Below are 72,089 nucleotides of genomic sequence, written 5' to 3'. Positions count from 1 at the left end.
GATAGATGTAGGCCTATAGGCAAAGGCCGTATTCCCATTTTCCTCCATACACTCAAAGCGTCTTTTAAAGCTTGCACCGGCGGCACAATTATTTCAAAGGTCAACTTAAACTAACCAATTTCATGATTTCCCGATTATTGGATATTTTTGAAATTTATTCTATCGGGGACTGACAGTTAATTTTGACCTTAACTGAAATTAATCTGAAAGATTACACAGCGCCAAAGAGCTTATCGTATTATACGATGTCTTCATAGAATTCATTAATGCTTCCCTGTGGCTGTATTCACAACCGTTCTAAGGGGAATTTAAACTCAATTGCGACTCTGATGGAGTACAATCGTAGACTGTTTTATTAACGACTCTGTCGCTGTCGCGGCTTTTTCATCTTAACTTGCATCCGACAAGAGCTAAAGAGTTAGCATTGATCGGAGGTCGGCCGGTATCATACGCGTTTCACTTCTAAACATCTTATGCTGAGCTGTAATATAATTCCACCTTTCTAATCAAGGTAATGCGAAAAGGCAATTGACCACCTGCTATCCTTGTTCGGAAGATGCGTTTGTGTTTATCTTATTAAAAAGTTCAAAATGGACTACTGAACATTTTGTGGGGATATTTATGTTCTAGGATGTAGGTGCCAATCATTAGCTCTCTTTAACAGTAAAGTGGTTACGGGTGTAAATATGAACAAAACTTAAAAACTTCTTTCCTTGATGTCAAGACGTAGGTCACGTTATGCTTTGTGTAGCATTTCCATAACGCTATATAGGTCACATTAAGATTTACATACTAATACCAGGATATTTATTTTGAACAACTGCGTCGTTTATTCCACTCGCAGTAGAAAGGATTTCCTGTCAGATCTTACGAGGTACCGCAGTATGGCTGGCGAAAATAACGGGAGAAGAGGAATCTGAAGATTGTACGTTGGTCTAAAACCTTCAAAGCTACTTTTATGCAGTACCAAACATTATGACTACAATAGTTATAAAGTATATTCGTAACCAAAGTTGCGTCCGTGCTGCGTTGCCCGCACTTTCTGACAACCTATAGGCATGGTTGTCTTCTCTGTTGTGAACAGCAGCAGGATAATTCGGGTAAATTACTCTCACGCATCGTGTTGCAAAAGTCTTGGAATAGGAAACATGGTGTATATTTGGTATGTTTCTAATTGCAGGACTAGGACGAAAGTTAATGCTCAGATATTCGATGTTATATTGACCCGAATAGCATCCCCTGTCGTCACATACATATGTTGCTGGCAACAGTGAGTGAGTGAGTGAGTGAATGTGTTATCTTATTTAGGTATATACATGGACGAAATTGCATTGAACTTCAATTGACAGAGAGATAAATTCAATGATTGATATGAGTAAGACCATTTGCTTGACGGTGGTTTTTAAATCACAAAGAATACTTCTTGTTCAAGTTGAGCAGCAGACAATTCGTAAAGTCAAATCCGAACAACCTAAAACACACGAGATTTCATAATTGAATGGCGTACCAGATCCCCAGCGTGTTACTTGTTACGAGAATCGTTACTATTTGAAAGTATCGCATGAAAGCCAAACTGTATGTTCTAGAGCCTTTTGCATGTTTCTCTATCACAGATATTTTAGCTCCGATTAGAAAGTGTGAGATGTCTTATCAGTTTACGCATCGCCCTGAATCCAGAAGGTCCTACTCTATCAAGGATCATTCTGTAGCAGAATGAATACAATCTTTGAGATGTCTCACTGTCTTTACCAGTAGCGAACATGTTTGTCAAATATTATTTGTAGTCTGTTTTTGGTTTTCTTGTATCTGTTTACAGTCGTAAGTTTTTATTTATTTACTTGTTTGTATATTGTTTAGGGGGTCTTTTATATTCATTCTCATTTACATTTCTGTATGTATGTATGTATGTATGTATGTATGTATGTATGTATGTATGTATGTATGTTGCTTATAATTGTTTATTTGTCTACATATTAAGTATTCAGCCTGAGTCCCGTGTTGGTAAACATTGGTGATAAATGATAGTAAAGTTGACAATATGTTAGTAATTGATTGCTGATTCAACATTTTAGCAACCAGGAGGTGCCATACGGAGCGCATGAGCTGTGTCGTGGTTATCACCCGACACAGCTACACCGAATTGCGCATTTACGGTTTGTGTAGCTCATCGATATTACAAGACTGCAGCTCAACATTTTAGCATACTGGCTTGTATATCTATGATTATGGCAACCGAAGAGTGTCATACGGGGCACAACAAGGCCATGCCGTGTTGTTACCAGACGTAGCTACACCGGAGTGTGTGCTGACTGTTGTTTATAGTCGCCTAAACAGGGCTGAACAATGGAGGTAAAAGCAAGATACATCCACGATTGAACTTCTGTAAGTACATGATTATTTATGTCGCTGCCTCAGCGGAAAAAATAAGCACAGCAAAATAGCATGTACAGGCAAATGATGCAAACCTACAGTACTGCACAATGTTTCTTTTGAATAAGATATACTGTGCATCAAAAATACATTTCTTTGAAACGCTCTTGATTCAATCAATATAAAGACGTTGGGCTGCATTAACACAAAACCAGTTGGAGGGGGCTGTAGGAATTCAGGGGGATTTGAATATTTGGAGCAGTAGAGGGAGACTTGAAAGTTTCGCTCTACCTGTGCGGGTACCTGAAAATTTTTTTGTTCCCCTTTTTACGATTCCAAGGTTTGATTGGTTGTTCAATGAAAATTTAATAACGTTTAAATGTTTTCCGATTGTTCTATTGTTAGTAATAATTAAACAAGATCGAGAAGCACTTTGTCGCATTTCATTACTTTTGTCTCGAAATAATCTAAAAATGTATGAATTTTTGTAAAAAAACAGCAGAAGCTGCAACTGTTGATACTTTTTCAGTATTTCAGTATATCAAATAAAGTTTCTTGCTCTCTCCTTACACCTTACATATCCTTACATCTTTGTACACAATCGACCTTTCTAGATATTGTAATCATGTACACGTATCGTGATTAAAGTAACGAATCATTCAGGGGGATTTGAATATTTGGAGCAATAGAGGGGGACTTGAAAGTTTCGCTCTACCTGTGAGGGTACCTGAAAATTTTTTTGTTCCCCTTTTTACGATTCCAAGGTTTGATTGGTTGTTCAATGAAAATTTAATAACGTTTAAATGTTTTCCGATAGTTCTATTGTTAGTAATAATTAAACAAGATCGAGAAGCACTTTGTCGCATTTCATTACTTTTGTCTCGAAATAATCTAAAACTGTATGAATTTTTGTAAAAAAAAACAGCAGAAGCTGCAACTGTTGATACTTTTTTCAGTATTTCAGTATATCAAATAAAGTTTCTTGCTCTCTCCTTACACCTTACATCTCCTTACATCTTTGTACACAATCGACCTTTCTAGATATTGTAATCATGTACACGTATCGTGATTAAAGTAACGAATCATGATGTACCACTCGCCTGTATGTGCGCTATAATTGGCCCCGTACACGAGTAATCGGAATAGCACCGATCAGCACGAACAATATACATACCGGAACGATTTCGACCAAACCACCACTCGACCAAACCACGTTAGGGACCGTTCACTTTTTACGGCCTTGGGGGGGGGGGGGCGGCAAAATCTTGTCGCCGGTGTTCAAAAAAATGAAGAACTCCCCTGCATTTTTCGTGAAAAAAAGATGACACCCCCCTTTGTAACAAAAAAAATTGATTACCCCCTGCCCCCAACGGCTGAAAAATAACCAAAACCCATATGTCAAATTTACCTGCACGGTTTTGATTTGAACTCCGGTGCGCGGCGCACTTCATTCGTGTAGCAGAGATGCCAGTGCACAAACTTCCAAGCCACAACCATGCAAACGTCTGTTAAGACAACTATAAGGCAATTTTTAACTTCATTTCCATAGACAACCTATGTCCATGGACATTGTATAAAGTGAACTTTATTGGAGTGGTTCGCCAAAGGCAGCCCTCCGGTTAAGAATGTCATGGGCCATTACGTACAGTAAACTTTATTGGAGTGGGCCGCCAAAGGCGGGCATCTGTTAAGAGGGTCATGGGCCATTATATAAAGTGAATTTTTTGTAGTGGGCCGCCGAAGGCTGCCCGCCGGTAAAGAGGGTCGATCATGGCCATTGCATGAAGTAAAGTTACTTGGAGTGGGCCACCAAGGCGTCATCCCGTTTAGAGGGTCATGGGCTATTACATAAAGTCAATTTAATGTAGTGGGCCGCCGAATGCGGCCGGTAAAGAGGGTCGATCATGGCCATTGCATGAAGTAAAGTTACTTGGAGTGGGCTGCCAAAGGCATCTGCCCCTTAAGAGGGTCATGGGCCATTACATAAAGTTAATTTGTTGTAGTGGGCCGCCGAAGGCGGCCCGCCGGTACAGAGGGTCGATCATGGCCATGACATAAATTGAACTTTATTGTAGGTATTATGATTTTGAAAATGTTGTGACCCCCCCTTTCCTACCAGTGAAAAAGCGATGACCCCCCCCCTTTGTGGATTCCAAAATTACGATGAACCCCTGGATTTTGCCGCGCCCCCCGGCCGTAAAAACTGAATGGTCCCTTACAATATGCATATTGGATGATAATTGAATTAGAGTCCAGGCTGAAAGTCATTTGTCAACGAATAAATTCAGGGTACATATTCACAGGCTGTGTTGGCAAGCTGAATACTGGACAATCCGACATGCTGTAGAAAGTAAAACAAGAATGCAGTTGGATAAACTGAATAAAATAATAGTCAAAATATTTATTAATACAGCTACTGCCATGCTACTGCCAATGGGCAATGTCATTGTCACCGGCAGGGATAGAAATAGCTCTGACTATGAAGTAGCTGAAGAAGAGTTCGGGTTTTGTGACGCTCATGACCGTGAAACATACTTATAATGACACAAGATCAGGCCAGAAAGCAACACATGGAGGACCATGAGACTTGAAAGTTATCATGGATTTTTGAATTCTGGCATATGAGAATAATCAAATATTAAAGTAAAAATTTTCAGAGAATAAAACGTTTATTTGATGGAAGGGCTTAAGCTTCCATGTAAAACTTATAAGTCGCATCTGATGTAGCCAAGAATTCACAACTTGCATACTCCTTCATGATCGTTATTTTGTGTGCTCTTCATCAGGCACCATTGGCCTGGCCAGATCTAGTCGGCTTTGACTGAAAAATTAAAAAGTCCACCAGTACTGAAGTATTAAAAATGAATCAATTTAAGAATTTGCCTTAGGAAGATAGTTCTGTAAAGTGCCAATAACAGATAGTGTTGAACATCTGCTAGTACAACTGCCCAATACATGTTTATTTTTTCTTTGTGTGAATCCCCAATGAGTATGCGGCTATATGATAATGCGGGGGACTTGACAAATTTTGATCAGATAGACGGGGTGGACTGGACAATTTTTGAGGGTAATTGAGGGGGTCTGAAAAAAATAAGATTTCAATGGTCCACCACCCCCATCCCCCGCAACGTTATTTGTGAACGCAGCCTTAAGATCCGATTATCATATTAACAGCACGGAACAACTGTAGTAGTATCAATACGCCGTGAGCGAGTTGTCAAAATTTCTAGTCGTCCATCAGGTGATCACGGCGTTCGCGTTTAGAGTACGGAGCAAATGCCAGACCACCTCTCCGTCAACATGCACCATCTGCAAAGGTATACACGATTTAGAGGCTAGTGTCACGGCTGTACTTTCACTCTCTCTGGGTTGAGGTACCGGTCTGGGATCGTAATGCTTTCAGTAACTGAAGCTTGACACCAAAGTTGTCGGTTGTAAACACAACTTCAATCTTTATTACTAAACACCGTGCTCAGGTCTCTACTCCTCTCCGTTCCGTTCTACTCTACTTCTAAAAAGTATACAACTTAAATAGTTTCCGAATCTACATATTATAATGAATGACTCAAGCTACAGTTTTAATTAAATACAGATCATGTCGGAAAATATTAAAGGACAGGAAATATTGTCAAAACAGGACGAAGTGTTCTTTCAACACCAAGTTTGAGTCAACGTCAACCTCCGGTCACTTCTAATGAGTTTAACATCTGTTAAAACAATCCATCACTCAACACAAGACAGTGACGGTTACTTCAAGGGCGTTACACTCTCCCACCTTTTTAATAACCAGCGTCCTCGCTGGTCAAAAGCAATGACGCTATACAAAGAAAGTAAAAGTTTCTATCTAAAGAAAATACCAAAATAAAACACAGTGTGATTAAAATACGAGAAAATACATAACAGGCAGTGTTGTCATTTTCTTACTTAAAATATTTTCACAAATAATCTGCATCTCAAATGAGTATCCGAAAGAGAAGATGATTGGGATCAATATTTGGCTTCAGTGATGTTCGCTTATCGATCAAGTCCGCATGAGACGACTGGTGTCAGTCCTTTCATGACAATGTTCGGATATGAAGCAAGACTTCCGGTAGATGTAGAAATTTTACCACAGCCGTCCAGATCAAAGAATATAGATTTTCATTTGAAAGATCTCGCACAGAAAAGAAATTTAGCGGTAGGTTTAGCCAAAGAAAACATAAAAAGAGCGCAAAATAAGATGAAAGAAAGACATGACAAGAAAGTGCGTAAAGCTACAAAATTCAAAGTAGGCGATACAGTATATTTGTATACTCCAGCAGTAGCAGTTGGTAAAAGTCCGAAGTTCGCCCATCCATATCGAGGTCCATACAAAATTACTGCACAAGTATCGCCGGTAAATTATCGTTTAGAAAATATAGAAAATGGACGCCCGTATCCAAAGGTTGTTCATTTGAATAGATTGAAGTTCGCGCATTTACGACCAGAGCGACTTTTAGAACCACAGTCAAATCAATACAGCGCTGATGAAAGTGAGACACACGATGACGTAAGTAACATACATGAAAGAAGACGCCAAGATACAATTGACTATCATTTATCATCAGATACTGAAATTTATTTTAGTGCGAGTGAAACACCCATTGAGTCATTAGATAGTAATCAAAATAACAAACAACGTCGCCGCAAGATTCGCGAGCGTGCTGAAAAGAGGTTAAGTCAGCTCTCAAATTCACAGACAGAGGATGACTGTGATGATGATACGAATCAGTATTTCGGAATAGAGAAAATTGAAAAATGTCGATTTCGAAATGGAAAGCGTGAATTTTTGATAAAATGGCATGGGTACGATGTAAAACATAATACATGGGAACCGGAAGAAAATCTTAATGAAGCAGCTTTACAGAGTTTAAAGACAAATCCAGTACCGATCGTAGGTTCACCCACGCATAGAATCAGACAGAAACGCGAATAAGAATGTACACTTTTCTGTTTTGATGGATTTATTTTCTGGTACTTCGAAATCACCATTTTTATAGGCTAATGCTATAGACTTGTATGCAAACGAGGCATCTCTTTCTTCGAAGTGTTGTTCAGATGATGTGTTGTATTTTGTTGTTATTATGAAGACGTACGCGTACAGAAGTTAGGATTGTTTGTTGTTTCTCTCCTCAGTTGGCTAAATATGCCAGAGCTAGTGATCCGTATGTGATACAATGGTCCTGTTTGACCGAATGGCCTGAGGAAGTGATACAGATAGCGATAATGAGGTTAATCGCATTTTTTGTGTTTATTTTGAAGCCTTTGGTTTGATGATATTTCGGTGTTGATGTTTTGTTTTTGTTGTTATTTTGTTTTGATGGAGATAATGCGAGAAAGAGCCTCGGATTTTGGCACTAAGGTTTGCTGTTGCTACAGTCTAGTTATGCCTAGCAGTCGTTGCTATGACGACCATAAGCAGAGAATGCCTTTTCACTATTCCAGGGTCACGATTACATCACCCTTCTATATACATCACAATCTTCCAGTTATCAACAGACACTTACAGTTTTGTATATGTTATTGATAGTAACTTTATTAGGATTTAAGAAATTATTAATGGGATTAGACAAACGTTTATATTTAGTTAGAGTTTATTGTAATGCTTTTATGTATTTTTCAAGATAAGATAAGTTAGTATTTTACTCTGTATTTTACGTTACCTTGTACCAGTATATCATTAGACTTGTAATTTTCATTTTAGACGTAGATTATTTTATGACAATATTTTGAGTAAGAGATTACAACACTGCCTGTTATGTATTTTCTCGTATTTTAATCACACTGTGTTTTATTTTAGATATTTTCTTTAGACAGAAACTTTTGCTTTATTTGTACAGCGTCATTGCTTTTGACCAGCGAGGACGCTGGTTATTAAAAAGGTGGGAGAGTGTAACGCCCTCCTTTTCGCTTCCTTTTCCCTTTTTCCCAGGATTTCATAGTTGGGAGAGTGTAACGCCCTCCTTTTCGCTTCCTTTTCCCTTTTTCCCAGGATTTCATAGTTTTAAAACTTGTAGTAATTCACTTGAACTCTAGTAACCTCACAGTGACCTCCAAGACTACACTGAGTTCCTATGCTTATTCCCTTGACGATTGTAGTTTCCTATTACTCACTAAGACTGTTTACGTTCACAACCTTGAAGTAACCGTCACTGTCTTGTGTTGAGTGATGGATTGTTTTAACAGATGTTAAACTCATTAGAAGTGACCGGAGGTTGACGTTGACTCAAACTTGGTGTTGAAAGAACACTTCGTCCTGTTTTGACAATATTTCCTGTCCTTTAATATTTTCCGACATGATCTGTATTTAATTAAAACTGTAGCTTGAGTCATTCATTATAATATGTAGATTCGGAAACTATTTAAGTTGTATACTTTTTAGAAGTAGAGTAGAACGGAACGGAGCGGAGTAGAGACCTGAGCACGGTGTTTAGTAATAAAGATTGAAGTTGTGTTTACAACCGACAACTTTGGTGTCAAGCTTCAGTTACTGAAAGCATTACGATCCCAGACCGGTACCTCAACCCAGAGAGAGTGAAAGTACAGCCGTGACAAATCAGTGACCTCCAAGACTACACTGAGTTCCTATACTTATTCCCTTGACGATTGTAGTTTCCTATTACTCACTAAGACTGTTTACGTTCACAACCTTGAAGTAACCGTCACTGTCTTGTGTTGAGTGATGGATTGTTTTAACAGATGTTAAACTCATTAGAAGTGACCGGAGGTTGACGTTGACTCAAACTTGGTGTTGAAAGAACACTTCGTCCTGTTTTGACAATATTTCCTGTCCTTTAATATTTTCCGACATGATCTGTATTTAATCAAAACTGTAGCTTGAGTCATTCATTATAATATGTAGATTCGGAAACTATTTAAGTTGTATACTTTTTAGAAGTAGAGTAGAACGGAACGGAGCGGAGTAGAGACCTGAGCACGGTGTTTAGTAATAAAGATTGAAGTTGTGTTTACAACCGACAACTTTGGTGTCAAGCTTCAGTTACTGAAAGCATTACGATCCCAGACCGGTACCTCAACCCAGAGAGAGTGAAAGTACAAACCGTGACAAATTGGTGGAGAATCCGGATTCTCCACCAATTTGTCCTTTAATATTTTCCGACATGATCTGTATTTAATTAAAACTGTAGCTTGAGTCATTCATTATAATATGTAGATTCGGAAACTATTTAAGTTGTATACTTTTTAGAAGTAGAGTAGAACGGAACGGAGCTGAGTAGAGACCTGAGCACGGTGTTTAGTAATAAAGATTGAAGTTGTGCTTACATCTCCACCAATTTGTCACGGCTGTACTTTCACTCTCTCTGGGTTGAGGTACCGGTCTGGGATCGTAATGCTTTCAGTAACTGAAGCTTGACACCAAAGTTGTCGGTTGTAAACACAACTTCAATCTTTATTACTAAACACCGTGCTCAGGTCTCTACTCCGCTCCGTTCCGTTCTACTCTACTTCTAAAAAGTATACAACTTAAATAGTTTCCGAATCTACATATTATAATGAATGACTCAAGCTACAGTTTTAATTAAATACAGATCATGTCGGAAAATATTAAAGGACAGGAAATATTGTCAAAACAGGACGAAGTGTTCTTTCAACACCAAGTTTGAGTCAACGTCAACCTCCGGTCACTTCTAATGAGTTTAACATCTGTTAAAACAATCCATCACTCAACACAAGACAGTGACGGTTACTTCAAGGTTGTGAACGTAAACAGTCTTAGTGAGTAATAGGAAACTACAATCGTCAAGGGAATAAGTATAGGAACTCAGTGTAGTCTTGGAGGTCACTGATTTGTCACGGCTGTACTTTCACTCTCTCTGGGTTGAGGTACCGGTCTGGGATCGTAATGCTTTCAGTAACTGAAGCTTGACACCAAAGTTGTCGGTTGTAAACACAACTTCAATCTTTATTACTAAAACACCGTGCTCAGGTCTCTACTCCGCTCCGTTCCGTTCTACTCTACTTCTAAAAAGTATACAACTTAAATAGTTTCCGAATCTACATATTATAATGAATGACTCAAGCTACAGTTTTAATTAAATACAGATCATGTCGGAAATATTAAAGGACAGGAAATATTGTCAAAACAGGACGAAGTGTTCTTTCAACACCAAGTTTGAGTCAACGTCAACCTCCGGTCACTTCTAATGAGTTTAACATCTGTTAAAACAATCCATCACTCAACACAAGACAGTGACGGTTACTTCAAGGTTGTGAACGTAAACAGTCTTAGTGAGTAATAGGAAACTACAATCGTCAAGGGAATAAGTATAGGAACTCAGTGTAGTCTTGGAGGTCACTGTGAGGTTGCTGTGAGGTTACTAGAGTTCAAGTGAATTGAAATCCTGGGAAAAGGGAAAGGAAGCGAAAAGGAGGGCGTTACACTAGCATAGACCACGAAATGTAACTCAGACAAATTTACACTATTTTTCGAAAACTAATCTCAACGGCGCGAACACTATGTAACGTTGCGCCCGACCCCCGCGGGTTGCAATGCTTACGGAACCCACAGTAAGGCGACCATCTTCTAGCTAGCTATTTCCGCAAATTATTCACATAGTTCCTTAGGAATATACAGCCGTTACACTCATGTGGTTTCGTTTTTAGTAATATTATTGTCATAGTAAACTTCACCCATGTGTTAAGCAATATACTTGGAGACGGAGGAATCCTCTTTCATAGAGCCGTTTACATCTAATTCTTTTTCTTGTGTCAAATGAGATTGACAAAAGAATAAAAAAGTGAAATAATACCAGAAAGTTATAGTGATCATATGGCTGTAGTTCTTTATTTTGTGTATAGAAAAAATGAGAACGGTCCAGATTACTTGAAATTTAACAGCAGCCTGAATAAGCTTGTTATTTGTATTGAGAAATGTGCAGAAATATCAGTATTCAGAAGAGCCGACGGCAACTGAGTAGAAAACAGGATCTTGAGTAACTGTTAAAACGGGAAGAGAAATTACTGTGTGATTATCCATGGAGGAAAATTACTACTTAAAGAGGCGGAAGGCAGGCAAATCAGAGCGAGGGCTCAGTGGGTTGACAAAGGTGAAAAAAGCATAAAGTATTGCTTTGGCCTAGAAAAAAGAAATAACGCAATAAAGAAAAATATTGTTAAACTCAAGATAGAGGAAGGGAACGTGGTCACTGACCTCTATGGTATTTTGAACAAAGGAAGAAATTAGCTTTTATAGGAATTGTATGGCGAAAAACAGCAGTCGCTCAGCTTTGATGACTTATTGGTAATTTTGAATTACTCATGTTGAGTCAGACACACAGAAATAGGGTTGATGAAGAATGTTGCTTGGTGATAAGTAAAATGAAAAATTAAGAAGAAAAATATCCCGGTTATGATGGTTTAACCATCAAATTTTATTATGTTAGCTGGCCGTTACTAGGGAATTAAATTATTGATTCGTTCAACAATGCCTTTAAGAACGGCAGATTGTCAATTTCACAACAGAGAGGTGCTGCATAAGAAAAATAAGCCCGAGCTTTTAAAAACCTGGAGGCAAGTGTCATTATTATCATGTACTGATTATAAGATATTGACACAAGTTTTATCTAGCAGAGTTCCAAAGGTTATCTCAAATATTGCAAATACTGATCCAGTAGGTTGTAACATAAAAGGTAGATTTGTTGGTGATATAGTAAAATTAGTTGACGATATGAATAATGATACTTCTGGGCACAATATTCTGGTGTAGCTCTTTACGTAGACTTTGTTAAAGCTTTTGATTGTACTAATTGAAGTTCATACATCAGTCATTCGAAAGATTGGCTTCGGCCCAGACTTTAGAAGATGGGGTGAAAATGGTTAATTTGACGTAAAAAGTTGTATAACCAATAATGGTTGGATGTCGAGTTTTTCATTGACCAGAGGGATACGTCAAGGATGCCCTGTTACAACCGATAACGCAGTAACTAACCGATAACGTATCAACCCGATAACGTAGTAAAAATTTACCGATAACGTAGTAAATCAACCGATAACGTAGTAACGAACCGATAACGTAGTAAAAATTTACCGATAATGTTGTAATTTTTCCTAACCGATAACGTATCAACAAATTTACCGATAACGTATCAATGTACCAATAACGGATTAAATCAACTGATAACGTAGAAAAGTCAACCCACACTGCATCAAAACAACCACTTACGTATCAATTAACTGATGATATCGGATTAAGCGATTCATGGGGAGCGATGGATCGATCAATTTATAGATAGATAGATATTAGATAGATTGATAGATAGATAAATAAGTCGATCGATGTATATCGATAGATAAAGCGATCACTCAACCGATAGAGCGATCGATCTACCTATCGATGCTTGATGGGTCGGTCGATCGATCGATAGATAAATTGGTGAGCAGATCGATCGATAGAATGACGGATCTATCAATTCGATAGGAAAATAGCTCAATTAATCGATAGATCGCTTCAATAAATCGGTCAATAGGGCGATTTGTTATCACACTGTCTCATACTCAGTGTTTTTCTTCTCTTTATTTTTTCCGTTTAGCGTAAATTGTTACAAAATTCTGCAGCAAATCAATCGTGTTTCGACTGTTTTCATGGTAGTACGAACGATTAAGTTGATCTAAATATTGTTAAACTGCTGGAATAGGTTTGGGAAGTTGTTTCTAGTTTTGCTATGGTAACTATACAGTTTAGTTAAAATTCAAAGAGATAGTGTAATTACTGATGAAACATAGGCAGGGGAATGAGCGGCTGTTGGTTTACACAGAGAACCCTATACCCAGATAGAAAACTATTACGTGTATGTATCGGCTACAATTCAGACAGAAAGTATACTTGTAATAGCAAGATTAGAAGCAACTTTCAAAACCCATTCCGGTAGTTTAACAACATTTAGATCAAGTTAGTCGTTTGTGCTGCACAAAGTTATAAAGGCAAGTCGTGGGAATATTTTGCTTCCCGTAAATATGTGATTACTACAAAACTTTTTTTTAACAAAGTAATCGGACCAGTACAAAAGGGAATCACCGATAGCCAACAACGCAAATCTCGCACACATATTGGATACGTCACCGTTAGAAGTAACTGCGTAGTAGTGATTAAGCAAAGAGTATTAATGATTTATTCGTACAATTGACGATTTTGATGTTATTCAAAGTCTCCATCGGATGTATTTGAAAAAAGGTAAGCATATCAGTGATTAATATGCAGGTACCTAATATAAATATATGAGTTAACTCTGGTTTAAGCGGTTTTTTCTATCAGCACTATACTATGTACAACTACTCGATGATTTTTTGAAGTCTTTGTAATCCTAATTCAAATAAGATGTGACTTGACGTGAATCACGACAGAAAGGATAAAAAGGAAAGAATAAGCAATATGTTGTCTACAAAATATCTTGACTTGGCTTGCTTACAGGAGTAACTTGCAAAATTAATGAATTTTGATCATAGGGAATTCAGTTGAACAATGAGTCCAGATTTACCTGTAATTCAGTCCTAGAATGAGAGTTACATTGTAAAGACTTTTGCCATTTTGATATACTGATGTTGCAAGTAACGAATATCAATAAGTATTCCTGCAGTATGAATTAAAGATACAAAACACATGTGAGGAATACTTATTGATTAGTTCGCATTTCCCAAATTGATGAAATTCGATTTGTGATGTCTGAGTATTATCACGAAAACAGTATACTCCAAGTATATGTAACTCTGAAGATGTAACTGATTGATTTTTAAAAAAAAAGAAAGCTACAACACTCGTTTATATTCAGTTAGTTTCCATTTATTAATACTTTATTGGTCGATTGATAATTTATTTGTTGACTTGATGCATTATCAGTTGATTGGAATCTTTACTCTTTGACTTGGCTAGGTTATAGGTTGATTTGATACATAATTGGTTGATTTAATACGTCATCGGTTGATTTGATACGTTATTGTTCACTTGGCTACATTATGGGTTGATTTGATACACTATCTCTTTATATATATATATATATATATATATATATATATATATATATATATATATATATATATATATATATATGTCAATCGTTCTATTAGTCGAGGAATCTATCAATTCATTCAATCATTCAATCGATAGAAATATCAATCGATGGATACATCAGAGCATCCATCGAATCAATCGGTTGATCTATCGATTAATCAATGGGTTGATCGATTGATCGAGGAGAGATCTATCCCTATGAATCTATTCCCAGGAATCACTTGATCCGATACATTATCAGTTGATTTGATACGTTATCGGTAGGCCTAAATTTGTTGATACGTTATCGGTTAGGAAAAATTACTACGTTATCGGTTCGTTACTATGTTATCGGTTGATTTACTAAGGTATCGGTAAATTTTTACTACGTTATCGGGTTTGATACCGTTATCGGTTAGTTACTACGTTATCGGTTGTAACATGCCCTCTAAGTGCTTTGCTTTTTGTAATGCGTGTAGAAGTATTGGCTTGCAAAATTCGTCAATGTGCTGACATAGAACGTAAACAACTGCCATGTGACAATTTGCACAGAAATGTCGTTAAAATAGCACAGTTAGCTGACGACATCACTCTATTTCTCAAAGACGAAAAAATCAATTATAAATTAGCTCTTGAATTTTTAGAGGATTTCGATAAGACGTCTTGTTTGAAAATGCTGCAGCAACTTGTGATGTAAATTTTCCATAACTGATAATAAAAAGATGTCATACTTTGAAACAAAATATTATTATCGTAGTCTATGAAAATATGGACTTCATTGCAAGACTTTTTGAGGCTCTCATGCGGCCTGGACGCAGCACTTGACCCCGCCTTGTTGAAGTGGAAACTGCAAAGGGATGCATGTGAAATACTCTGTGCGTCGAAAGTTCAGACGGCGGTGGAGTCTAAACACTTGTCTATACGAATACGAACCCCCATATTGATAACAATTTGCGACACAGTTGGCTTTTTGTCAGACTCTGAAAATTATGACTGGTTTTTATGGAAGTTGTGCGTCAGACAAAGTTCGATCGCGGGAGAAATACGTACCACCATGCATGTTGTTTACATTGACGGGGACATCGAAGATCGACGCAAAAAAGTTCCTCGACGCACAAAGTGATGATGTAGATGCGGGTTGTCGTGACGTAGAACGACCAGAGAATAAATCCTGGTATTTTTTGTTCATAGACGACAAACCTGGCTAGTGCATGTGAAAACAGACTAAAGTCTGCGCAGTATCATGTCTAGCCAAAACGATTATGACGTATTTGTTCATGGCATAGTTGGAATTTAATCACCGGACATTGTACGGAGGTCTTTGTCAATTTGGAAGACCTGGAAAGTTTACCTTAAAAAGCGTATTACTCAGTCGTTGGAGCACTGACATATGGCGGAGGTAAATCGGAAATGGAAAGAAACATAAACTGAATAAGTAACCTACATTTGCAGAACGTGTACTTTCACGACGATATTTATTACTGGCGCAGCCAAAACGAATACCAAGATGTCAGCTGCTGTCGACAGTTGATTTGTTTTGGCTTTCCGCTGGTAATAACAACAGGTGCTTGCAGCGTTGCTCGTATAGTCGATCGAAGACCCGGGATTGAAGTGTGAGGCTGAACATCGGTAGTCGTGAAGAGAATACACATATTTTCTACAATACTACGGATGTTGGGTCTTGAGCTCTGAGTCCACATATAGCTGTGATATTTTGGGACAGGATTTCTGCCTTTTACGGGCTGGTTTTGAATTTTACGTAAAAGTCAAAACCAGCCCGTAAAAGGCAGAAATCCCGTCCGAAAACACAACCCACAGCTAGCTATCAGGCCTTAGGTTTCAAACTTCGATCCCGTCTCTTCGATCGACTATCCAAGTCAACGCTTGTAAGCATGTTTGGTACCAACAATAATCTTGTCATTTTCCTTGTGACATGCACTAAAATATGGAAAATTCTAACTGTGGGAATACGATTGCAAGCAATGGGATGGACTTTCAAGCAGAAATTGTCGGTCTGTTGTGTGAGCTCACAATTTCGTTCAGAACAAAGAGTGCTGTCGCTTGTCGAGTGTAGCGCTACATATCAGGCTATAAAATGCGTCGTTGTTGGCGCTACTGGCGAAATACTTGACGACCTGAAGTGACCGAGCGACTCCCTTCCAACGGATGAAAGGCACTTGGTAAAATTCTCGGCGGTAGCGATAGACGGACCCCGTGTTGAATCGATGAGTTAAGATTCAGGGCTGGCAGACTTGGACGAAGATTCCCCACTCTTGGCAAGAGTTCCCCAGTCGAATCTTACAAGATCACATAGTTTAAACAAAGTTTGTTTAAACCTTCCCTTTGTTCATTCAGATCGGAGGGTCGAGCCCGAAACGTTATTTTATTATCTCATGACACCCATGTGTTTTTATACGCCGTTTTTTTCCGATAATGCAATTTTAGCTCTTTCACTTTAATTTAAGTTGTCACATTTACACTTCGCTCTCTACTTACCCCGTCTCTCGCTTCTTCGCCACGACGACAAAGTATTCAGATCACGGACACAAATTCACCTGTCTTGCCGATCAATGTTCTATGTCAACAAGAAGTAACCCGTAGAAAAAAGACCATTAACTATCACTTTCATGGATGTGTTGTAAACATCCATAATAACTAGACATTTATGGATAACATTGTCACTGCATGGCAATAATACGTGCGTTCGTGTTTCTAGCCCGTGCTGGACACAGTTTCGTTCCCCAGTACATGAGTTTTCATTAAAACATATGATGTGCAAAAAATGTAGCAGCAATATTTTACGCCTAAGCACATAAAAATAATGATAACGTCATGAGCTTGTGGTGTGTTATAAAACACCTATAACCTGGTCTTTATTCGGGCAATATAGCGCCCGTCTATTACCCCTCGCGGCCATGCGTTACCAGAAACACATTGCTATGGCCTCGGGAAAAGCGATGTGTTGTAACGCACGGCCTCTCGTGGTAATAGACGCGCGCTATAGCCTTCATGACCAGGTAATAGGTGTTCGCTATGCACCGGTAATAGGCAGTGTTACCATTCAAAATTGGATCAATGCTTACTCAAGCAAAATAGGAGGGTTAAACTTTTTTAATCTTAAAAGGAGATCATCAATTTTTTTTATTTTTTTATTTGGGGGGGGGGCAATGGGTGGGGATTCTCTTATTTTGATTGATGCACAAGTAGAATTGTCCGGCCCACCCCGACCACAATGACTGAACGCTCCTTAATTTACACATAACATAGAAGTACCTCCCGAAAACAGCTGCTTATTAAAAATGCTCCTTGCAGATGAGATTACCCTCTTAAATCTATCTTGGCTCGGCTGGTGGATTCGAAAGAACGTTTCCCCAAATCAGTAAAGTTATAGTAATCCCCTAGCCCTCGCGAAAACGTTAATGACGGTTCCTTTAGGCTAGTGCAATACGGGACACATTGTACCGAAATCGACACGCGCCTGCGTAGGTGGTTCTATCGTATCATATCAACGGGTGGATTTCTGGCATAGCTTTACCGCTAAAAAAGTGCTCTATTACCACAGAGCGACCGTCGTAGAAATGAAACCCAGCGTCCTTGACCGACCATTGTTCAGATGACGGATACACGGCACGCATACTCAGAAATAGCAGTCATAGTGACGCAGACGACAAATAGTGACAATTCTGGTATGGAGAAGAGCAAACTAAATGTTTTGCTTAGGTAGTTCTAATAGAAACTGTTATTGTTTACGCTGCTCCTTAAAGTGCCTGTACGTATTTTATAATTGATCTCATTGCAACACCAATTTTCCTTATGTCTAAACGCTATTGGTTTCGGACATAATTATTGCAAGTTGAATTTTGACACTGTTTCTTATATTTCCAGACATAATTTTAAATTGATAAGATGTACGTATGTAAGATTATGCTTCTTATGTTTCAACTTCTTATCAAATTAAGGGGGAGATGTAGTACTCTTAATGATTGTGACGAGAGCTCAACTACTACTTGGAATATGACTCACTCTGTTACATGTATTTTAAATTCTGAGAATTAAAGTGAAATAATGTGTCTTACTATGACTAGACAATGGAAGATCGTGGACAGATATTCAATTCGGGTGGTGGGAGAGGGTACGTCAAATGCTGAATTCCCATGCTTTACAACTTCCGTGTAATCTACTGGCCAAATAAAAATGTGCATGTATCTGGGGCGCGAACCTAATATAAATAAGGTAAAGCTGTTCAATATGCAAATTTGGGCGTAGTGCGTCTTTAAATCATTCATGTGTAACGAAAGTTGCAACCATTACGTTTCCTTGTACTCGACGGTATACAATATGATGTCTGATCGCGTCCTTTGTTTCGCTTTAATGGTTTTAATTTCCAGTTCGCTAAATTGCACAGAAGCATTCTACGCCATCGTGAGCAAGACAAGCGCCCCAGAAGATGATTTTACACACAAAACAATATCTCACCGTGCTTTACTGAGGGTAGTTGCCAGGTATCTAGAAGCCAATCCTCGACCAGGAAGTTCGATTCGGTCCGGTGATTTAGTATCGCTGGAGCCTTTGACGTCTTCAAGTTTGTGTACAGCCTACTACGGAGGTAAGCGTTGTCTAGATTTTCTTTTTCGTCGATATTTTCCCATTGTACTGGGCTCACAAACATTTTTTTTCCAAGTTGGGATGCCTTATAAGAGATACTGTTGTGCATTATACAAAAGGAAAAAAGATATAATGGTCGCAGTTGATTTTGAAAAGCGGCTATTTTTACATAGTCTGAACTAGAAGAGAAACTCAACCCTTTTATTCTACAATTTAGGCTACCCTCAATGCGAGAAAACAAGAGATAACAAGGCTATATGGCGTGTAATCCATGCCAAAATTAACACCTTACATTTTGAGCCAACCTACATGCAACTCTCACGAAGGTACATGCAACTCTCACGAAACTGCATGCGATTCACAAAGCTACATGCAACTCTCGCGAACGTGCATGCAACTCACGAAGCTACATGCAACTCACGAAGCTACATGCAACTCACGAACTTGCATTTTTAACCAACCTACATGCAACTCTCACGAAGCTGCATGCGACTCACCAAGCTACATGCAACTCTCACGAACGTGCATGCAACTCACCAAGCTACATGCAACTCTAACGAACGTGCATGCAACTCACGAACTTGCATGCAACTCACGAAGCTACATGCAACTCGCGAACCTGCATGCAACTCTCACGAAACTCAATGCAACTGGTGAAATGCATTCGCTTTGCGCCGCGACTCGTTTGAATCAGACTCCCTAGATTGCCTTTGAAGCTCAACTCATATGATGACTCTGCATTCGTCTTGCTTTTTGAGCTGAACGCATTCGTGTCGGGGGAGCACGCGCTGACAACTATGGCGCGATGAAAAGAGAAGTTGAAGTTGACTACATTTATGCTCGGAATCTAATTGCGAAAGGGCTCATGGTAGCAGCATGCTTGACGTCATCGGCGTTACAGACGATTGGAGCTATCAGGGAGAGGAGTACTGTAATTATGCGTCAACAGTCTGAACTGTTCAGAGCGTACGTAAGACGACTATAGAGAGTTAGGACAGCTATATTTCTGACATCGATTATTACTTTCCCCATACTAAAATCAAACGATACCAATTTCAACCAAGATGTGTAATAGTGGGAAAGCATCTCCACTCATATCTTGGTTGTTTGCGTTTTGTATATGATTCCGTGGAGGGAGCCACAGTACTTGTACAGACCCCGAACTTGATTGGAGACACTAAGTTGAAGTGACCCTGCGATCCTTCAACGCTACATTTCGTAAACAGTTTTCTTCATCAGTAGCTTAATATTAATTTTTGGTTCGTGAATGATACGGAATGATTGGCTGATTGTATGTGTTACCATGTAAATCGAACTTGGCCAGATCGAAATGGCTGATAGATAGGGAAATATTTATCCGCGATTTGACAAATCTATAATATCGTCTGTTTTTCGAAGTTGGGGTCGAACTTAGGAAATCGGGCTTGCTTAGATCTGTAAAGTGAGGAATGCTCCAATATATATTGGATATTTACCCGCGATTTAAAAAAATCTAGTATAGTCACTGTCTATTGTTGTAGGCCTAGAGAATGTATTTCGCGCAAGACCAGCCAAAACTTCTCATGATGTCCAATCGGTCCTCTGTCCAAGTCCCGATCATCGAGTAAAATGTATTAAATGTAAAGAATGTATTTCGTGCTAGGCCCTCCCAAACTCTCGATGATATATGATATCCGATCGTCCCTATCGACGAAGTTCAAATAGTAATTATAATGTGTAGGAAAGTTTCGTGTGGACATTTAATGAAAAATGCATTAAATGTAAAAATTGTATTTCGTGCATGAATAAATCTAATAGTGTAAAACATGCAGGATTCTTGACTACCGACCATGGATGCTATTTTTAATTAAGAGTAAGACAGAGGTAGTCGGATGGTCAGATCTGTTTGGTGGTGAAATCTCCGATATACATCGGATATTTACCCACGATTTGACAAAGTATCGTCTGGTATCATAGTTTAAGTCCGAAATCGCCGATAGTTATCGGCTCTACAAGTCACAGACAGTCAGACAGCCAAGCGCTCATTAGCATATATAGACACTATCAACCGATCGCGAGTGACGTGCAAAACTTTTGACTACACTGTAAACCGGGCGATTCGGATTTGCCGTCGAAAATCTAACATAAAAATGCGCTCAAAATACATGACATTTACCACATACGTAAATTACATGTTGAACTATGACGCTCATTGATTTTATTCCAAAAATTTCCTTTGAGTTATTTTATAAATCATGTAAAACTGAGCTCTCTCTGTGACACAAATTCATCAGCCGGGTTCTAGGCAATTCACTGCAAATCCGGAAAGATAGCAGAACTCAGAATAAAATGAGAGGTTGTTCCATATAAGCTTTATCGAAATGGGTACTTTCTAAATCTTTAAATGCTTGCGTTATGGTAGGTGTCAAAATTAACGATCTGATTTCCCTACAAAATGATAGGCCGCGCTGGTCGCCATGCTAATCAGACAAGACTAGCGATCCTGGCAGGCAGGCTATGACCTCGGCCTGTTCTTAGTTTAATGTTAAAACCATAAAACCAAGAAATCTAGTTGTTGTTGTTATTGTTGTCTGTATTGTTGTTTATGTTTATTAGTTGTGATGTTGTTGTTGACAAATGGAATTCAACTAATATTAATGTTGTGTTAACGTTGTGGCTGTTTCAAACGCAAACGCAATGTAGATGCCATTGGAAACGCTACAAGTATACCATCATTCTTTGACACGATGGGGCGATGTATACCAACGTACACTCTCTCCATGTGCATGTGCACAACCCCACGACCGGTCGTGAAGGAAAAACTTTGAAAAACTACTTTACTTTCTCCTGACATGCATCGCCACGACCCAACGACCTTTTCTTAAAAGAAAAACTTTGAAAAAATATTCTGTTTCTCTTGGCATTTATCGCCACGACTCTACGACCGGTCGCGAAGGAAAAACTTGTAAATATATTACTCTATTTTATCCCGACTCGTATTTTATCGATGTCGATACGGTCAATGTACTGTGAAAATATTGTATGACTTGATGATTTAGGCATGGTACAGTACGCAATATACGCAAATTGTCCGAGTTGAAGTATGAAACTTTAAAAAATCAGGTGGTAAACAAAATTATGAAAAGCCTCCTCTGGACAAATAATTGTGAACGACCTCCCAGAAAGTAATTATAAAATCTGAAGCTGTCGGTGATGTTGGAATCTCCAGGAATCACTCATCATAGTGTACATAGGTAACCATGCTTAGAGGCAATCTGCACATTGCCAATGTCCAGTGTTTTTGTAAATTGTTCTCTTACATTAATTCGATTGTAAAGGATATATCCTTGGGCCATTTCCTGTCGACTTTTTTATGATTTCAATTTGTTTTGTCTGACAAGGCGATTGTAAGGACTACGTATTTAGCAGGCTAATATTCGACCAGTAAAACATCGCCAGCTGTACGCATACGCTGTGTGAAGTTGCCCTCATTTTCCTTATTGAATAGTCACGGAAGTGAATAGCGCAGAGAACAAACAGTAGAGAGAAATTTGAAACGGTGCGAAGAATGGTCTCCCAGCAGGGAGATTTGAAACAGCCTGCGGAGAAATTTTAGATAGTAGAGAGAAATTTTAAAAGGCACCAAGATTTTCAAACAGCGCGGAGATTTTTACACAGTGCGGAGAGTTTTCAATAGCGCCGAGATTTTTACACACTGCCACGATTTATTTTACACAGCGCGGAGATCTTTACACAGCACGGAGAGTTTTCAACAGCGCCGAGATTTTTACACACCGCCACGATTTATTTTACACAGCGGAGATTTTTTAAGAGCGCCGAGATTTTTACACAGCGCGGAGAATTTCCATGAGCGCAGAGATAAATTCACACAGCACGGAGATTTTTACGCTGCGGTAATCGAGTGACACGATGACATCGTACAAACGAGGCAATGCGACGGGCAACTCAAGTCGCTTGTTGCGCTGCATATTATGGAAGACCGGTCACGACATGCGACATGCGACCTGCGACTTCAAAACTGCGACCTGCGTCCTGCGAGTTTGAAACATACGACCTGCGACTTCGGCATTTAGACCAAGGTGTAGGCCTAACCTGCGACTTCACAACAGCGACCTGCGTCCTGCGTGTTTGTCAAACTGCGATATCAGTCTTGATTTGTTCGCACAATTGCTCTGAACACGAGCCTGAAAAACACGAGGGACACCATTGCACTATATTAAAACAGCCGGTTTACCGCATTCTCGCGACCAGAGCATTATTTTCGCACCGCTGGCCTACGCAAAAATCGGCCAGCGAAAGAATTCAACCAGCGATAAAAGTGCATGAAGCTGTGACGGTAGAGAATTCCACAAACGAAGAGCACAAATTTATTTTCCTTCTTACGAAAGGCAAACCGATCTGAAATAATGCAATAGCAATAGGGTTTTAAACGTCTACATCAGTGTTTAATAGTTTCTGGAACTTTTCTGCCTACATGATCTAAAATATTATATACACACAAAAAATAATATGTACATATTATAGTATGTACATATTAGGCTTAAAGACTGAAAATATGATTGTAGGAGGGTTTAATTATTATGTCCTGTTTTACAGTTTTAACTCGCGTTATCTATAAAGAACTTGAGTCGGTCTCTGGCTATTCATGGTTAGCAAATATGTTTGCACTTCTGTCAATATCAGTATTATTTTAACTGCTTTACTTTGCATATGTTATTTGTGTAGACAAATGTAGTCCGAAGTTAACCAGTAAGAATATTTTTATTTTTCCAACTGAACAAAAGTTGGATCAATTCGATTTTTGACGAAAAGTAAAAATGAAATTAGACGAAAAGATGGCAACATCGATGATCAATCACTAGAGAATTGGAACAAAACTGGAAATGTTAGAAAATGAACGACAATAACTGAAAATTCGAATGTTTGCAATGACACTGACGCAGTTATGATACAGGGGGGACAACTGATGAATTAAACAGACAGCTAGATGGTTATACCACAGTGAAATGAGGATAAATACAGAGATTTCTAAAAATCAAAAAGTTTGTCGATAACATAAGGAAAGAAGCGAGGTAAGGCAGACGAAGAATATCTAAAATAATTTGAAATTATAATATAAACATATAAATGCCTAGATCACGTAGCATATTATTTTCCATGCATTAACACGTACTGTCAACATTTCCGTCATAAAATTATCTCTCTAGATGAAAATGAGTGAACTGGTGTGTACATGAATTGAGTTTTGCCAGACTTGGTGAACGATTTACCAAAGCGAAAGCAATGGCTTATTAATTGATCGATGTTGAACGTTAAATCTCCTTTCCACGTTTTACCCTTTGAGCGCTGTAATTTTCTCCCACCAAAATTTTAGTGCAAAATTTTACCAATTGTATGAATTTTCTGTAATTTTTTGATAATTTTGGACCAAATCGACATCACATTTCATTGGCTACAGGTTTTTCCCATTTTTTTTTTGCAAAAATTGGAGAAAAATTGACAGGGGTTTATTATATAAAGGGGACAAAAATAGACTTTGGCGCTCAAAGGATTAAAGTTCACGCAAGACGCCTCCAATCTAATACTGAGGAAAACACCATGAAACGTTACGTGTTGTTGTCGCATGTCGCAGTTGTGAAGTCGCAGGTCGCAGTTTGACAAACACGCAGGTCGCTGTTGTGAAGTCGCAGGTTACACCTTGGTCTAAATGCCGAAGTCGCAGGTCGCATGTTTCAAACTCGCGGGACGCAGGTCGCAGTTTTGAAGTCGCAGGTCGCATGTCGCATGTCGTGACCGGTCTTCCATAGCATATACTATATGTCGGGTCATTTTTTTCAGACCCCCTGGCTCACTGACAGAACATATCTGAATACGTCATATGACGTTGGTATGACGCGTTGTGACGTCTCATAAGTTTCCATGTTGTCGGGGCAAAGTTAGTCACTTTAATGATGGGTTGGTTTATTGTAAACCACATTGTGGCACAGTCTACTTGAAGTAAAATGAGAGTCAAATAAAATACGATAGAATCTCATTCACACACGTTAACCGACATAGTGCACTCCAATTCACGTATGGTTTTCTCAACCCAGAAGTGCCTTTATTTAAATGGAAGGCAGCATGCAGCAGACCCTATTTAAAATTGGTTTACCCCAACCAAGTCCCCCCTTCACACGCACTTTCCCCCGACACGAATGCGTTCAGCTCAAAAACGAGCTTCAAGCACTGTAGTTAAAATGAGTTGAGCTTCAAAGGTAATCTAGGGAGTCCGATTCAAATAAGTCGCAGCGCAAAGCAATGCATTTCAAGAGAGTTGCATGAGGTTTGCGCGAGTTGCATGCAGGTTCGTGAGTTGCATGTAGCTTGGTGAGTTGCATGTAGCTTTGTGAGAGTTGCATGTTGGTTGGCTCAAAATGTTAGGTGTTAATTTTGGCATTTCAAGAGAGTTGCATGAGGCTTGCGCGAGTTGCATGCAGGTTCATGAGTTGCATGTAGCTTGACGAGTTGCATGTCGCTTCGTGAGTTGCATGTAGCTTCGTGAGAGTTGCATGTTGGTTGGCTGAAAATGTTAGGTGTTAATTTTGGCATTTCAAGAGAGTTGCACGCAGGTTCATGAGTTGCATGTAGCTTGACGAGTTGCATGTCGCTTCGTGAGTTGCATGTAGCTTCGTGAGAGTTGCATGTTGGTTGGCTCAAAATGTTAGGTGTTAATTTTGGCATTTCAAGAGAGTTGCATGCAGGTTCATGAGTTGCATGTAGCTTGACGAGTTGCATGTCGCTTCGTGAGTTGCATGTAGCTTCGTGAGAGTTGCATGTTGGTTGGCTCAAAATGTTATGTGTTAATTTTGGCATTTCAAGAGAGTTGCATGCAGGTTCGTGAGTTGCATGTAGCTTGGTGAGTTGCATGTCGCTTCGTGAGTCGCATGTAGCTTCGTGAGAGTTGCATGTAGGTTGGCTCTAAATGTTAGGTGTTAATTTTGGCATGGATTACACGCCATAAAGGCTATGTTATCTTCACTTTTCACAATTACCTTTTTGGTCATTGAAAATAAAAATAAAATTACTTGAATACGCGACCTAGTTTTTCCGACTCCAAGCTTACCATTAGGGGAAGGCTCCATTAACTTTGATGGTACCTGAAACCCGAGTTGCTGCCTGCCAACTCGGGTGACAAACAGAAGACTTTTAATCCCCAAAGGTGTTAATTTTCCATTGTTGCGATTATCTTATCGAGCTGGTGCTATGATAGCAACGTCAGGGCTGTAACGACTCACTCAATACCACGGGCACAAACATATGCTTGCACATGGAACTATGTTGACAGGAAAAAGTGAACTGCCCTTTTTTCAATGCAAGTAATCTACTTTATTCTTTAATTTAGGCTCTAAACTAAGTTTTAGAAATATAGTGAAACAAAATATCGTTCTTCGTTCATTTTCATTCAAGTTTCCCATTTTCGGACGCTTCACTTCAGTAACGCGCATTGATCATATATGCAAATGTGATCAGAACAGCATGGAACGTTCTTCCCACGTGGCGAGATTTTTCTTGCACTTGCAAACAACGTAACGAGTGAGTAAGGACTCCAAGAGCTGCGCGTATCCTGTGACATGACATCTCCTATAGAGCGAATTTAAGTCAATGAAATGCTAGCCGGATCCGTCTGTAAACAGTATGGCCACTCGTACATATTATAAGAAAGGAGAAATAGTAGAGACAGTTAACGAGGCCGGTCGGCGGACGGCACAATTTTCAGTCATTTAATTCACGGTATTAATTTTACAATAAAACGAATTCGCGAGCTTACCATTTATTTTTGGTGGTGTTGAATATAATTGAAAAAGAGAGCTAAATTCCAGTGTTCATGTTTGATAAAATTCCAAATTGACGACACCCAACGTCAACCTGTACGACACCGTATGTGTACAACACACCTGCAGTCGATCAGTCGATTGTGACACAGTAAGGTTACGTATAATGCAATATCGGTCAACCCACAGTCCCTCTATCCATGCATTTCTGCAGTTGTCTTTCCTATTCTGCTCAGTTAACAGACATGATTTCACAGAATATTACACAGAAAACATATTTTATCATATTTGGAGGCACTGAATACTAGCATTGCAAGAGAAAGCGACGACAAATTTTCCGGTTTGATTCCAGCCGTTGCTTGTGCTACGTCAACACACACGCAGCAATCAACCCAAGAAATTATCGCACACTATCATCATTTACGATGGGAGAAGGATCACGAAAAACAAACACCGGTTTCAGGATATGATGATTTCTGTCTTCGTGTCGTAGATAGACGTAGAGAACACTTAATAGAGCCAAAAACAGCGAAAATTCGAGAAAAACGTAAACACAATCGGGGACTATGGCATGCAGGACAAACCCAAGCTACGCATTATCACGTGACTGCCCCTCGTATCGCGGTTTGGCTGTGCGGTCCAGGTGATTGACACCTTTTACAATAGGCTTTTCCAGACCGGTGGATAGAGGGACTGTGGTCGACCTGAAATTTGACACTGTGATCGACGTAGCGTTTCAAAAGTACGAAAAATGAGACCAAGTAATTGTTTGTTTATTTAGATTTGATCTAAAACCTCCGGCAACCAACAGACAAAGTCCTGCTCTTACGCAGAAAATCAACGTTTTCAAGCGTAGATTCCCGCGTAGACTTTCCCTTCCGCTTAAACCACGGCCCCTCCACAAAACGCGATGTAGATCTATAATCGACTATGGATGGATTGACGTGGCGTTTCAAAAGTATGAAATATGAGACTCAGTAACTTTTGGTTGCTTTACATTTGATCAAAAACCTACCCATCAGACAAGGCCAAACTCTTACGCAGAAAACAAAAGCTCTGAAGCGTCGACTTTCTCTTCCGCGTTTGAGACTTTCTTCTCTTTCGCGTTTGAGAGAAACAAACGTCGGCTTTATTCGGAAATGGCTGGCTATTGGTGGGCGTAACGTCAGTCCAATGGTAAGCTGCACCCGATGTGAACGTCGGAATAATTCGGGCTGTAGTCGGGAAAGCAAGGATGACCTCGAGAGCGATTCCCAGTACAGCACACGTTCGCAGATCGCGGTACTACAGGCTGATACTAGATAGCAACAAGTTCACCGCGTAAATTGCTAGATTACATATAGCCACATAGGCACTTCTGAAATGTTATCTCCGGCTTGCAAGACAACAAATATCAAAATATTATTATCAAAACCAGAATTTCGGGGCTAGAGAGCGAAACATTGCTGAAAAGTAGCCGGCCAAAATACGGAAGTAGCCGGTCAATTTGGCCGGCATCCGGCTAAAAATGAACACGCGGATTCAAACAGAGTGGCTTGTTGCGATGGACAAGTAGCCTTTGGCTTTTGACCAGAAAAATAAGTGAGTGTTCATTGATAATTCAAAGACTGGATCCGTTGACACCAAAGTTTGGTCGTGACTTTCATTGCATTGCATGCACCTTTCCGCAATGTGAGTCTGAACTGAAATTGGAAGAGTACGTTTTAGTAAAAGTCCTGTTTTGTTGTGCTGAAGTCCTGTTTTGTTGTGCTGATTTTCGCTACCGTACTTTCTTTTATAGGGGTGTAAACATTCATACAAAAATAGCTTTTCGAATGCAAAATCAGCGTACGTTAATTAACTGCTAGTATTGTTTAAACAGCATTTTATTTGAAAGGGATTCTATAGTACCATCGTTTTTGTAAACTCTTCATGCAATTTTATGAACTAAATGATGAACTAAAAGTAACAGCAAGTGCTGGACGGCACTTTTAACGCTGGTTGAAAATCCTGAGTGCCGGACCCGGGGGGGGGGGGGGACGTCATCAAGTCAGGCGCCGACTGGCATTGGCCATGCTAAAAGTAGTTCCGGCAGTGCTAATGTTTTGTTTACACTAAAAGATAATCTGTTCGCATATGTTGACATAGAGATTAATCCTCTGATAACCAACTCGGGTTACTCGGGTACGTCCAAGTTAATGGAGCGTTCCCCTCATGCGGTTTAACCGTTACCAAGTGCCATATTTAATCTAGTAGAACGTCTGAGTATTCAATTTCCTTACAGCTGTAGGTTTTGTCGGTTATGTATATTTCCATAAAGGAATATGATACTTTCTTCCAATTCACGTTAAAGGTGGTTATTTAATCATTTATAAGTCATATGATTATGGACCGAATAAACATTTGCTAAAAAGGGAATACTTGCAAATAGATAAACTTTGAAAGGCACATCCTCTTTCCTAGGTAGACAGGTTAAAGAGAATTTGTGTGCGCCAACTTGATCGTTACAAGATATATTTGCAGTTATCGGGCTCACAAATATTTATTTCCGACTCTCTGCGCATAAAGATATGCCCCTGTGATCATGAAGTACGGTACCCACTGATAAGCTTTTCCCCAATTTCTGTCAATTTGGAGCTTTCATGGTTGCCGATAGCGGCGGTGGTTATACATTTACCACTCTCACCAGCGACGACCATTGGGTGTTCAGGTATAAGCAGTTACTAACTTACAGCTACTACCACACCCTGGTTTTCTTTGTCATACTTGTACCACTGTAATTACGACAACAGACCTGATTGGTACTTACATGCTACCAAGGAAAATAACAAGAAAAGAGGACTATAGGTACTGATGTCACGAATGATTAATCATCCTACATGACATCCATGATGGTGGAGTAGCTTATACAGAGGCAGAGATATGCTTCCAGTGCACTGTCCATAATATTAACACGTACTGTTTTGGACAGAAGCAGTGGTACCTCACTCGCACCATGGAGTTACAGTTATGCTCAACGGAAAGTAGACGATGAGATTAAATGATACCTTACTCAATTACTAATTTACATCAGACACTTTATTTCTAAAACTACACTAGTACCTCACAATATTGCTTGCGAGCGGCAAGTTCTCAAAGACAAGAATAACAAATACCAGACCTAAATGATTCCTTAACATAACAGTCGCTTGCCTGCTTCTCTGCCGACATGAGTGCCTTATCTCTTTCCACTGGTTTATTGCCGTAATCGTATACTACGATACTAATTACACAGCGACAAAAAGACAACTGTAGTTCTTGCTGAAATGAACGTCATCGCCGGGGTAGACCGGCCGACATTGTTGAGACACTGCTCAGTAAGTGTCAAGTAGATTGGATTTTTCAATCTTTAAAATCATGACTTCTGCTTTTGCCAATTTTCATTTTCTTTGACACTAAAATGCCTTAAAACAGATTACCCCTAATTCTTTGTATGAAAATGCCTCGACCTAACCCCCCTAATTCTTTGTAAAACAGGTCCACACTTACGATTGATAACAATGGGTATTTTGCCAACCATGGTGGTGAAAATGTTACAATCAACTGCCACTCTGTAATTTGTGCTAGAGTGAAGATAAGTGTGGACAAAAACATCACGCATGGGGGTCTCTAGCTATGTACCATATCGCCAACTTTACAATTACCTAAGCTACTGATGATTAATGTGAAATACTGTCTATATGTCCACTGTTCTGTGTATCTCTTCTAGCAGTCAAACAGTGGTGCAACTATTCTCATGCATACTCTTCCAAGTACATTTGATTGGGATGTTTAACGTTTTGTGTTTATTATATCCAATCAAATGAGACTTTGTCTATCTGTTATTCAATGGCTCAAAATTGATGAGGGTCAATTACAGATTTGTATAATCCTCTACAAGATTTACTCGCCAAACCAGAGAAACCATATAATTATTGTCTGTCTCAAGATATCTTTGCAAGAGCTTTTCAGACAAAACGTTTGATTCATGAATGATGAAGATGTTTCATTATTTGCCTTTTATATATCTCTTTGAGAGGCACATATGTTACTTCATGCTTCAGCCAACTTACAGTTGTCTTTTTGTCGCTGTGTAATTAGTATCGTGGTTAAAGATTACGGCAATAAACCAGTGGAAAGAGATAAGGCACTCATGTCGGCAGAGAAGCAGGCAAGCGACTGTTATGTTAAGGAATCATTTAGGTCTGGTATTTGTTATTCTTGTCTTTGAGAACTTGCCGCTCGCAAGCAATATTGTGAGGTACTAGTGTAGTTTTAGAAATAAAGTGTCTGATGTAAATTAGTAATTGAGTAAGGTATCATTTAATCTCATCGTCTACTTTCCGTTGAGCATAACTGTAAAAATGAAAGTTCACGTGTACATTAGCACATTGTGGTAGTTGTTAGCTGTGGGGCCGTAACTGTGGTGCTTACAGCCTGGATTTCTGCCTTTTACGGGCTAATTTTAACATTAACGACTTTTAACCCCGCCATTGTGTTGGCGGGGTTAAAAGTTTTACAACTTTTACGACTTTTAACCCCGCCGGGGTTAAAAGTCGTAAAAATCAAAACCACGGTCACACATGAACGCGCTCGCGTATCCATGCGCTCCAAGCTGACATTGTCACGTCAGGGACGAGTGTTACGCTTGCGATCCTGTCGATCAGTTGTTACTTGAATGACAACAAAAGTGAATTATGTTTTCTCTGTTGTTATTGACAAGGGTCCGGCATTCACAGGCCGGCCAATTGGGCATAACACTAAAACAAAAATTGACAGACTTCGCCTGTTTGTAAGCGCTAGCGTTCCCGGGGTCAAGGAGTCGCTCCGCCCGTACCCCGGCCCTAACTTGATTCCAGCTTTGTACTTAGCCGGCGGTTAACTGTTTTTATTTTGTATCTAATGTAGGCCTAGTATATCCATGTAAGATATATATGTGATCCAATTTTGATATATTGTAGTCTAATTTTTATATGCTGACGTTTTCACCATATTAAATCACAGACAAACAGAAAAATGCTCATATGCCGGCTAGCCCGTGTAAAGCCGGAAACACCAAAAATTAATTAGATTAGTGATTATGTATTTTGAAAAAAAACTTTGACTCTGCTTGTCATATATTGCTCAGAAGTTACCGCTGAAAAAAATTGCTGCAAGGTGGGTAAAAAAATAATAACCTGCCTATTTCCTCCACCCCCCCCCCCAAAAAAAAAAATCACATGGGTCACCCCTTAATCCAGGCCTCTCGTCTTCCAGAGGGGCCTCAAGAACAGTATAGTGCTGTTACGTCTTCGTTGACCAAAATGTACACAACATGAATCACATCTACCCATATTTACGATTGCGTCATATGCTTAAAAAATATACTACAGTTCAGCTATTGCAATGTCTGCCCGGAAGTAAAACTCCATTCTGGCGCGCAAGGCACCATGGAACCAGAGCGAGAACTATCACGTACATCACAGTTTCGTTGACTAGACCTCTCGTTTGCAAATTGCAATCAAGTATGTGCTGGTTAGAAATTAAGTTTATTAGGGCAGTAAACTCAGCCGATCTTGGTAGCTGAAGGATACACGTTGCATTCAAAACGACTACCACGAGTCGCCTGTGGTTGCAGTAATACATATTCTGGAATTTATCTTTATTGTTGGCAGCGGGACAAATTTCGGCCATAGACTTGGAAGGAGCTATTGAAGAAATGATTTCTGGAAACTTGAACGTCGATTTCTTTCAGTCTTTATTTCCCGAGCCACATTTCAACGCCGAGAAAATAAAGAAAGGTAAGTCTTGCCTTTAAACTTTGCATCTCTCTCTCTCTCTCTCTCTCTCTCTCTCTCTCTCTCTCTCTCTCTCTCTCTCTCTCTCTCTCTCTCATAAGAAATCACTTCAAGTGAAAAGTAACAAATATTATTACTTTGTATTTGAAGTATTATGTGTTATTATTTTTAACGCTCTCCTTTTGCATCGAGCTCTTTAATTCATGAGGACATCAGTATACTCATTCATATATATATATATATATATATATTATATATATATATATAATATATATATATATATATATATATATATATATATATATATATATATATATATATATTATATATATATTAACATTTGTCTGTCTGTTGTCTATCTTTCTCTTTGCCTGACTGCCTGTTTGCCCTCTTGTCTGTGTTTTCAGTGAAAATCACAGCATTGATCAAGCTTTCGGGATCTAGATTAACCACGGATTGTGATGCAATGTCTGTGAACTTTTTCGAATGGCTTCGGCTTTTATGAACCAAACACTGACAGTCGCACTAAATTGTGACTCTTAATCTCCGATAGGTAATCTTCGTCTTCAGAACACTCGCGACACCATCATCAGTTATTTACAGAAATCAGAGCCGGACTACTCCACAGCTCGTACACTGATTGGCGAATATTTGCATATCCTTCAAGATTTCTATAGCAACACCAATTGGGTGGAAATGAAAGGCGCGATACCATACGAGGATTTGGGTAATTATTGATGCTTTCCAAAGTCACCAAGCTGCCCTATTGAGGCTTATTGTGGGATCGCTGTCACTTGACGTGGAAAAATGACTTCATACAGACTGTGTGATCCCAGTTATTTCTGAATTTCAATAAAACAGAACAAAATACTCGCTGTCTACGATTATGTTCGCTTTGCAGCCATGGTAAAGCTACGTTAAGAAAGTGTACCATTCTTTCCAAAGAGACATGTTTTAAAAATGTCAACATTTGCTGCCAAAAATCAGTCACAAGTCTTCATACAATTTTGTACTTAGGTTTATCGGGAGTCCATATTCTTGTCCATTCCAAGCCTTCTGAAAACACTTGCACGAACTGTGATGATGGGTAAGGATATTTATTTAATGTCAACAGAGACAGATACATGTATGGTCTATATTCTGCTTGTCGAAATGGGAACAGAATCCTAATATTTTGAATTAAACCTTACTGAACCTCTTGAACCGATGTCAACGATAGCTTGGACTGGATGCACGATTGATGACTGAATATTAAAACTTTTCACGGCTACGCTTTTCTTGTCAAATGAAATATCTGAACTTAACTGAAAGGAATTGAAAGTACCCAAAGTCAATGAGTTTTATCAAGAATTTGAAGTTTTGATAAAGTTAAACGGACGAAGTATTTTGCGCTCTTTCTTCTCTAAATTACAGGAAAAGAGCGGTTACTACAATTTCTTTCTTTCTTTTTTTTTTCTAGAATACCTGGTGACTGCGACAGTAATCTGATTGTGGCTGCAGATACTCTGACTAGTGGATACAAATCAGGACAACAAACGAAGAAACCGAAAGGTATGATGAAACCTAGCGAACTACGCACATTGATACACATACAACATACGATAGATAGATAGAGAGAGAGATAGATAGATAGATAGATAGATAGATAGATAGATAGATAGATAGATAGATAGATAGATAGATAGATAGATAGATAGGTAGGTAGGTAGGTAGGTAGGTAGGTAGGTAGGTAGGTAGGTAGGTAGGTAGGTAGGTAGGTAGGTAGGTAGGTAGGTGGATGGATAGATGGACGGATGGCTGGCTGGCTGGATGGCTGGATGGATGGAGGGATGGATGGATCCAACCATCCATTCATACGTACTTAACTGAGCCGGAGTTATTAATATCAAAATAATTTGTTTGACATCCATTCAATTTTTTAAAAAGTAGGCTAAGAGATTCAAAAACATACAGAAAATTGTATACAAGAAAAATCAATGTAGATAAAAGTTTTATATTTACTTGATTGCTTAATCGCAATATGCGTGTCCATTTATGACTCAGATCAGAAATGTCTCTTAACCATCTATGAATAATATTAAAATCTGACATTGAGTAATAATGCAGACGTTTGATGGACATTTTATAAAATTTGTGAACAAAGATTCATGGGCATAAAAGCTACGCGTTTGAATCCTGTTCCAATGCAAAACAAAGAATTAACTTATGTGATTCCAAAAGAATTTCTTGTTTCGATAAAACATTCTGTTCATTAATTCATTGACAGGTTCTGGTGACCAGGGCAAGTGTTCTCATGGTGGTCGATATGATCAGACCAGAAACATGATCGCGACTGGAGGCATCAACAAGGAATCACATGATCCACAGCTGTCTCCACACAATTCGTTGCATGAGGAAGCGACCTTGTCGGCCATGATGGCCACTGAGAATTTCTTCCTGGCAGAAGGTATTACTTATCATAGTGGAACAAATCAGTCAAATGGTCGCTGTAGTCATAATAAACTTATGTTGTCAATTTTCATTTTAAAAGTGGAGCTCAAAGTGTCAATTCAACGCATAAGGCTTCTGTGAAAATTTCACAAATACCGATGGTATGCATAGCGACATCCGCCACCATGATAACTCAATGAATATATCGCCAAGTTTTGTTCTGAATAAAAGTTGAAAATGCTGCGCCCTTTCTGCAGCAACCAAAATTTTTTGAAATGTTCTCAACAATTATAGAGTCATTTTACCCCTTCCGATATGAGACGATGTCATATAAGCACAAGTTCGTTCACGCGCGTGGTATAAATCTAAATTATAAAAAGATTTTGTCCTCCTCAACAATTGCAAATAACATTTCGATCCTAGACTATTATCTGCTTTGTGACTTGTTGCTATAAGATAGTCTTAAACAAGGAACGGTGTGAAAGGAGATAAACAGAGAAACTAAGAACGGTCAGATTTGTAAGTTTTAGAAACTTGTCGACGTTCACTCCCATATTTTAGAATATTGACCATATCAGCCAAGTGAATTGCTTGTATTTGTTGTTAGAGATCTGACAGTTAACAATAAACGGTGTACACGAAGTGATCGCTATACATTTTCCTTGATTCTTGTCTGTAAATAAGGGTATGGTCTGCGGAACAATATCAGTGATGACACTTTCCTTCGACTTTTCAACCTCCGGCAAACGAGTTTGAAGTCATTAAGTATTGCCATGGACGTAACTGGAAGCATGCATGACGACATACAAGAGGCTAAGGAGATTTGTTACAAACTGATTGACGAGCGGGTAGGCACTGTCAACGAACCAGCTGATTACGTTCTCGTACCATTCAGTGACCCAGGTATGATTGATGAAGGATGTCTTTTCAATACCTGTATGGCCTGACATTCGCATGAATATCTGTATTTGAAATGATTTTATGTGATACCGTGGGTGTACAAAGTCCGCAACCCTAAAACTTCCCTTCACACTTGAGAGTAGGTTTAAGTGGGAAAAATCGGTATCTTTTTGCAATATATAATAAGCCAGTTAGTCATTAGATGCCAGAATTTTTCTCTGATAAGAGTGCAGGACATAAATACATCGGCGTAGTATTTTCTCACTAACAATTCATAAATGTACGGGGCAACTTAACCGAAAGGATTTACAGACCATTTTTCAATACCAAAGTACTTCATCAAAATATATTGATTTCATCTTATCATAGTTTATACGTTGTTTTATGATTGGCTTTAGATTTCTAATTCTTGCACTATTTAGGCTATAAGGCCTAATTTCTTTTATTTCCAACCCAGAAGGTAAGTGAAGGTCACTGTCTGTGACATTGAAAAAGAGAGGAAGGAATGAGTTGTCAATTTATAATAAATGTGAAAATACCTTCTTACGATAGCTTACTAATACTCTTTTTTTTCCAATGCACACTAGATCAATACATTTCCACCAATTAACCGATCGCTCTATCTCAATAGAATTTCCATTCTGTTTCTTACCATTTTACGTTGATGGTGCACATGTGAAATATTACAAATGCAAAATGTTCAAATGCGATTGATTCGAAATCTTCAGGAACAGGGTAAATGATAACTTTTTCTCTACCTATATTATTTACCGTAGGATATGGTCCAGTGTACAAAACTACTGATCCAGAAGAGTTCAGAGCTGCCATCAGTAACTTAACCGCTGATGGAGGTGGAGACTGTCCAGAGTTGTCAATGACTGGAATAGAGTTAGCGATACTGAACAGGTGAATAAAATAGACACACAGTAATGTACTTACGATGACTAACTGAGTAAAATGATCAAACTGTCAAAATTATAACGGTTCATTAAAGTTAATTAAAGTATAGAAGGCAAATACTGAATTCATAGAGTTTATGTACGTTTCAAAGACCAAAAACCTCACATGAAATACAAACATAGTAAATAAACATCTTTGCAACCAATTTCAAATCTGTAAAATAACTACATAAATATGTATTAGCTAAAAACCAAAACGACAATACAGAAATGGAATCCAAGTTAGTTCCACACGAAAAATACCAATATCGGGTGATATATAATATTATATTGATATTTATTTATTTATTTATTTATTTATTTATTTATTTATTTATTTATTTATTATTTTAGAGTAAAGTGTTTGAGTTATATAGCTATCAAATAATTATCCTTGATATCGATGGAATCACGTTTGACGAGTTCAGCATCAAGGCAAGGGTAGTAATATTAGGTATTTGAAGACAAGAGATATCATATATAGTCCTAGATAGATAGGTTCCTTACCGCAGAGCATATTAGTGAGTACTGTTTTAGTTCGAATGCGAATGTATAATTAAGTAATAATCATTGAAACAACGAATGTACTTAGATTTTCCCCGTCGTGCACAAACGATAGCGAGTGCCCATATTGTGTGAATTGGTAAAAACCCAATCATTATGGTAGTATTCCGTTGATGAAGAAATTGCTAATGTGACAATATATTGAAATTATGTCATGAAATGGTAAAACGTGTTTTTATTACCAAGAGCTGGCACATGTGTGTTCCAACCGTGCAATATATCGCGAAAGTAGCATTAACTTTCTTATGTCGATCGCGCTTATTCTTGTATTTTCGGGGTCAATATACTGGTATAATACAATAAATTACTGTCAACGCGATATTCAACGGCCTTTATCGTGCACTTTCGAAGAAATTATTGCCGACGAAGTAACCGACCTTGACATGCATTCCGTACTCTTTTGAGACTCCTCTCTCAGTTTTCTTTATCATATGTTTCTTATCCAGAACATTCTCAAAAAAATCACTTGTCAATAATTCTCTCTGTTATGTAGTGTTACTGAGACAGTCAATGTTCTCCGACCGAAATCGTTAGAAAAGACTTTTCACGTTGCAGAGTTTACCATCAATACTTGACTAATGTGTCTCTAAAGCATTTGATATGATATCGATCATTTCCTTGTATATCTACTTACAGTCTGCCGGGTTCCGAGGTGTTTGTATTCACTGACGCAGATGCCAAGGACATTAACAAGACAGATGACGTCATTGCCTTGGGTCAAGCCCGCAAAACGAAGGTAACCAATTTCTTCACAAGCGAAAGAGGCTGCAGTCGCCGCCGGCGATCCACAGATGGTCAGTCTAATGGTAAGAGTTTTGGTTGCAATACATGTATTGTACACAGATTATCTTTGTAGTCGATGCCACTCGTGTTAATATTATATTGCAAATATCTAATAGAGCTTATTCCTTTCTAATTACAATAAAGCGGTCCATTATTATTGATTACCAGATGGTGCTTATATACTAACTTTCCTATTAGTTTTCATGCATCAAAAGGTGAATCACTTGTTGCATTTGTCATAATTTGTTGACGGCTAAAAAAAAAGTGACAATAATAGCTCCTGTGAACAACAACGGCAATGCAATAATGATAATTATTATAATCATAAATATTATAATAATATGACCGTTTCTGTGCATTTTTTGTTCCATATTTCACCTTTTAAAATCATTCTTTGTTACTTTAACCGATTTTTCCAGATTTCCCATTTTACAAGATATATGTGTAATTTATGCAGTTTTCCTAATTTTCCTAGATATTAGTATTCTGTTTTCCAGGTTTCCTGATGTTTCAAGAAATTGTGTGTAACTCTTGCGCAGTTTTTCTAGGCACTATGTAGCACTACGCGGATGACACAGTGCTGCATTTTAACATTGATATGGCCATCTGCCAGGAAATTATGACCATTTCCTATATCACAGATCCACTAGCGCTCCCAACATTCTTGCGGGTGATGGAGCTGCCTATGTATGTGTGAAAACTTTTTTCTATTATAAACATGGCAAGCGATTTTGGGCTCAGGGTAGGTTCGGACCTAGAGTTTGATAAAATCCGAGATGTGAAAATTAATCAGGACACAAAAACTGTCCGGAACAAAAAGAGACCGTATTACAATGCAAACATGCTTAAAACAGATTGACTGGAATCTGGCTGCAATACAGCCGTATGAAAACCCGACTGCTGCCTTCAGGGAGCTAGAAAATGGAGACTCACCGTACTTGCAACAATGAAAAGCAATGATGTTACTCCTTCTGGTTTCAGTCGGAACCAGGGGAGCAAAAACTTCCACCCTACATTATTCCCTGCAACCTGCCAAAGAGCGTGAAACCTTTTTATGATTTGTTTGTCGTTTCACTGTCTACCGACATTTCATGCTAATATAATGACATCGTAAGTTTAATTTTCATCGCGATAGATAGTTCTCTAGTTTATCGAAGAGGTAATGGCAACTGCACCTGTTCATTATCACCCAGACTGCAACGTATCACTAACAGCGAGGGAATATGAAAGTTGGGGTCTCATTGCAATTCCTAATAAGTAAATTTCAACCTAAAATCACCATCGCCTGTTTCGTTAGCATCTCCGTCACTTTCTCTGCGTTATTTATTTCTTCCTAGAGTGATAATTGAGGACCCCTGATAGGGTCGAATTCGTGGAGGTAAAAATACGTACCCGGAGTGATAATGATTTTTATGTTTGTTGTCTTTTCAAGCAAATGCTATTGTACCCATGACTGAACAACGCCCTCGTAGAAGACGCAGTCTGGACGCTTATGAAAGAATCGCTACGGCCACGGGTGGACTAGTTCTCCAAGTTACAAAAGTTGAGCTATCTACAGCCACTGAGATTATCAATCTAAGCTTTGAAGGCGCAGAAGTCACCATTCTAATCGTTGACGTGATTGGAAGGAGTAGTGTCACATTTCCAGTGGACAACACAGTTTCAAAGATTGAAATTTCAGTGTCTACGACTGACAAATCGCTGAGTAGGATTTCGTATGACGTTACAGGCCCAGACGGTAAGTATTTATATGGATAAGATTTCGTTCCGGACCGAATTCTATAAACTGCTATTAAATATTACTACAAACCATTTTTACTATTATTATCCGCATCAGTATTTAAGTCACTTCGGTATTTTTTGTGGTAAAAATAAGATACTTTCTAAAACTGACATTGTATATTTCATATGCGATTTTAATCTCTGATGTACTTTTGCTAATTAAGGCTATGGAGGTTTCGGAATGATTCTGACAGAGAGGGTTAGTAGTCCGTTAAACGAAGGCGACAACCACATTTGATTATTTTCGTAGCAAGATGGAACGTCGAAATATATTATTCCTAAGTCGTCAAAATATTTAATTTATGTTTCCAAACTTAAAATGTTACATTTGTTTTAGAATTCTGAATTGTTTTACATTTTCTACCCATAAGGTCTACTACGGAATGACACTACAGAAGTGGTCAATACCGGAAGACAACTCGTACTCGTGACGAACTTAATTGATATTGGCGAGTGGAGGTTGAATTTCTACGATTACAGCAGTCTGCACATTGTCGTCAACGCAACCAGTCAAATAGATTTCCTGTACACTTTCTATAGTGAAGACGATACTGGTCAGTTGGTACCCTTTTTCGGCTTACCGGTGATAAGTACGTTTCCTTTTTAGAGAATTACAGAGTCGCCATATATCGTGTATTGCACGGGTATTTAACTTTTCAGTTTTGGTAGTTAAATAATTTCACGGGGGGATTGAGTCCACACATTTATACCGCCGTTTTGCAAAACTTGTGTGTGAAACTGCACAATAAAGGCCAGCCCTAAAAATCCAGGAACCGACCTAACCGACCTGTCCGACTTCATTTTGATAAAACGTCGCGTGAAATGTGTTCTGAAGACTCAGAGTGTAAGACAAGATATCTTTTTTTTGAAAGAAGTATTAATTTTGTATCGTTTTGTATCGCAAACACCGGATGAGGCAGACATTTTGCTATTAACATCTGTAAATACAGATCAGATATTTTTCTCTTCAGATCAGAATATTTCCATATTATTATCGGTAACCGGGCTGGAGTACATCTCAACCATTGTAAACCTTATCCTAACGTCTAAGAATGGTTCTGAGCTCGGGTATGTAGGTTTGACAGACCTTGGTGACGGAGCGTACCTTGGCCAAACAACGGTACCATCAGAGGTATGCTGAAACGTGCTCCAAGCAACAGTAATGCAATTTTCGAAATGTGCTTCCCAGATACGTCAGGATGATCCAATGAAAATTACATGAAAAATAACAGAAACTATTTTGTAGATTCTGAGCGGTTTCGATCATAAGAATAATTAATTGTAGTCGCCGCTTCAATTTTGCTAAATTGGATTTTTATTTAAAAAACAACTGTAAATTTGCCCTTGAATTTGTATTGTTGTCATATACTACAGGTGATGAATTTTCTTGAAACTACATACATTTAATGTGCTTCAGTATCTCATGACAGTAACTTGAATGAATATTGCTTTGATGAAAAGAACCATGCTTATTTTTCCTTTTAAGTCGTTTCGCGGGTCTGTTAGAACTTCGTGACAATTTTACCAAGTTAATAAAATGCGATACGAGGAACGATTTTATCAATTTTAAGCATGAAAGAAAGGTTCCCCAGTTTTCCAAGTTTACTGTCGGTGTTACTTCACTGATCTTTTCCCTCCCTCCCCCCTTAGGACTTTGGACTTCAGCTGAGGGGTCTTGACAACAACTCTGTTGAATTCTATCGGACAAAGTCAATTGATGTCAAAGTTCGGTCCGTGAGCCTGACGATGCCAAGTGGAGTTAAATGTAAGTGCCGTTCAGTTTCTAACACTGATTGTTTGTCTCTTTTTAAATGTCAAACTGAAATATCGTGTATTAGCATTCTACTACTAATCTTTGTCGGAGTGTGACGTCCTATGTCAGGATAATAATAAGACAGTAGGCAAAATGGCATAGGTCTCTAGGCTGATGTACAAACAAAACTGTTGGCGTTCTTTCATGCCAAAAAGTGCAAAGTCAGGTCTACAAAACATACTGCTCAAGATTTAATGACACATTCCCTAATATTTTACATAAAGTAGGCCTATATGTGCAATATGACGAAATTACGTATTAATATAGCCATGCGATAATTTAAAAAAACATTCAAAGTTTAATAGCGGTTATCTTCAACAAAATTTATAAAAGTAATCCGTATTGCATTAAGTTTGTTTACGAGCTAGAACCATACTAGTGGATGGTTATATACGAGCGTTTTGGAAAGTGTTGGGAACGTTCTTTCGACCGATGGGGGAGCTTCAATCTCATTTATTAATATTACAGTTATTTTTTCACTTTTGCCGTCGAAATAATAAATACATTTGATAGAATCGCTATGATAGAACCAACACTGATGACTTTGCCCCCATGAATTTTTGGAAAAGCTTGCATAGTTGCAATAAATATGTCGTGATGAAAACATTGTTTACCCAGGGCAACGAGTAACGGCATTTATTTTGGTAGCCTCCAATGATGTACATTTTATAATTTCTTGTTTTCTTTTCCATCATTTCAATCCCAAGATTCCCTTGATCCAGGTGGCATTCCCCTTCAGATTAACTTCACAATAAGTAACCATGGAGACGAAGCTGACAACTACACAGTCAAGGTCGAGGATGCTATGTTTGTGCAGGAATTCTTTCCCGACACTTTACAGTTAGAGGCCAGAGCTGAGTTTACGGGGTATATGGTAGCTGCTGTCAAAAACAACAGAACTACAAGTGGTGCAACAAGGTAGGGGATCAGGTCATAAGTCAATGAATAGAAATACTTGGGGTTTGTTATCTTCAGAAGGAAAAGCAAAATGATGTGTTTCCATGCACCTTAATCGTTTTTTTAAGCGTGGCACAAAAGGCCGTGATGAACTTTTAGTCGGAACATATGTCAATATTATGGCGCTGCTTCCAATTGCCTTCTGTATTCATGTTGTGTAAATCCGTCTAACAGTCAACACGACAACTCGGTTTTTTAAGTATGTTTGTTCACAAGATCATTGATTTTTGTTCCACCTGAATTTGTTGTATAGACATTTCTATGCTTAGCGCAGAATCGTGTGAATCTAATAAACAACATCTTGGACGAAATATCACGATTTGTGACCATTTCGTAAAATTTTCAAACTCGACATGCGAAACATTCTCGCCCAATTTGTCATACGTGTCTGTATATATATATATATATATATATATATATATATATATATATATATATATATATATATATATATATATATATATATATATATATATATATATATATTTATGTAGTACTGGGTCAGTGGAAGTATACAGCAATAGCAGTGGAACGTCTAATGAAGTGAATTTCAAGCTCATTGTCATGGACTACGTGGAAGATTACAGAGAGATAGAAGAGGAATCGTCGGTGGTAAGAACTTTTCTTACCTTATCTTTCTCTGTCTTTCTGTCTGTCTGTCTGTCTGTCTGTCTACATGACTGTCTGAACGTCTCTGTCTATCTGTATGTATGTATTCATGGATGTATGTATGTGTTTGTGTGTCTGTCTCTCGTATTTCCACGTTTTTAAACGATTATCCACCACAAAGTCAATTGACCAAGCTTTCATTCCTCGAAAACGCTGCTTTCGGGAAACTCTTGTATAAAGTCAACCTTTCACAAGCTGTAATTATTGCACTTATCTTCATTAGGTTACATCACCTGTGACTGTTTCCATAGCCACAACCTCTACAACTGCAATTTCCTCATCCACACACAAATCCACTTTGATGACCTCTCAACAAGCACCTGTGGCCACAGGTGCAACCGCCACTACAAGTTCAATGTCCACATTTGCTTCAATGCAGTCCACTTCAGTGACCACCGAAGAACAGCCGATGGTCACCACCACCACGGCCATAACAACACCCTCTACAACCAAATTGCTGTCCACCATTCTGTCCACGAAGTCCTCTTCGCCGACCATCCAAGAAGAGCTTGTGACCAGCACTGCAGCCTCGGCAACTACTATGCCCTCACTCGATGATGAGGGGACCTCCCCTCGGAATACAATCATCACCGTAGCTGTTGTTGCAGTGATGGTACCGGTGATTGGAATCTTAATTGCCGTTTGCATTGTTACGGTTAACGAAAGGAAACTTACATATTACAAGTCATAAACTGTTAGGTAGCTGTTCAAGTGCCTCCGACAAATATGTTGGCATTTTCGATAAATAATATCAAAAAGTAAACCGTATCATCAACTGTGTAGTTGTTTCTACATACATTTTGTCGATATTTTGTCTGCTTTATTATTTTTTTTTTCAAATTTTCAATCATATTTTCTTTGTTTTTTTACGGCGATATTATCCCATAATGAAGTATTTACACAAGAATTGTATAATCTTTTGATATGGACTATTTGGCCAATTGCCCACATGTATTGTAAAAGCTAGGATGCAGAATTGTGGATCTTCTTCACAGTGTATTACTCCACATATTACAAATTTCGTACGATATGTTACGATGGTAGTAAATACACAAAGATTCAATACAGCCTTATGAACAGCAAAGGATCTATAGACATAATTAGTTTTAGTGATGCCACAGTCCCTCTGGACCATTGTGATTCTGTTTGTTAATTTGCGACTACACATGAATAATATTGCCATTTCCTGGAAAAAAAATCAAGTGTACTCAAGATTGTACTCAAGAAATAGCGTTACGATGTTTGTTTTCAAGGTGAAGTAACCTTAGTGGTCTTGTCATAGTTGACCTTCATGAATACATTAATACACATTTTTCAAGAGGTAATCGAGGCAAACCTTTCTGGGCCTGAATAAAGTCTTCATCTATGAACAAAAAAAACTTATTTGCAACGTACGAATCCGGACTAGGATGAATTAAAGCCACTTAATTACTAATTACCAATGAAAACCCAGTAGTCTTATACATGAAATATACGATGCCACATTTTGTCCCTTGCTATCTTTCTTTGCTCCCAAGATATTTGACGTCATAAGTATACTCAATTATGAAAATCGGTGTCAAAGTATCCCACATAAAACATTAAGAAATTTCAAATGGGCCATAATGGATTACAGGAGGTGCACAAACTTTATTGAATGTTACATGATATCATCAGGAATAATAGATTATAACAGGTACGGTTAATGAAGAGGGAGATTATGTGAGGAGCTTTGATAAACTTTACTTGTACTTTATCTAGTACTAATTAAAGATAAACAGAACCATAACAGGAACTTGGGTGTATTTTTACAAGGGTTGATATGATATAATATACAAAGAGGGCCAGGATATTGTGTTGCTTGGGAGTTACAAATATCTACCAAGAAATGAAGAATCGGACTACTGAGTTGACTTTTTATGAATCGCTGAATGCTTTTGAATTAGACTCCTGTGAACCACACTGTCAAGATTGACTTTTGAAAGATCAATGTATATGGGGTGATCTCAAATTTTTGTACAAAATACCATGTTCTGTAATGATGTTACTTCATGCAGCTTTTTCAAACCTAGTTGTGTGTAATATTTATCAAAAAAAGAAGACAAGGCGCGATATGATCTCTTAAGATCATGTTTTATTCTTTGTAGTTTTCATTCCCCAATCCAGTCCCCTTTTAACGAACCTACATGAAAATGGTTCATCCCAGTTATTATATCACCATTGCTGGCTGTAAAATCTCATTATCCGCTTTGTTTGTTTAGATCTCATCTTGCCGCTGCAGATAGGAAAACAGAGTTTGGCTTAGGAAGTTCCCTTGGTATATTGCAATATCCCTAGCTAAATTGGTAGGTAATTATCAACCTTGGTATATTGCAATATCCCTAGCTAAATTGGTAGGTAATTACCAACTTGCCCCACCGAAGAATAATGGCCTCAATTGTAATGACGTTTTGTAATTAGGATGGCGGCCTACATTGGTTCTATGTTTTTACCACCATGGAACTCATTCTCGACCATTAAGCCCCATCTGTATTGCAGTATTTTTAATCACAGACCTAATTAATGAAGAGGACTATATCCTCTCAGAGGACGTGTAATTAAAGCACCCATTAACAATTGGGGACTGTGTCATCAACGATGACTTGTTCAAATGGAAAGTCGACCCATATTTAGGGATTTTTCAGTGACCCATTTTGGCGGCACATATACTATAGGGAAACATTGCGAGACTAGAGCGAGAAAATGACGCTTTCTCGCAATCGGAGAGAATCTGTTCTTACTCTCACCGTTGTCGGTGAGAAAACTTTAATCTCCACTGGAGATTGGTGAGAAATGCACTCCTTGGCGAGAATCAAGTGTGAGAACAAATTCTCACCGGTGAGAATTTCCATTCTCACACTACTAAATTAGATACTGTACTAACATTGTATTTATCAACTCCGTAAAATGTGTTTTGGTATTCATTTTAATTGACAGAAATGCAGATAAAGTTTATATCATTTCAAAATGAATTATGTTTTGACGTTATTTCACAGCTAGTAGTGATGGTCAGTGTACCTTTTCTCATTGCAACAGCAGCATTATGTTTGCTGAGGCAATAGATCTCTGGTGCTCTTGTATTTACAGGAGCTGCACTATTAGAGCAATGAATGGCTAAATTTCAAACTTCCATTATCTTAGCAATTGACCTTTTCGCTAGCAATTTAGCATTATGGCTACACGGAGTATTTTTGCGTGAGCTCTAACACACACTCTCAGACTTACGTTACTGACGTTGGTTTTTTCAGTTGTTTTAAATTGAAAAGTAATCTGCGACTCAAAAGATGACAAAGGATTTCGATAAATGTCATGAAACGCAATTTCTATCACCAACAGCCATCGGCAGAGATTGGGCAGGTAATAGTTTTACTTAGTTCCCTGCGTTTCGCATCAATGTCAAACAGATTCAGTCATTGTGTGTTTGAAGTAAACATGCTTCATGTGTACGTCCCCAGAGAACAAAAACGAAGGTACTCCATTCTCACATTCTCTATCTGTTGAGGGCGTTCGTAAACTGTAAGTAAGTAAAGCAACGCTATGAGCATGGGCGCCGGGCACCGTACGGTAAATTTTTGGTAATTTGTTTCTCTAGTACAAAAAAAATTGAACGGCGATCCCCGATTTTTATTTTTTATTGTAAAAGAGAATGGTTGAAATATTCCTTGAGGAAATTTGAGCGAACGTTTTCACTTTCATTTTCGAGGCGCATACTACCTCAAGCCCGGCTTGCACTTATTTTTTACCCATAATTTCAGCAAAACACACAACTAAATGTTGTTCGAAAATATTGTTATTTTTTCTGACTTTTGTATGTTCTGTGTAGAGTACAGTAGACAATCAAACTGATAAGCAAGAGTGGATTCCATCTCGCTTTTTTAATATACACCCTCTACAATTGCGACTTTACTGCTTTAAGATAACTGTCAGCCCTTAACATGTAGAGTCCTGGTTGGGAACAAAGTATTACTATGTCATGGAGCAATAGCGTTCAGAAAAAATCTTAACAAATGACTGTTAGATTATATGAGGAAATATGAGTGTTGCTTACTAGATAATGACGTTACATGATGATGAGTTTATCAAAGATGATTTAGGAAAACCGTAGATTCAGCATGTTTTTGCAAGTTCATTTGTGTAGAAATACATAATCGTGGTATTTTTGTCTCGAAATTTAGCAAGACGACACCACTTTTTGGGTATAGTTTTTATGCGAAATTCTCTTGCCTAGTGTTTTTGAAAGTTTCAAGAAAATATCAATATTACAAAGATGTTTCTTGCATTTCTACATGCAAAAATTAGAATTGACTGATACTGCGCTACCCGTGGGTAGTTCCGCTCGTTGCTGTAACCATTATACTGTACAGTGCCCGGCGCCAATGCTTTCTGCATTGCTTTATTTACATTGTGGACGGAAAAGTCGTTGTGGTATACTCTACCTAAGTGCTAGTGCAGAATAGGTTTCACCAAAACTTCACTTTGAAATCATGTTCCATGATGTTGTTTAAAATACATTTAAACAAACAAAAGACATTTAAATAACGAAACTGAGATGACCTTAAGTTACCTTAATTACCTCAAGTTAACCAATGATCGTCTTGGAGACCGCCGTTCACCTGCTACTACGACCAAGGAGCTGATACGTCCAGCTGACACCAGTCGTAGTAAATGTATACTTGATAAACGTCAGCATACCGGACTTCAAAAACTGCTACACAAAGAAAGCGTGTCTTTGTTAGCAGATTAAGGCCAGAAACTGATATAGAGCATATTGTGCGATACATACGAGAAACCATGCGTATTGATACCATTGACTGTGATAAGCTTAAAACGAAATATGATTCCTGCGCGTCGTTTTGTACTGCTGTGAAACCGAATAATATTGCGTCATTGATGAATCCTGATGTTTGGCCGGAAGGTGCTAATTCGAAAATTTTACCAACCCCGTAAATCCTAGATGGGGAACTTCGTATTGTATCCTACAACTGTCGTTCTATCAAGAATTCGTTGCAAGCTGTAAGAGATTTTGTGCGAATGTCATGGCATATGCCTATTACAAGAACAATGGTTTACTAAGGATGACATTTCTTTTTTATCCTTCGTTCATGACGACTTTGTTTACTTTGGTAAGTCCCCTGTTGACACAAGTGAGAACATCATTGGTCGACCGTTTGGGGGCGTTGCAATTTATGGCGCAAGTCTATTGGTCACACATTTAACCCTTTGAGCGCCAAAGTATATTTTTGTCCCTTATATAACATCAACCACAGTCAATTTTTCTCATATTTTTGCCAAAATTTTGAGAAAAACTGTAGCAAATTAAATTGAATGTCCATCTGCCCCAAAATTATCAAAATATTACAGAAAAAATCATAAAAATTGGTGAAATTTTCCACTAAAATTTTGGCAGGAGAAAATTACAGCGCTCAAAGGGTTAAGTAAGATCATTTAATGATAATAGAATAATCGGTTTTGAAGTATATAATGTCAACAGTAAATTGTTAATTCTTTGTGTTTACATGCCCACTTGTAGTAGGGAAAATAATGATGATTGTGTAGAGTGTTTACCCAATGTTTACTTTATTGAACAGTCCCCTGACAATTATAGTACAATGATAATTGGTGATTAGAATGCGGATTCCAATTCATCTTTCGGTAAGTTATTACAAAGTTTTTGTGATGAATATAACTACCGTATTTCTGACAGGGCTTTTCTACCTCTAAATTCATTCACGTACGTAAGTGGTGCCAATGGTACTACCTCTTGGTTAGACCACTGTATTTCTTATTATATCATACCAATATATTGATGGTGCAAATACAGCGATCTGATTGGTCGAGACGCGGCTGGCATGCGCGCTAGCTCTCAGCTTGAGGAAAAGTCCTTTTATGACGTTCCGAGCTAAAATTTCAATATACTGTTATGATATAATAGCAATAAATCACACCCAGCGACGTATACCACTCGATTTTGACCATTTCAATTCATATATGCACTCGCTATCGCTCGTGCATATATGTCGTCAACTTGTCAAAATCTCGTGGTATACAATCGCTGGGTGTGCTTTATTGCTTAAGTATACAGCTCATAAATGTATCAAGTCTATGGATATTATGCATGATGTGATATCAGCTGACCATCTTCCACTTTGTGTTGTGTGCGATATTGGCGTCTTACCCTCGTGTCAAAGTAATCATATTGATGAAAGTGAAGCAGAATCTCGGGTGAATTGGGCTAGTATCATCGAAAACCAGCGTGACACATACTTCACTATTACAGATATTATATTATAGCTTTGTCAATACCAGTGAATTTTGTGACGTCATATCCATACATTATTACTGATAATGTATTCCATTATTCAGCATTGCGGCCCCACAGTGAGCAAGTTTTTTTTTGGAAAACGAAAAAAGGACTGCGCATTTAAAAGGAGGGGAAATATCGGATAAACCATGTAATACACAAAACTATAAATCTTGACAATGGTTCACAATATTGGTAATAATGTCTTACTGTACGATTTATTACACTTTTTGAGTCCTCACGCACGCACTTGCCGTCTGTCTGGCTGGCGCTCAGCATGCAGTCCCCGGCCGATACGCTGGTTATACTACCACGTTTGTTTACAACATGGTTCGCTTCGTTGCCGTATAGGTGAAACAGAACTCAGTACGTTTGCAAACTCCTAGACGATACTGGATTTGACACATGGCATATTATGTATGTCAGTGGCCATGTAAACGATGCAAGCGTGAAAGGCTACTCGAATCAGCCGTAAACGGGCCAACAACGGCAGCTTGCTGTCATCAACCTTGACCGGAAGTGTCTACGGAAATTACTACGGAGCCATTCAAAGTCTCGGTCCAAGGTCAGCTGCTACCAACAATCATGACGACCGTGGACTCTCCGTTGATCTAACATCTCGGCCACCTAATTCTGATGCACTGACTGTAATCCGAGACAACTTTCATTCATCGTTTTTTTCTCCATGTCTGTGATTTTACCTTGCCTTGTTCTCGATATCGCGACGGTATCGAAACCCTCTAGTATGTTTGTCAACTGTACCTTTCAAGCACCCGTTTACGTCAAGTTCTGTCGTTCGCCGAAATAAAATAGCTCTTCTCAAGGAGCCATCGAAAATTAAATTTATAGACACAATTATTATTGAAATATAAACATTTGAATAACAATGTTAAACTCTGTTGATATCGTTTGTAATGAATGCTGTACTACTAGCGACATAATAATGATCGTATTGATCAGCTGATACCATCGCATGCAGCTCGCTGATCAAGCTCCCTGATCATACTGATGTCGATGCATGAACATTCCGTTTTCTTCATCTCTGGCATTTCACCGTGTCGATTTTTTGAATGGCATGATATTTAAAGGTGATGTTTCAAGTTTGATATAGACGGTAGGGATGCAGTTACTTTTCATTTCCTTCGAAAATACATCGTTTTTCAATTCAAAATGAACCGTGAAAGTGCTGGTCATTTTTTGTGCTGAACGTGCGTGTTCAGTGCAGTGCACTGTGCAGTGTGGAGTGCATGTAATATGTACAGAGCCGGGGCCGATCATGCTGGACGACGCTCACTGGCTTCAAACTCAGATAAAATTTCCTTTTTTATTCGTTTTCTACAACTACAAATTCACTGGCATTGCCAAAACTATAAAATAATAGCAATAATGCACCCCCTCCCGGCCCATAATGGACTCAAGCAAACTTTGCACTCCATAATGTACTCGGCTTCGCCTCGTACATTATGTCGTGCAAAGTTTGCTTTCGTCCATTATGAGCCGGGAGTGGGTGCATTATTGCTTAACTATAGATAGGCTCCTTTCTGACATCACCATTCCTACAGAAGCATTATGCTGTAAAGATATCAATTGCAAAAATCCTATACACGCAAAGAGTATTTGTAGTTTCTATGATAATATTATCAAAACTCTTTCCGATGCTGTCACTCATATTTTGTCAAAAACTCACAGTAAGGATTGTAATATTATAGTAGGATTGTAATATTATAGGATGGAATGACCATGTGAAATAGGTCCATTCTATTGCGCGTGATTTTGGGAAACCTAGGAGTGGTCCTTTGTATGACCTTAAACGACATACGCATGCGCACTTTAAGTATGCTTTGCGACTGTGCCGCCGTGATGAGGAACAGATTAAAACTGATGCTATGGCGACTAATCTTTCCTCTGGTAATTGTAAGATATTTTGGAATTCTGTTAATAGCAAGAAAAATCACATGGCTAGACCATATAATATTAATGGCTGTACAGGTTATGAAGACATTGTTGACATGTGTCGTAACCATTATTGTGACATAGTATAATTCTGCAAATAATACTAAGGATAAGAAATTTGTATTTGATGCTATTGACAATTGTACTTTGGGAGATATTTTCACTGTCTTCCCTGGTGATATGCGTGATGCTATTTCCAACCTCCGAACACTTTATGTATGCCAGCAGTAAAGTTTCCACTTTCCTCAGTGTGTGCTTAACGGCCATGTTTGCTCATTAGTTTGCCCCGAAAGACTTTCGAACACTATTCTAGTTCCTATCACCAAAGATAAAATGGTGACATAATTGACAAAAATAACTATCGTCCTATTGCTCTTTGTACTGTTGCTTCTAGTATTCTCTAGTTAGTAATATTGCGTCATATTGAATCATATCTAGGGACGACAGATCACCAGTTTGGTTTCAAATCAGGTCACTCCACTGATATGTGTGTTTTTATTTTGAAGGAAATCATTCATTATTACAGAAGTTATGGCAGCAATGTATTTATTACCAAGTTTATGGATGCCTGTAAGGGTTTTGACAGAGTTAACCGTTGGACCCTTTTCAAAAAGTTTATTCAACGCAATACCTTTGTTTTCATAGTTAGATTCCTTGTTTGTTAGTATAGAACTCAATTTATTGCTATTCGTTGGGGTGCTCGCACATCGAGTAGTTTTGCTGTGACAAAGGGTGTCAAGCAGGGTGGTATTCTGTCACCTAAGCTTTTTAATATGTATATGGACGACTTGAGTGTACTTGTCATGATCTCGCATCCACCGATACTCAAATTCAATCACGACGAGGTCTTGTTCTTTACAACTGAACACTAACACCTTTATTGCAAAACGCCATAACTCCAAAAGCACATGGTAAGCACTTTCATATCCATACGCCAGTGAAAGGATCACTATTTACTCATACATATGAATGGTATACATGGGCACAAAACAATGTAGTCCCAAAAATCATCACATTCCTCCCCCCTTATGAAGTCAGAAACCAGTTTCTGAAAAAGCATAAGAGCACTGGGAAAGAATAATACTCAATGTGTCATCAATAGCAAAAGTCTGGAGCATATCACATTATGGCTCAAATGATTTTTAGGGCTTTAATTTGCCCATGCACGAGACAAACCATCTGCATTACTGTTTGCAGTACCCTCACGATGAACAATGTCAAATGAGTACTCTTGAAGTATCAAACTCCATCGCAAAAGTCTCTGATTTTTATCTTTCATATGTAACAACCAACGCAACGGATGATGATCGGTTTGAACAATAAAATGCTTACCAAACAGGTAATGTCTCAATGATTGTATAGCCCAAACAATACTCAAACATTCCCGCTCTATGGTAGAATAGTTAATTTCTCTCTGAGCGAGCTTGCGACTTAAGTAAGCAATAGGGTGCTCTTCGTTGTCATCATCAACTTGGCTAAGTACAGCGCCAATCCCTCTGTACTTGCATCCACCTGGACGATGAAGGGCTTGTTGAAGTCAGGATTGCTCAACACAGGATACGAAGTCAGTAACTTCTTCAGCTCTGTAAAAGCCTCTTCACACTCTGTGGTCCAGCTTACTCGTGTAGGTACACCTTTCTTGGTTAACTCTGTCAACGGACAAGCAATACTTGAAAAGTTGGGTATAAAACGCCTGTAGTATCCAACTAGGCCTAGGAACGCTCTGACATCAGTTTTCGTTACTGGTCTTGGAAAACTCTGTACTGCTTTAATTTTCTCTGGCTGGGGTTTCACTTTGCCACATCCTGCAATGTGTCCAACCACTGGAACTTCTGGAAATCCAACTTTACATTTGCTTGGTCGAATTGTCAGTCCCGCATCTCTGATTCTGACAAACAGCCGTCTGAGGTGCTCAATATGCTCATTCCATGTTTGATCGGCAGTATCAACATCATCAAAGTATGAACTGGCGAACTCTTGACATCCATCAAGTACCATCTGCATCAACCTCATAAAGGTTGCGGGGGCGTTTTGCATACCAAAGGGCATCACAAGGAATTCATACTGGCCATATGGTGTGATGAATGCAGACTTGGCTCTGGCATCTCTGTCCAAAGGTATCTGCCAATACCCTTTAGTTAGGTCGATACTGGTTATATAGTTGGCCATCCCTAACTTCTCAATCATCTCATCTGTACGCGGCATGGGAAATGGGTCAAACTCCGTCACTTTGTTCAGTCCGCGATAGTCAACGCAGAAACGCCATGATTGGTCTTTTTTCTTCACAAGAATAATAGGAGCAGCGTACGGACTATGTGACTTCTGTATTATACCGGCCTTCAGCATCTTACTCAGTTCCACCTTGACCGTTTCCTTCAAAGACTCAGGAAGTCTGTAGGGTCTGAGCCGAACAGGTTGTTCTGTGGTTGTAGTAATACTATGCTCTATGAGTGGTGTGCGTCCAGGACAGTCAGTAAACAAATCACTGAACTCTTCTAACAACGCTGTTGCTTCTGCCCTCTGTACATCTGTCAATCCACTGTATATCTCAACATCTTTCCATGTCTCCTCGGAAGACATCAAATGGCAAAATATCCATTTCCACTGGCACAGACTCATCATAGTCTTCATCGGTTTTCCTCACAAGAAAGGCAGTCCCTTCTCTTGAAAACCACTTTCGCAACATGTTCACATGATACACTTTCTTCTTCTTTCTCTTGTTTCCCAGCTCTACTTCATAGTCAACTGTAGAAATCCTCTTGGTTACTTTGTATGGTCCCTGCCATTGTGCTTGCAATTTGTTGGTGGACGATGGCAACAAAATCAGCACCTGGTCCCCTATCTGGAACTCTCTTTCTCTCGCAGTTCGGTCATACCATACTTTCTGCTTCTTCTGAGCGGTGGACAGGTTTTCTGTAGCCAGATCGGTCATCTGCGCTAATCTGTCACGAGTCTCAACAACAAACTGTGCTAAGTTCTCTTCACTAGGCAATTCTCCGGTCCAGGACTCTCTCATGATTGCCAACGGTCCTCTAACCTGGCGTCCATAGAGAAGTTCAAATGGGGAGAAGCCAGTAGATTGCTGCGGCACTTCTCTATATGCGAACAACAAGTACGGAATGTATCTGTCCCAACTCTCTGGGCTCGTTGCTGCGAACTTCTTCAACATGGATTTCAACGTTCCGTTAAAATTCTCCACAAGACCATTAGCCATTGGGTGATATGGCGATGTCTTCAACTTCTTGATGTGTAACAGTTTACACAAATCTTCCATCAAATGTGACAGGAAATTAGTACCCTGGTCTGACAATATCTCTCTTGGTATTCCAACTCGGCTAAACACAGTAACCAACTCCTCAGCTATCCTCTTTGCTTCTAATGTAGGTACAGGTATGGCTTCAGGATATCGTGTAGCGTAATCACATATGGTTAACACGAAACGATTACCACGTGACGTTACAGGTAATGGACCAATCATGTCCATAGCTATACGCTGAAATGGTTCTTCCAACACAGGCATCGGAATGAGTTTAGCTTTAATACCAGCTTTTCTTGTAGCAGCTTTCTGGCATGCTTCACAAGTACGACAATACTTGGCTACATCTGGAAAGATTCCTGGCCAGTAGTAGTGTTGAAGGAGGCGCGTCTTCGTCTTCTCTACCCCAAGATGTCCAGCAAGAGGTATATCGTGAGCAAGGCGAAGTAGTGTTGCACGACACTGTCTTGGCACTACCAACTGATTCAATGTTCGCCCAGGCTTGACTTTTGATGTCCATTTCCTATACAGGAAACCATCTCTCCAATAGAAGCATATATCCTCACTAGCAACTTGGCTCGCTGCGACTGCCAATTTGCGAAGTCCGCTAAGAGTAGAACAACTCTTCTGAAGCTCTCGCAATTTAGTGGGCCCTAAATCAAAGACATCAATCACTTCCTCTTCACAAGGAAAGTCTTCATCAACCACTTCTTGGGTTGGTCCACCACTGTCAGCATCAGAACTCAACTGTTGCTCATCACAGACCTCCGTCAGTGACTCAGTGTCACGAGTCATTGACTCAGTCTCTCTGGGTTCTTCAGTCTCTCCAGTTGTTGTGTGCGCTTCCCTATTGTCCTCAGGCACAACATGTTCAACACCAGAGATATCATTCATCTGTTCCACTGCAATATCAACTGACTCATCATCAGCAGTACACTGTCGGTTACTCAGTGGTACAACATCATCTATATGAACTGGCTTTGGCTGCACACCAGTTCTGTGAATATCGATCAGTTCCTCTTGAAGCTGTTGCTGCTTCAACTGTGCTTGTCTTCGGGTGACGAAGAACGCTGGCTTACACCAACTACTGTCATCAGTGTCTTCAATGTCATTACCAAGAAGTACATCCTCTGGTAAAGTGTCCAACACAGCAGCCAAAATCTGACCTTCATAGCACTGACACTGTATATGAATGACAGCCAAAGGAAGGAGTCTACTGCTACCATCAGCGAATTCAATGTTCACAAACTGATCATCTACATATGTATCTGGAGGTACAAGAGCTGAATGGACAATTGTCTGGTCACAACCTGTGTCTCTCAGTATGCAGGCATGCTGACTGTTCACCTTACCAGGATAGCGGTGTCGGTTTCCACGGTTTCTGGCCATATCACGACATCCACTAGGCACCAACTGCTGGACGCGACATCTGTAAGCCTTCTGTCTTTCCTCAGTGACTTTCTTGTTGGGGCATTTGTTGGCTTTGTGTCCAGGTTTGTGACAAGAGTAACATGTGAGAATACTCCTTGGTTTACCTTGCTTTGAGTCAGCTTTATCGTTTGCTTGACTGGGTTGCTTCTTTACGTCTGGAGGACGTCCATTAGTACGCTCGCTCTTCTTGTGAGTCTCCACATAATGATCAGCCATGTCAACTAATTCTTCAGAATTCTTCGGTTTCTTTTCCCTCAACCATACTTGCAGATAAGGTGGGGACATCTCTAGCAGTTGCTCAACTAGCATCAGATCCTTCAGTTTATCAAAACTGTTGACATCTGCTTCTAGCCATCTGTCTAGAAATCCAGAAAGAACAGTTTTCCATTCACCATAGGAATCATCTTTCTGTTTCTTGATCGTTCTAAACTTTGAACGATATGCTTCACCGGTAAGTTCATACCGTTTCAAGATCGCTTTACGAACTTTCTTGTAATCTTCACTCTCTGCAGGGGGTAACTTTGAGTACGCATCAAGTGCTTTTCCCGCCAAAAGTCCAGCCAATCTAGTCGCCCATGTTGACTCTGGCCATTCATGTACCTTGGCTAATTTCTCAAAAGTTCTGAGGTATGCATCAATATCTTCACCCTCTTCGAACTTTGGCACTTTCGGTCCCTTGTACTCTGACTTCTTAGCATTAGCTAACTCTGTCTGTAATTGCAGGAGTTTAAGCTGAAACTCTTGATTCTGTTTCTGAAACTCTTGATTCTGCTTCTGCTGTTTTTCTTCCATTTCTCTAATCCGCAAATCATGTGCACGCCGTTCCCTTTCAAGCGTCAACATGTCTTGATTAGGAGCTTGGGTTGGCTCTTGTGTCCCCAACTGTACAAGTGCCTCTGCTGCACTGTGGTCACCTTCACGTCTTTCAGTGTCACTCATCTTGGCTTTACTGCAGTACACCCTTAGGCTTACTCAGTACACAACTCAGCCAAAATAACTGTGAAACAGTTAACACTGATAATATACCACAACAAGGTATCAATAAAAGGACACTCTTTGAATACACAAAATGTAAACAATACCCAAAATACATACACAGCTGCTTTAGTATTGCAGCACTGGAATGCTGATAAGAAAGTACAGACAAATAAGCTCTCTCAAAAAATACTGAATATTACACTGTAACTGAAGTAATTCACTTGCAATTAATACACACAATGTGTTGCAATATACTTGCAGTTCAATAGTAGTACACTTGTTGCTATGCAACCAAGTAACTGTTCAGTGTCTCTGAAAACAGCCGTAATACTATTAATATATATTCAGGTTTTCTGATATTTGACTTGAAAACCACCTTGATACATACAGCTGATATGCAAATACTGAAAACACAATAACCGTAATGTTATTTGTTTTACTCTGTGGTTAATTTATCAAGTCCGATACCACACATCTACGTTCACAATGCACCGTAAACACAGTCAATTTCACTGTAAGGTTTCGTTCAGTCTTCTCCGTAGCAAAGCTATGCCAATAGCTTCGACTTCACTTCAAAATGCACCACTCGTTTGAACTCCACTGGCTTGGTTCATATGCGGGAGGCACACCATGCGGGTATTTCCACCACTACACACACTAACGTATACGAGGTAATCCTAGGCTGGTACTCACACAACCTTGAATGGGCCCCTCACTGTAGACGTTCAAGTGAAGGTCGCTTCGGAGTTTCACTTTACACTTGCAAACTTTTACGACGTACAAGTGTCTCAACGTTTATTTTGTTTTGGCTTTCTCCTGTCTATCTTGATGACTTACTTCATCACCAGACGAGTTCTTAATTGGCGTTTAAACTGTAGTTATACTAGAGTTCTCTGTGTTGCTCAACTTGCAGACAGACTCTCTCCATCACTACACATGCAAAGTTCTCTTAACTGTACCGTCTATGACAGTCTTCAACAGTTATCAATTTGTGTTAGTTCCGACCTCAGTTCACAGTTTATAGACACAGGAATATTCACAAGTTGCCTGAACTCGGTTCTCAGTCACAACAGTTTACTTACAGTAACAACCACAAGTCAGTCCGTCGACTCAACTGGCTCTGTGACTTTCCCGCGCTCAAATCACTGCACTGTATCTGCAACAGGTGCATGGCAAACTTGCCTCTTACTTCAGAGTTGAATTCCTTCGGGTCCGTTTTCAGAATGATGTTGGCACTCGCCTACCTCGTCAATCCCATTGGCTGCCACCAATTGTCATGATCTCGCATCCACCGATACTCAAATTCAATCACGACGAGGTCTTGTTCTTTACAACTGAACACTAACACCTTTATTGCAAAACGCCATAACTCCAAAAGCACATGGTAAGCACTTTCATATCCATACGCCAGTGAAAGGATCACTATTTACTCATACATATGAATGGTATACATGGGCACAAAACAATGTAGTCCCAAAAATCATCACAGTACTCTTAACAAATTTGCATACAGGCTGCAATATCGGTGGTGTTTTTGTAAATCACTTAATGTATACAGATGATATATGCTTAATTAGTCCTTCTGCGAAAGGTACACAGAAACTGATAGATGTTTGCACTTGCTATGGTGGTATATATGACATCATTTTTAATAGCAAAGAGTCTAACTGTATGATGTCTATTTTTCAAAATCACGGTTGGATGTGTAAAATTCCTTCTGTGTATCTCAACGGTGTTAAATTATATGTTGTTTCTGAGAAAAAAATACCTCGGTTTTGTCTTATCTGATCGCTTTAGAGATGATGATGACATCGAGCTACAGACGAGATATTTTTACATCTCAGCAAATATGTCGATGAGAAATTTCTAAAGTGTACGTTACATGTTAAATGTGTTCTATTTAAAGCGCAGTGGTCGTCGCGCTGCGCGTGCGTGATTTTTTTGTTGATAAACATAAATTTTTGTAAACATAAGTCTTCTCAACTTCAATAGGAGTGAGATGGGAGCGGTCCCTCACTTTGTTAACGCCTTTGTAAGACTCAACATCATGCAATAGTAAAATATTAAGATCGGAAACGAACTTCAGTGGTGTATTTCTATCTATAAACTCGTGTAGAGCTACGAACATTGGGACACTACACTCAGCACGTTATGTTGCTGAGTTTACTGCACGCAGACACAGTGAACAAAAAGCTTTGATCGCGCGCGTTCACGCTGGTTGTACAGAATGCTATGTACAGTACAGTGAAAATGATCAACATTGCCTATATATGTAGACCAGCAACAAGCACAATGCCTAACACAAAAGTTACACTCAAGACCATGATCGGCAAGCCAGAGCAGGACACGGGAGATGTTGTTGGAAGACGGTCACCGCATTGACGTACACGGATACAGAGAATCTGGTCCCACAACGTACCGGCCCGCGACGACTTGGCCCACAACCAACTGTTGATCACCATGTCTTACTTCTCCTAGTATTACGTGGTAAGAAATAGTAAAATGACAGGAAACAATAGACAAAACGAGCGGGTTTTCGCAGCATTTGGCAGGAAAATTGCACGGCTACACCTAGACTCTCCACAGTCGCTGTGCCTTGTTCTGTGCGCGCCCACGATGGGCCTGCATTCGAAGGCTACGCTGTGCTAGCTGTGACCACGCGCTGCCAGACACAGCGACTGTCAGTTCTTGCAAGTATATGAATATTCATAAGGGTAGTGTCGTCAAAAGAAACAACTATTTAACTGGGCGGAGAAAATTTTTACTAGTAGCTGGTAGACTTATATACGCAGTATGTTTTTATTTTTCATTTTTAATTTTATTTGGCTATGCTACCTGTCATTTTTGTTTTGATTAACGGATGTGTGCAGTTCTATAAAGTACCCGGATCAGGCAGAAATCCGACCGGTCGCTTGCAAGAACGTCCAGACCCTGGGATTCGCGTCGCGTCTCTGAAGGGCGCGCGCGTGTTCCAACAGGGAAGAACGCGAATCGCAGGGTCTCTGCCAGACTAGGCTACACCGTGCATAGACGTATCGAGAGATCCTGTGCCCCGGTCCTGTGCACGGTCATGGCAGTGATCCAACCGCTAGCTGGTGTAGGCCTACCGGTGCTGGGCAAACTTCGATGTTGTACCTCCTGATTGCCGGGTAGGTCTGAATCCTCTTTCAAGTGAGATAACCCCCACATAACAAGAAGACCTATGAAAGGTCCTTCGCTTGACTTGATACCTGTACTCGGAATTCTCGTTTGCACCCCCAAACGGGGTAAACTTTGTAGTTGAGTTGGATTCTCCACAGCCGAGTGTAGCGCGCCATATACCCGGTTTGACACGGACGTTCATACAGACCACGGAACGGAACAGATGCAGAGATGCTTCTTGCTGCAGCGGGCATTGCTCTGCGAGCTGTAGATTTCTGTAGTTTGGGTTGTTGTCTTTGTACTCCTGTCGGGCCTCTTGAAATGAAAGCTCTCGTCCTTGCTAGCGATGTCGAAAACTAGAGCCCGGTCGTTGATAGTCTGTTGGCGTATACGTACATGCGTACATGCGTACGTCTAGCTCTATGGCTCGAGCGATAACAGTAGCCGAGCCCCATTCAACTGATTCAAGAAAATCATGAGCAAATGTGATCTCAATCCAGCGTGCAATTATTGTTCAATATTCAGCAGATATTTAACTTAGATTAATTGACCTTTTATTGCGTGTTACATTTGGTTAGTTGGTATGGTTGTGACAGATCAGCCGCCATTTTAACAAGCGGCAATATCGCAAACATTACAATCAACCCGTAACATGTGCGGCGTTCTTGGATTTGTTTACAACAGAGGGGGACCCCTCAGGAGGATGCGCAGCGCGACGACCACTGCGCTTTAAAGCATATTGTTACCAGCTATATGGGGGACCACACTTGGAGTAATTACTCTGTGGCTGCTATGCGTAAATTGAAAGTTGCATACAACAATGCTGTACGACTCTTATTGGGTTATGAAAAACGGAGTAGTGCGAGTTCAATGTTTTTAACCAATGCCATCAGTAACTTTGACGCTCAAATGCGTTAGCAGATTTATGGTTCGAGACAGCGACTTTTGAACAGTAGTAATACAATTTCAATTTCACAATTGTACGTTGTGACTTACTGTACGTTAATCTGATATAGTTAAGGTTTGGAATAAGCTTCTTTTTGTTTGACTGATTGTTTTTCTTTTCAACCAATATGCAAGCGAACAATCAATTTTTCAAAGAGTCTCTATTAACCTTTCACAACATTTATATTGACTTTTAAGTCCGAAATAAAGTTTATGATAATAATGATTACATAAAATCTGTACTGATATACATTTCAATCCCCCGAAACGCGCATATCACATGTTTTCTCAAAGTTATCATGGTGGCATTTTTCCTGACATCACACACACCTTGGGACATCGGGCAGACGTTACGAAACACTGAAGCATGCGAACGGCTCATGTCTGCGATCATTGTGATTAAAAAACAAACAAACAAACAAACAAACAAACAAACAAACAAACAAACAAACAAACAAACAAACAGGAAAATGAAATGGACAGCCATGCCAGAGAGTCATTTTCATCATCAAAGATGGCGCAACAAATGTTTCTGTTACTCGAAACTGTGAAATTCATAGCACTGTATTATACCAGTATATTGAGGGCGTAAATCTAGCGATCTGATTGGTCGAGACGTGAAAAAGACTGTGGTATATTGGCGATATATCACTGTTGGCACTCGCGCGAGCTCCCGACAAGAGCAAAAATCCTTTTTTGACATTCCATGCCAGAATTTTAACATACTGCTACGGTATAATAGCAATAACACCCAGCGACGGTATACCACTCGGTTTTGACCAGTTAAATCATATATTATCATACATGCTATGCCTGAATCGCCATTCTCCTATTGTTTAGACGGTACTGATATGAACCCGTCTTTTAACTTGTTAAAATACGAATTATATTTTCACTGTAACGCGTGACCTTCGCTGGTATGTTCATGATACATGTAAAACAGCTGAAAGAAATAAGACTTCTGAAACTCCGAAACGTCGTTGTGATTATGGTCAAAATTTGTTTTTTGCAGTCAGTTCATGGGCATTGCACATAAGTACAGTTCTACCAAAAACATACAAACGAACGCATTGAAAATTGGTATGGTTTGCCCACACCTGTCATGATCGTTCAATGCTGGTCTCATGGGCCATACGGTGCAGTATTTTCATGTCGTCTACGCTGCTGAACTTCGGAAGATTACGGTCCCAGGCTCTTAACTTCGATTATACTAGACGATACTCTACTTTTGTCAAATCGCGGGTAAATATTCGATGTATATTGTGGAGATCACAACCTTACAGATCTGGCCCCGTATGGCGTGGTCTAGCCAAGCCCGACTTCCATAGTCCGACTCTAGCTTAAATTGTACGACATTCGACTTGTCTAAAACGGTGGGTAAATATCTTATATCGCAGATTTCACCACCTCACATAGCTGACCAAACAATTCTAAATTCGATACTGTGTTGTCCGTAGCTGTAAAAACCCGATATCATATAAAAGTACAATGTTGATGTTTCCTCGAAATCAAGTTAACCTCCACAAATGCGACATGGTCTATACGCTAAACAATGACTCTTTTATGACCACAACGAGACCTTGAACCTAAACACATGCTTAACAAATGGGAAGCATATTGAGTAGCGTCGCTTTGATGCAATACCGATTAGTCTGTTCACTTTTAATTTGCGAATTTCACGTTTTGCAAATGTCTTGAAAGAATAAATTTCGTACCTTTGAATAATTTTGTCAGGTATTTAGCTTAGCAAAGCATTCTGGTAAACTTCTGTACACATAGGGAAAGTTACTGGCCCGAGTATTTAGGAACAACAGGACATCTGGAAACTGCTGGTCTCGGACCATCGGGTTAGTGTGAATTTCGCAAACTGCACAAGGTGAAAATAAAAGGTCATGGTGTCATTTCGAAGTTTTTAGCACTCACAGCAGAACAAAGTCGATCGACACTCTTTAACAGCAGTACAAATTGCGTGCATGCACACGTCACTGAAATGAAAACCCGGTTTTTAGTTCACGGATGGAAAGTGTGCCCTCGTAATGAGTATAGGAATAATGTGATTTGGAAAAAAAGGTTAAAGGAAACATACCGCGTAAATTTTCTCCTGTCGTACTGTTTAATGCGAACCATCGCCAGTGTGGTCAGTTGTACCACTGTATATGCCATTGATGCTATACACGCCTTGATACATATGGTCAAGTGCCGACGTACTCTTGCATTTCAGGGCCTACCGGTATCGATCTGTTTACTGTGACAGTCCCTCCACCGAGCAACAGACTGAGAACTTACCATAGAGGGTATTGCCATAATGCTGGCCAGAAAAGTCATCGTCAATAATCCCCTCATTTCCTAATAATGTGAGTAAACCAACTTCATTACACTTTGCAGTGAAATACATACAGGTGGCGCTTTTCTAAACTGATTAACAGGCGTCAATTGGGGTACATGATAGCATGGGCGAATTTATGATGTGGAATTTCAAGACCGGCAAAGTATAAAAACAAATGACCGCGGCTCAAATGGTCGTTGAGGGCGATGTGATACATGCATTTCTTTACATGACATTGAGTGGCAACATTGACCCATGCTGAAATAACTGATTGTCCGATAAATCATTTACATGGAAATGGGGCTTGTAGCACCAGACATGTGCACTGTATCCCACAATTTAGTTTTCTTGATTTTAAAAAACTGTCATGATTTGATATGCTGCCATTTGGAATAAACAGATGAAGCCAAACCTTTAAGTATCGCTAGATAATGCTGACATAACAAACTTGATCCTAACACCATCATCCAGCATCTTGAGATTTAAACACTTTCACCAGTGTTTTAAAAAGTTTTATGGCACGTCTCAATTTTTCACATTTATGCACACAATGCACAAGTTAAAGGTCTGGTGAAATGCCCATGTTGCAAAATCACAGAAATACAGTTGATGGTCTGTGAAACAGTTGCATTCATTTCTTTTTTCGTTTAGCGCGCGTGATTGTGAAATATGGCAAAAGAAAAATGCAATGTGGGCGTGTCCCCCGAGTCTCTCCAGTCGACTTTTTTCGGCTTTCCGAAGTTTGCCCGACGCCGTATCTCAATAACGGGAAGTAAAGTATTTCACACCTCTGTAAGCTCCCCACGGGGGGTAACTTCTAGGGTTTCCGCTTACATGGTCAGGACAGTGTCCTCCTTCACTATGGAAAGACGTTGTTCTTTTGGTGGCTGTGACAGCGGCAAGAACATGAACGGCTCAACTGTAAACTTTTTCAAGTTCCCGTCAAGTGTTGAGTGTTTGAAACATAATGTGCTTGTCTCGGCTGGTTCGTACGATCGGCCACGGTCTCTCGGCTGAGCCTGCCTCGCTACTCGCTACACAGAAGCATGGAGGTAGTAGGAGGTTGGGACCGCAATGCTAGTCAACTGCATGAACACCAACAATGAACGTTGTGACTGCCATTAAAATGCACTAGTCTACAACACGGAACGTCGGGACCGCAATACAAATCGACAGTAAAAAACGTAAAAGGGACCGTGATTAAAATGCACTACAACTACAACACGGAACGTTGGCCGGGACCACGATGCAAATCAGCTGCATGAACAGCAACACTGAACGTTGAGACTACCATTAAAACGAACAACAACACGGAACGTAGAGATCGCGATACAAATCATGGAGGTAGAGTCCTCCATGATACAAATCGACAGCAACACGGAACGCGTCGTTGGGACGGCAATTAAATTGAAGAACAACGGGGAATACCGGACCACGAGGACCGCGATACAAATCGACCACAACATGGAATGTTTTTGCTGCGGTTCCGTAGCCCTACCACTCCCTTTGCTGGTTGTGTTGTCCCCCAACACAACCAGCAAAGGGAGTGGTAGGGCTACGGAACCGCAGCAAGGAATGTTTAAGACCGTGATTAAAATGCAAAACACAGAACATCTAGACTGCAATGTAAATCAACTATAACACCGAACCTTGTTGCCTCGATTAAAATGCGTATGTCTGCTATGTATAGCAAAAGTTTAAATTCTCGCGAGCGAGCGTTCCTATGCCCGCTGTACACTGGGCAAAATGACGTCAAATTTATAGCAAGGGCTCGATAGCGTGTGTCTTAGTTTCAATTCTCGCGCGAGCCATTTATGCATGCTGTACACTAGACTACATGACGTCAAATCTCTCGCGAGACTTGGCTCGATGGCAAATACGTACGACGGAAAGAACGCAATAAATACGGAAGTAGACACAGTTTTTGCGAATCGCCAAGAGAGAAGCGCAGATTGAACAAAAGACTAAAAACCCACGTTTTTCCTTTATTTTACCATATTTTTTAAACAAAAATCAGTTTCGCCACTGTGGCGAATTAGGATCGATTTTTTTTCGCCACTTCGGATTTCGATTCGGATTGGCGAACGTGGCGAACTGGCAGCGCGAACACTGGCTCAGCCTGTTTTGTTAGCGGATACCGGGCAGAGATAAGGCGGTGTTGGACCGCTATTCGATGTAAATGAACACACCTGTGACGTCACAGACGGCCAACCTTGACTCCCGTTGAGGGCGTGACCTGAGTGTCGCAAAATGACCCCATGAAAGCCGCGCATAGAAATATCAAAAAAATCAACACTTGCGCGTACTTTTAGGTTGCAATTCTGTTGCGAGTGTAATAGTATTGACCTCCTGGAAGATATTCAGTCACACGAACGGGACCATTTCACCAGACCTTTAAGTTAAGGTACTGATCTAGCATATCCTGAGTGTGTATAGCTTTATACATCTGAATAAAAATGAAGATTTTCTTTTACCTCATGCTGAAGATTTGTCATCACTCTGTCAGTTGTGATGTTTCTTTTTTTTTTTTGAATGAAAACTGTGAACAACAATATATGATGAATAGCCTTCCATGGGTGACTATTCAAATACAAGATAAGGCGTGTGGTATGAGAACTTGGGTTAACAGAGTACGCATAAAGCTTTGAAAAAAGAAGTACATTACCTACATTCAACATATACACAGAGATTATCAATAAGATATAAATGAACAACTTTATTCGTTGTAAATAACTTTTATTGCAAGTATGATAGATAATTATGTAAATATATTATACAATTCTTATGGCAAAATTTCATATAACCATTTACATCTGAATTCCAACTCACTTTCAGATTACTCTTCACATCTGAATTCCAGCAATACTTTTTAGATTACATTTCACATCTGAATTTCATACAGTGTCGATGTTGTGCTTTATTTGATTTAACAATGAAAGAAATTGGACACGCCAGATATTTTAACACGCAAAATATTTTAACCACCTTAATTTTGTTGATATAGATTATAATAAAACCTCAAAATCAGTGACATTGTTATCTTCATTCTACTAAAATTAATAGTCTGGCAGCCAAATCCACTTTTTGTCCTGAACCTTGTGTTAGGGTCTTAAGTTTTTTTTTAAACCGGATTTTGCTAGTCAAGATAACCAAAGTGAAAAAAGTAGTTACTGGATCTCTGTCAGTATTGAGCAATTTTAGATAATTAGCATAAACAAAATGGCCGCCAAATTATCACAAATTACCATTGGAAGCAGTAGAAGTAGGCTTCATATTGTTAAAGTCTGCTAGTAAAAGCACATTTCTATTAGTGCTTCATCAAAGAAAGGTTATTTATCGTAAATGAATAAATTTAAATACTAATTTGCATAAATTAACACACAATTATCACAAATTACCATTGGAAGCAGTAGAAGTAGGCTTTATATTGTTAAAGTCTGCCAGTAAAAGCACATTTCTATTAGCGCTTCAACTAAAAAAGGTCAGTAATCATAGATGAATAAATTTAAATACTAATTTGCATAAATTAACACATAAACCCTATTTTATAGGAAAACTTGAACTGTACCAAAGTAGATTATAAACAATGCTACAATGAATGCTAAATGAATTGGTGCGGCAAAGGGGAAGGCAGCTCCAAACACCATGTTTTGCGGATATTCAGTGTTTTCCTAAGTTACTCGTAATATGTTTAATATTTTCGTCTTCTATAATTTTGGACACAGTGTTTGGACACTATGGCGAAACAAAAAGTCTACAACGAGGTAAAAGTAGGCTCCGTGTTTCATACAGCTCTCTCATAATTATACACGTGCCCGAACACAAATATAACCGGTCCAATAACTGGCAAACGAAAATACCACAACAGTCTTACAAGGAATACAATCTCTACTAGAAAGAGACCAAATACAACAAGCAAAGAAGCTCCTCGGACGTTTCGAAGAAGAAGTAAAATGAAAACTTACACATAAACTCAAAATATAAGTTGTTATATACAAAAAACTACTGCCCCAAACCGAACCAAACCAAAGGGCTCTTTTTCAGGGCCACCAAATTTTTCAGCTAAAGAACTACCATTGAAATACGATGACCAGGCCATCATATTCAAAATACACACAGAGAAAATTTAACAGATTGAGGAAATCTTCTCTGATAATGGAAGCGAAAGAAAAGAATTAATTAAAGAAACAAACAAAAAATAAGACGCAAACAGGCGTACCAAATACAAATCCCTAAGAACTCTAAATGTATTAAAATATCTCTCGGAATACGAACAGCACCATTGGAACTAATTTGGGATTATTGGATTTTCATATTTTGCGGATTTCTGAAAAGTGCTCGGTGCCTTATAGCTGAATGTTGCAGTATCGCAAATTACTCATAAAAACAAGTGTGTAATATAAAAGAAAAGCAGATTAGATTACATTTGAAGATTAAATCGACGTTACGTCACCATCCAATTATCCCAAATTAGTTCCGATTATGTTAAACTATTAACTCCTGAAATAACATTGAATAGAGGCTTAAAATTTATCCCTTGAAAATTCCGAAATTCATTTCAATACAACCATATCTAACATAACATAGGCAGAAAAAATGCCATTAAAACACTATCAAATTGAACCATAACATTACCATAATTAGATAAAGACAGGGGAAATGGAATAGCAATATCAAATTAAACAGATTACATTGAATAAAGTCACAGACTTTTAAGCCAAAAGAGATTACGATACAAAAGTGCATGTAAATGACAGCGACAACACAACCAGAAACCTACACGGACATGTACTAAAATAAACAAATAGACAAATGATACGTTCAAATATTATGATCCCTTGAATACACATAATATGCACACCAACGCAGTATCCATTCCAAAAATTCAAAAAAGTCACCAGCATCAGCAAAATTCATTTGTCGTCACGGTCCAAATTATTTATGACTCCTCTAGCCCAACACACAAAATATCGGAATACATAAGATATACTATTTCTTAAAACTGATTGTACAAAACCAGCTAATGTACATTAAAGACACAACGGACTTTACCAACAAACTAAGCAAAATAACAATACAACATAATGCATTACTAGTCACTCTGGATGTAATCTCGATGTACACAAATACTCCACAAACTGAAGCAAGCTGTCACAAACGCATTTGATTCAGTTTCAACTATCAATTACAGCTGTAAAATATAAAGAAAAGATCGAAGCGTTCCACTAAAGAATTACTAACAATAATTCTGCAACATAACACGGTTGAATTTATCAGAAACGTCTACCAACAGATTTGTGGCTGTAGCCTGGGTTCACCAGTTTCGCCAGAAATCGCTGATACAACATTCTACAACCTTGAAACTGAGGTCAAAGTGCGAATTGACCTCAAACTAGGGAAAATCAATAATAACAAAACTAATATACATACGCAACCAAATACAGTCCACAAATTAGAACAAACGATATAAAAGCACTAACAATGAAATGGAAAATAATTGAAAGCGATGAGCGTCTTTAGTTTTTGTTCCCTGAAAAACCAATAATAGCATACAAGAGAAACAAAACTTAAAAGATGAATTACTTGTAGTTAGAGCCAAAATCAAAGAATCAACGAAAAAGAGAAAAAAAACAAACAAATAAACACATTAGTAAAGAACAAGAGAGTTCAACAACATCCAAAGCAAAACAGGCCATACACAGAAAATACAAGTATACAATCTCACACTGGATTGGATTCAGATCCAAATATATCAATAATAGTTTCGTTACTAAATGAACAAATGTAATTCTAGAGGTCATACACGAACAAAATAAGGATAACAATATTAAGAGACTGAAGAAAAACTCACATTTAAGAGTTTCGAAATGCACGTTAAAATGGATCACAAATGATTTTGACACTACAGACCGAACGACGAATCGTCATAGTACATCCAAAAATAAATTAAACCCCTAAAATACACATATTAAGAGTAACATACGAAAAATTTGAACATCCTCAAAAATAGAATGGTGTGTTGAGCCGCCTTCCCCTTTTTACCTTTAGAGAACCCGAGTAACTTCGGAAATATCTTCTATAAGTCATTGTACTCCAAACCCATAGTCTTTTTCTGATACACAAAGTGTGACTAATCATGGATTCAATGTGACGTCAGCAGATTTCATATCAACCTCGAAAGTAGTGTAAATCACAACGTTTTTTTTTTCTTAAATGTACATAAAATGCATTGATAGTCGAGCTAGGAAAAAGTTCCCACCTTACTTAATCATTGTTTCGGTTAGAAAATCATAACTAAGGTTGGTTTTAGCCAAGGCATAAAGATCACTAACTTACTTAGAAACATAACAGAGGCTCTTTGGAGAGTGAAACACAATTACCAGAACACTGTCTGCATCAGTTTATATCTTTTTACAAGTAAACAGACAAGTACTCGACTATGGGCGAAGGCTAAACTAGTCGGCTGCTTACATTTCTGATTATCAACATTAAATTTGCAACAGAAAAGAAGTTTATGTACGTGCAACTATTAAAACAGTGATGTAAAAGCTACTGTGTTAAAATAACTGCACAAAGTACAGTAAATGATAATAATGTAGAGTTACGCTTAACAAAGAATTCTTTACAGCTGGCCGCCATCTTTAAATTATGCAAATTAGCATGTCATTCAAATAATATATGCCAACATTTATGTTCCAGTTTGCCGTTAGCAACTGCTTGGTGATTAAACGAGAAAAACAAAGTTACAGTATATAAAGCCATTTGAGTCTTCTTTCTCATACAAAGTGCAATAAGCTGGCAGCCATTTTGATTATGCTAATTTTCTCAAATTGCTCAATGCTGACAGAGAGCCAGTAGTTATACTTCTTTTTGTGGTGGTCTTAGCAAACGAAATCCACGAAGAAAAAAAAAACTTAAGACCACAAAGCAAGGTTTACCCCACTGGAAGCTGGCTGTCGGACACATGTTTACAGCTAGCAGCCATCTTGAAATTATGAAAATTAGCATGTCATTCAAATAATATATGCCAACATTTATGTTCCAGTCTGCCGTCAGCAACTGCTTGGTGATTAAACGAGAAAAACAAAGTTACAGTATGTATAAAGCCATTTCAGTCTTCTTTCTCATACAAAGTGCAATAAGCTGGCAGCCATTTTGATTGTGCTAATTTTCTCAAATTGCTCATGTTGACAGAGGGCCAGTAATTATATTTCTTTTTGTGGTGGTTTTGAGAAACGAAATCCACAAAGAAAAAAACTTAAGACCACAAAGCAAGGTTTACCCCACTGGCTGCCGGACTATAACTTGAGTCATCAAGATTGAAGACTGAAGCTGAAATATTCTGAGAGAAAGTAAAAGTACGTAGAGAAGATGAAATTCAATAAAGTGTACTTGACAAAGATAATACATGTAAAGTAGCAGTTCTCTGTAGCAGATATCAAATTACAAGGTCAAATTTTGATGAAGTCTGCTAAATACTCAATGAAATGGATCCAAAAGTTTTTGACAAATTCTATCATGGACAGTGGCATGTCTTCTACTCCACTGTCTTGAGTTACATCAGATGTGATGGTGTATTATTAATTCAAATCAAATCAAATCACTATTCTCAACATGAATAATCTTGAAATGTCAGAAACACGCTGCATCTGTTTTGTGCTGTCCTGTGCAGAGTCTGAGCTTTTCAAAAGATTACAGAGACTTACAATCAATATTATCAAATTTTACTAAATGCTAAGGACTTTGTCCAAAAATGAAAATATTTCTTTATAGGAAAGAAAAATGCTCACTACACAGTTTGAGCAGGGTATAAAACATAATAACTTAACCTTCAACAGATAAGTTCAATATTTTAAGCGACAAAGTGTCTTATAGCAAGATGTGCTATCTTTGATAAAGTATTGACCCTGGAATGAGATGATTGTCTGTGTCATTAAGCTCTCTGATGACAGATTGTAAGTTACAATGTCACTCTAAATGTTTTTCTAGGTGAAATATTGTCTCTCAGAGTTAGGGTTCGTAAATTGACTTTCAGAATCTTTTGAGCAGACTGTGATGTTCTGTTATTCCTGTTTGGAAGTCCTTTGGTCTACAACAGATACAATACTTTTTCTCCAGAGCATACACTATGGTTTAGCCATTGAGCTTCATTGAACAAGTCATCGTTGATGACACAGTCCCCACTTGTTAATGGGTACTTTGATTACGAGTCCTCAGAGAGGATAGAGTCCTCTTCATTGATTAGGTCTGTGATAAAAATACTTTGATACAGATGGCGCTCAATAGCCAAGAATGAGTTCCATGGTGATGAAAATATAAAAC

The 72,089-nt window shown here is 38.9% G+C and overlaps 2 protein-coding genes across 2 annotated transcripts; one reads left to right on the top strand and one right to left on the bottom strand.

The window, feature by feature from the left end:
• Positions 1–18,704: 18,704 nt before the first annotated feature.
• On the top strand, positions 18,705–45,190 carry LOC139128771 (von Willebrand factor A domain-containing protein 7-like). The gene is made up of 16 exons (XM_070694491.1): positions 18,705–18,998; positions 32,460–32,585; positions 33,136–33,309; positions 33,600–33,669; positions 34,042–34,133; positions 34,849–35,028; positions 35,697–35,915; positions 36,689–36,818; positions 38,051–38,220; positions 39,630–39,935; positions 40,351–40,569; positions 40,951–41,111; positions 41,630–41,744; positions 42,500–42,710; positions 43,244–43,361; positions 43,642–45,190. The coding sequence occupies exons 1-16, from the start codon at positions 18,731–18,733 to the stop codon at positions 44,107–44,109; spliced, it is 3,027 nt and encodes a 1,008-aa protein (XP_070550592.1). The 5' UTR covers positions 18,705–18,730; the 3' UTR covers positions 44,110–45,190.
• A 9,048-nt stretch (positions 45,191–54,238) lies between these two features.
• On the bottom strand, positions 54,239–57,678 carry LOC139128774 (uncharacterized). Its single transcript, XM_070694493.1, has one exon. The coding sequence runs from the start codon at positions 57,314–57,316 to the stop codon at positions 54,239–54,241; it is 3,078 nt and encodes a 1,025-aa protein (XP_070550594.1). The 5' UTR covers positions 57,317–57,678.
• Positions 57,679–72,089: the final 14,411 nt, after the last annotated feature.

This window comes from Ptychodera flava, unplaced genomic scaffold, assembly GCF_041260155.1.
Source record: "Ptychodera flava strain L36383 unplaced genomic scaffold, AS_Pfla_20210202 Scaffold_69__1_contigs__length_637330_pilon, whole genome shotgun sequence".
In the NCBI taxonomy this organism is placed as follows: Eukaryota; Metazoa; Hemichordata; class Enteropneusta; family Ptychoderidae; genus Ptychodera; species Ptychodera flava.
Note: the sequence above shows the minus strand (reverse complement) of the source record. Positions and strands in the feature narration are given on the sequence as shown.

What these genes read in the sequence shown, in the direction of transcription:
- LOC139128771 (XM_070694491.1), top strand. Translation starts at nt 18,731, where the DNA reads ATGATGTCTGATCGCGTCCTTTGTTTCGCTTTAATGGTTTTAATTTCC. An exon ending in TTTCGGCTTACCGGTGATAA is followed by an intron (nt 40,570 to 40,950) that starts GTACGTTTCCTT and finishes TTTTCTCTTCAG; the next exon opens with ATCAGAATATTTCCATATTA. An exon ending in ACTACAAGTGGTGCAACAAG is followed by an intron (nt 42,711 to 43,243) that starts GTAGGGGATCAG and finishes ATATTTATGTAG; the next exon opens with TACTGGGTCAGTGGAAGTAT.
- LOC139128774 (XM_070694493.1), bottom strand. Translation starts at nt 57,316, where the DNA reads ATGAGTGACACTGAAAGACGTGAAGGTGACCACAGTGCAGCAGAGGCA.